Raw genomic sequence first — 72089 nt, 5'->3', positions numbered from 1 at the left:
CTTTTTAATGGCATGTTTCAATCTCGAGTGTGCCCTCTCAAATTTTGTGACTGGGATGCCGAGGATCACAAAACAAGGTGTGAATAACCATACCAATTCACTTGGTACCCTTAATATTATCACCCAATCAATGTGCCGGTTAACCACACACGCTCCATTGATCTATGAAAAACATTAAGTCACCCTTCGTGATCCTTACTAGTCCAAGTTAGTGTGTCGGTTAACCACACACGCTCCACTAACGACTTGGTAAGGTACAAAGTGTGAATTCCATGGGCTAGCACCAAATTCACATTTTTCCTAAAGTAACTAAGATTGGGAATTAAATAAAACATTTAGTTACTTTATAATAATCATTATACTTTTAATGAGAATTTAAAGTCATTGTCCTACCCGTTCGGCTAACGACCCTCCACCAGTCAAGCAAGCGGTGGGTGAGAGTGGACACCCATTAAGTTGCTATTTTATAGGCAACAACCTTATACCCACCTTATAGACCGGCTTCGTGAATGAGGCCTACTAACGGTAAAACGACTTGTTCTTATACATATATATAATAATTAACCATTAATCTTATAATAGTATAAGGGTAGAATTTTAACTTTTAAAACTTCTAGGGTATGGAATTAAAGTTTGTGTGAGACCTTACAAATTCCAAAACTTGAGGGCAAGTTTTGAACAATTCATAAACTTTTGGATATTCATAACTTATGAGTTTTAATTAAGTGTTTAATACTTTTAATGAAGAGTCTCTTGGAAATCCATAACTTGAGGACAAGTTATGAAGTCCATAAAAGCATTTATTAAAAAAAACTCTTCTAAAGTGTAACTTATGACTTCTTAAAAAAACATTTAAAAGAAAAAAAACTTTTGGAATTCCATAACTTGAGGACAAATTATGAATTCCATTAAAACACATTAAGATCAAGAATTAACTAACAAACAAATTGCAAATAATTCCTATGATCTAACAAAACTCATATGAACATGAACATCCACATCAACAATTTCAAGAATCATATGAACACATATAAACTTGAAATTTTGATTGTAACTTTGAAATTGGTCCACCATCATCATCACCACATCAAAAACAGGTTTTATGAGTCCAAAACAGTTTAATGTAATGATTCTAGACCAATTCCAGCACCAAAACTCAAAGATATGCTGTCTGGGGGTCCAACTCGTCGAGTGCATGAACCAACTCGCCGAGTTGGATGAGTTTTGCCTTGGACTCGTCGAGTCCCTTCATGGACTCGGCGAGTCAGCTGTGCATACAGCATAAATTCTTCGATTTTCAGCAATTTGCATCAAGTATTCAAGAAAACAAGCCTAGGCTTTGATACCACTGTTGGGTTTTGAGCAATCTAACACTTCCTAAGTGTGCATGCAACCCTAATAAACCTTGGATCTATGTTTTCTTCTAAAATACATGCAAATAATAACTTCCAAGGTTTCTTCCTAACTAGCATAGCATAAGGATTATGAATCATAAAAGTACTAGTAGAAATACATACCTTTTGATGATGGTTGATTGTTTGGAGTTTGAGAGCCAAGCACCAATAGTGTGAATGCCTCAAATGGAATCACAAATCACCACAAACTCTTGGAAAACTTTGAGAGAGTAGTATACTTTCTTGTGGAATCGGCCACCACTAAGTCTCACACTACTAGTGTCATTTCTTGCATCATATGCTTCTTTATATAGTGTGCATGGTTAGGGTGAAACCCTAATAACCCATGTCTTTTCCTTTCCAAGGATCCATGGGTTAAAAGCTCCATGGATCATCCATGGACTTTCATATTAGCTTAGCCCATTAACAAATGAGTATTAGCCAACACTATATAAAATATAATAGCCCATAATTTTAATCAGTCTTCTTTTTAATCTCTAAATTAATTTATAATTAATTTAAGACTAAAACTAATTAAATAACATGACTTCATATTAATATATTATAACTTATAATATATTAATAAATCGTAAGTATACAATTCTCATAAAATTATCCGTAAATCGTTTGGGTGAAGTGCAACCCAAATGGACCATGCCGGGTCGGGTCAAGTATGTACCAAATAAGTTATGGACTTAGACACCTTATCCAACAGTCACATATCAAGGTTTGGTGTTGCAAGGCTTTTGTAAGATGAGAGACTCACGACAAGCTCGAAGCTCGTAATGAGCGGTGTATTTTCATCGGCTATCCGCAGAAGTCCTTTGGATATCTCTTCTATAGACCGAGTGACAAAGTTGTCGTCGTCGTGAGGAGAGGGGTTTTCTGTGAGAGAGAACTCATAAGCCAATGGGACAGTGGGAGGAAAATCGATCTTGAAGAGCTTCAAGAGTCGAGCAATGAAGGAACCCGTAACGCTGGTCCTCAATCCGAGGAGGAAACTCCGGTTGAACCGATTGACGAGTCCTTACCTCTTAGACATTCCGATAGAGTTAGGGTTCAACCCCAGTTTTATGGTTTTCATATCACCACCGAAGGGGATACGTTCATTAGTGACAGTACACTAGTGAATTTGGATGAACCTAATAGCTATAAGGAAGCCATGGCGGACCCAGAGTCTGCAAAGTGGAAAGAGGCGATGGACAAAGAGATTCAATCTATGTATGACAACCAAGTTTGGAATCTGGTTGACAATGTACCAGGTCGTAAAACGGTCGGGTGCAAATAGATCTACAAGAAGAAGACCGACATGGATGGGAATGTGCACACCTATAAAGTGCGACTAGTTGAGAAGGATTTCACTCAAACTCCTGGAGTTGCTTATGATGAAACCTTTTCACCGGTTGCGAAGATAAAGTCTATTAGGGTGATGCTGGCCATTGCTACATTTCATGACTATGAAATATGGAAGATGAATGTTAAAACTGCTTTCCTTAATGGAATATTTGTTGAGGATGTTTACATGGCTTAGCAAGAGGGTTTTGTCAGTGCAAAGCATCCCAATAAAGTGTGCAAGCTTGAAAAGTCCATTTATGGACTGAAACAAGCGTCTCGCAGATGAAATATTTGTTTCGATGAGAAAGTTAAAGAGTTTGGTTTTCTACGAAGCGAGGATGAATCATGTGTATATTTCAAAGCCAGTGGGAGTATAGTAAGCTTCCTCATATAGTATGTCGACGACATACTACTCATAGGAAACGACATCCCGACACTGCAGGAGGTTAAGTCCTGGCTCAGGAAGTGCTTCGCTATGAAGGACCTCGGAGAGGCTGCCTATATTCTGGGAATAAGGATAGTGAGAAACAGAAGTAAGTGACTAATAGGACTTAGTCAAAATACTTACTTGGACAAGGTACTAAAGTGTTTTAGTATGGAGAATTCAAAGAAGGGAGAGTTACCGATCCAAAATAATGCCAAGTTGAGTAAGACTCAATGTCCGAGTAGCGAAGTCGGGATAGCAGAAATGAGTCGAGTACCATACGCTTCCGCAGTTGGCTCGATTATGTATGTTATGACTTGTACTCGCCCTGATGTGGCCTTCTCTTTGAGCATGGTCAGTAGATATCAAGGGAACCCTGAGAAAGCGCATTGGACCGCAGTCAAGAATATTCTTAAGTATCTTAAGAGGACCAAGGAATGGTTTCTAGTCCTCGGTGGGAGTGATGAATTAAAGGTGAAAGGGTACAATGATGCTAGTTTTCAGACCGACAGGGACAACTACCGTTCGTAGTCGGGCTGGGTCTTTACCCTAAATGGAGGCGCAGTGACTTGGAAAAGTTCCAAACAAGAGATCGTAGCTGATTCAATGTGCGAATTAGAGTACATTGCAGCGAGCGAAGCGTCAAAGGAGGCAAAATGGTTGAAGACCTTCATTGGAGACCTTGGAGTTGTGTCGGCCATAGAGGAGCCTATGGAAATTTTATGTGCTAACGAAGGAGCGGTTGCCTTGACCAAGGAACCAAGGGATCATGGAAGATCTCAACATATCGACATAAAATATCACTTTATTCGACATCGGGTGGAAGAAGGAGTCCTCGTAGTGAAGAAGGTATCATCGGAGGATAACCCAGCAAATCCGATTACGAAGGGACTGAGTAGGGTTAAACACTTGCAGCACGCTAGGAGTATTGGGCTGAAGGACGACATTAGTTTAGATTAGATAGTTTAGAAGCATGTAATAGATAAATTGTAATTAACATTCAATGATTAAATGAATGGGTATTATTTATGAGTAAAGCTACTATCTTATGTTAATTGTTTACCTATTGTTTCATTTTGCATGTTTTGACTTCCTGAATAATAAGATTATTCGAACGGTCCACAGTCGTTCATATGTTGGAAGTAGATATGAATGAAGATTGTCATGAATTGGTGTGTAGACTATCTAAAGTGTGTTAGACATAGCAAAAGTTTGCTGCAACGTTCATGAGTGCTTACGAACTTGATTTGAGCATTGGAATAAACCCACGCTTAATGGAATCACTTCATGGAATTTATCACGAGTGATCGCAAGACGATAATATCATATTGTCTTAAAACCTAGATATATGGTTTATTTTTTGCTAATTGGTTGTGCATTGATAATGCGTAAACGCAACAGTAAGTTGATGTTATTAAATGCACTGTTGTGTATGATTTGATTAGTGAATGGTAAATGCATATAAGTCAAAGTTTATGCCACACCCCCGAACGAAAGATGGCGGTAACATCCGAGGGTGGAGGACTTCTGCATAGTATCACAACAAGAGTATAATAGTGATCAAAGTAAATACAACCATCATAAATATAATTGAAAAAGTTATACCGTAGTATGAGTTTACATGTTTCAAAATCAATTACACTATGATGACAAAATGAAATGTTTGACAACTTAACGTCCCATCGTCAAAAGCTGTTGATTTCCTGTTTCACTGATTTCCTGAGAATACAAGTGATTTCGAAAAAGTGTCAACAATTAAGTTGGGGAGTTCATAAGCTTTTGGATATAGAATTTGAAAACCCTAGTTACTACCAGTATGTATAGTAGTTCTTGTTTAAAAACCCTGGCTACCACCAGCATGTTTAGTAGTTTTATTATTTGAAATAAAACTGAGTTTTGTATCCTGAGTTTGGAAGCCTTTGTTTGTAAATGTAATGTACACTTAAGAAAAATCCAATATTCTCTTTATAAAATGTTATTTAGTCTTAAATCCCAACACCGAGTGTATGTGTGTGTTTCGTATTTATAACGATGTATGCAGTTTTAAATAGATAAAACCCCTTTTTAAAGTAGAAATTCCTGTAAACTATAAGTATTGTTATCTCCCTATGTGAGTCGCTATAACCATACTATAACAGAGATGTCTGCTGAGACGTTCTTCAGGCGTCGGAAATGAAATGACATTTGTCACCCCCGATCGGCCGATCGGGCTGTCGTAAGCAGCATGGGTGTGGGTTGTCAATCCCAATATAGATCTATACACAATTATCACAGTCTCCCTACAAGAGACTATGGTTATAACTATTTCAGGATTTTTAACCCGTACTATAAAATGAAGACGAGTCTCAGAATTTATGATAACGAATTTACGTATAGTATGCATGTAAAACCTTTTCCATGGTGGAATTGAAATCCCCTTTTGTGTAGTATGTGTGAAACGTGAAATCCATAAACTATACCTATTTTAATTTATCATGTGGTAAATGAAAACCCATTTGCATTGAGAGTAAAACCTTTTCTGTGTAAGTAGTATGTTTAGCAAAGTGTAACTATTCTTCTTATGTTTCATCTTGTATGTTTGTAATGATAAAGGAATCTTACAATTCAGTGAGTAATTTCTGTTATTTAAATGTAACTCAACAGAAAACACATGTAAAATATGAAGTCATCAAAGATAAACACTTTGCTCAACATGTTACAAAGTGTTATGAAAGTTGTAAGTTGTTAACTAGTTTTTAACCTTTCTGCATTGTTTTAGAAAAATCATACGAAGTCGAAAACTGAATTTGTAAACTCTAGGAGTTTAGAAAATGTGTTTAGTTTATTCATAATTTTTATTATGATTTTTAGAAGTCTCTAACTTGTGTGAAAATGTTCATATTCACAGACATGTCCGAATTCGTTTATGAAATGATAGGTAGTTTTGTAAAAATCGCCATAAATTGTAGAAAAATCGTATGGAGGTGTGCAAGTAGTCATTAGAAAGGTATAAACCTGAACTATTTGCATAGTAAATAGTTTTTAAAGATACTAAGTTTAATATGGTCAAAACAGTCTGTGAATAGGACTCCACTTTTCTGTGAAAAGCTAGAGTATGATTTTGAGTTATGTTAATGTGATTTAACTTGTATTCCCCCCTCCCCCCCCCCCCTAAAACTTGAATAAAACATGAAAATGTAGGCATATGAACTCACCTTGAGTGATTTCCTTAGATGAATGCTGAAGAAAAGAGGTTTCCAAGTCAAGAACACTTGGTAAATGCTTGGAGAGTTGAATATCTAAGAACAAACATGGCGATATTTGTTATGGGAGATCCATAATTTGAGTAAAGGTGTGAAGAATGTTCAAATGTAGGATTAAAATACTTACCAAAAGTGAGTGAAAATCTCAATATCAGCCTTGGAGTCTCGAGTTTTTAGAGAGGGGAAGTGAGAGAGAGGGGTTTGCTTTTTGGTGAGAGAGTGAGTAAAGTGGAAGAAGAGGTAAGGGTTTTCCAGCCTTTGATCAAGATATCATGCTGGAGGGGAGTGTGATAGTACAAATAGTTGACTAGGTAGAGATGAATTGTGACTGGAGGTTGTCATAGGGTGGTATGGGAGGTAGCTTGTGTCATTACTTTATAGAAAAGTCAACACTCCAAATCAATATCCTACACAATATATATATATTAAAATATGAATATATAGGGTCTTATATGCCAAAATATGAGTTTGGGTGAAAATCCCATGTTAAAATCATGAAAAACGAGCTTAAAACGCGAAAGTGGTTGAAAACCGGAACCAAGAAGCGAAGCTACGAGGTTCGGTCCTTAAGAACCGGGAGGGAGGGTTCGGTCCAAAGGTTATCGCAAGCGAACTTGCTGATGGGAACCGAAAGCAGATGGTATGCGAAATGGATTGAAGGCAAAATGGGTAAGGGGAGCGAAGGCGAAAGCAGGCGAAGCTTCTTTCCGAGAGGCCTGATCCGAATCGAAGGGTGAGTTTGGTCCTGAAGGGCTGTTTCGGTTCTTGGCAGGTTCGGTTCCTAAGAGGTTTCGGTCCTTTAAGGTTGTTGTTCCATTAATCTTCCCGTTTCGAGTTGTTTTCGACTAAATTAATGGTCGGGATGTCCCGAGTGATTATAAAAAGTTGAAAGAAATTTTGAGAGAGATTTGGGAGTGAGAGAGAGATAGAGTGAGAGAGATTTAGAGAGACTTTGTTTGTGACCTTTGTGAGTGTTTAGCCTCGAAATGCAAGGTTCGTAAGCCCCATTAATCCTTGTGGCGAGTGTTTTACACCCACACAGGGTATGTAATAGTATTTTATCGAGTAGTTACATCATTTACCCTGATTAGGGTTTAGATTTTCCAAACACGTGAAAACTCTAAGTAATACTTTTTGTATTAAGATAATGTGTTGTACAATAGTAAACCTAATGTAAACCTTAATATACAAGGGTTAATTGAGTTGACCGGTTTGACTTGTTGAATTTATTTGACTTTGACTTGACCAGAAATTGACGGTTGTCACAATTTATCTATTCATTTTATTCTAAGAGGATAAAAGCGATATCAGGACCCCTCGATGATTTGGTTTGACTGATGTGCCAGCCCCGGTCAGGACTGAATTGATGTGTTAGATTAAGTTCTATGTCAAACGAATTTGAGATCAAGAAACAAACTGCTGGACAATAAGTATGACTATGTTCCATGTAATTGTCCGCATGATATCTATAACATAGGATTATACGACCCCTTATCTTAAGGACAGGTTATTGATAAGATCTAGAGTTTTCAGAACTGCGATTGCAAATCGGATCCAGAAGTTTCATTTGCATTTATAGTTATTAGACTTATCAAAGTGGGAGACTGTTGGATTAGTGTCTAAGTCCATAACTATATTTCGTATGTACTTGACCCGGTTGTGTAGGGTTCTTTTGGGTTGTCTTCACCAAAGCAACTTGACCGGAGGAATAATATAGAAAGAGGTGGTTATGGTTTATTAATATATTATGAGAATAATATATTACAAGAGAAATCATATTTGTTTAATTAACATTGGTCAAGAATTAATTTTGTGATCAAAAGAAGTTAATTGAACTAAGGGGACTGAACTATAATTATGTGATAGTTGCAAAGTTGGGCAAGGAAACCCTAATAGATAGGGTGGACGAATTCTAGGGATAAAGCCTTAAGAATTCGTCCCTGATAGGGATTCTAGAATTATCTTATGGGCTGCTTGGTGGCTAAGTAACCGGATAAGGAGAATGACTGAAACCCTAATTCCTACGCCTATATATAGACCCCTTGGGCATGGGAAATTTGGCCACTTGAACCCTATAAGTCCTAGAACATAATTTCACCTCTCCCTCTCTCTCTCTCTCGCTCTCTCTTGTTTCCTCCAATTGCTCTTGGTGTTTGTGATTCATTAGAGGTACAACATTTGAGGTGCTAAATTTCTCAAGGCTTCACGATCTTCAATTAACAACAAGGTAATTATCTAGATCTGTTTTATTATGTTAATTTCGAATATCATATGCTAGATCTAGGGTTTGAAAGTCTTGGATGAATTGCATGTACATTAGAGAAACCTAGATCCAAGCATTAGGGTTTTCCTGAGCACATAGGATGTTCTTTTGGCTCAAACCCATCATTTATAACCGTAGGTGCTTTCTTCGTGAGTGGTCCTTGGGAGTCAAGGAGCTTCCTAGTTGTCATGTTCACTCCATCATAGAAAATGGAGACTTCTTGCTGAATGTTTAGGTTATTGTGGGGGCAGTTCCTCAACAAGCCTCTGTATCTTTCCCACGCTTCATAGAGTGACTCGCCTACTTGTTGCTCGAAATTTGCAATGGCTTTCTTTAACTTTGCTACTTTTCAGGGAGGAAAAAATTGATCAATGAACTCTTCACGTAATTTAGCCCATGTGTTGATGGATCCTGGAGGGAGTGATTTTAGCCAATCTTTCGCGGCTTCCTTAAATGTGACCGGTAGCATACGAAGCAAAACAGTCTTGCAAGGCACATTATGAATGTTGAGGTAGTCGGCTATGTCATTGACCTCGTCGATATGCTTGTATGTGTGTTCATGATCTTTACCGTTGAATGGGATGTCCTTGAGTTGGGCGAGTATGTAAACTTTTAGCTCAAAGGTAGCAGTTGTTGGAATCATGGGTTGCACGATTCCTGGCCCGGTATCATCACTCATCCTTTTCTTGTACTCGCTCATGGTGATGTTCGCGATGTCAGCCATGGTGTTATTAGGTTCGCTTTCTTTCTTGCTTTCTTCTTCAGATTCTGTTTTGTACTCGATATCCTCCTTCTTAGGGTCTTCGTCCTTTAGTGTTGTGCTGGATTCTCCCACTTGGTTTCCCTTTTTCTTGCCGAAGACCGATTTGAGATTCTTATAAGGTGATTTCTTTGGTGTTGCAGATTCTCCTATGGTTTTATCCTACCTTGTTCTCCTTAAAAGTTGATTCCGAGTCTTCAAGTGGTGGGATCAAAGGTGTATTTGATCTACAGCTCATAAAATACTTGAAAGAAAACACAAAACACGCATAAAATGAACAAAACAAAACAGTAAACAAAACAGAAAAACGTGAGCAAATTGTCGAGTTCAATACTCGACTCGACGAGTTCAACGCTAACACAGAAAACTAAAAACAAAAATATTAAAATCAGAAAAGCTAGTAACTTAAACTAAATAAATAAATAACAAAAGTAGTGACTTTATGCAAGATAAATCTTACACAAAGGATCGATAACACTACCAATTAAAATAACTATTAGAACCATTCCTCAGCAATGGCGCCAAAAACTTGATGTGTGTATAATGCACTAGTTTTAATCCTACTAATTTAAACACAAAATAAACACACGAAAGGCAGTGTACCTATTGATTAGCAATATAGTTCAAGCAAGTAAGGTATCGAATACATGGAACGGTAAAAATTAAGATTAACTACTAGAATTACCTAAATAAAAACAAGTAATAAAAGATGGTTTTCTCTAGTTTTGCAAGACTAGAAACTTAAATAAGAAGATAACACTCAAACAAAACAATTAGCAACTAAAGAAAATAAAAGGTAACTAGATTCAATAATAGAAGAGACTTCTGTTCAGATTCGACTAATTTATTCCTATGGTTGATTTCATGGCAAGTGCAATGGATTAATATATCATTGGCTGCCGATTTCTAATGTGATTAGGTTCATGTTCACTATTACTAATCCTTAGCAAACAGATTAATTGAAACAATGGCCAATTAATTAAACTAACATGTTTCCTAGTGTTGAATTCGGATCAAGTAAGACTTGTAATATTAGCAAACTAAATTTGTCAATTCAATCAAATCATGTATGGGTGTTCTGTTGGAATAGTGTTTAAGGCTGTAACTATATCCGGTTGTGCATGGTCTTTTTGGGTTGCCTTCACCATAGCAACTTGATAGGATGATTTAATAAGAGAGAGTAAATATTATTAATATATTATGGGAATAATATATTGAATAATATATTGTTATTTGATTAATATAAGTCATAGAATTAATTAGAATTAATTTGGTGACTTAAAGAGATTAATTAAATAAAGGGGTATAAACTGTCAATTGTTTGATAGTTAAACTTTAGACTGTAAATCCTTATTGATATAGGATTGGACGACTTCTAGGGCTATGATAAGCCAAAATCGTCCAAAGGGTTATCAAGGAAAGGATATGGATTAACTTAAAGTCTAAGTTATCCAATTAGGGTTTAGGTTGTAACCCTTAAGGAGTCTACAAGTATAAATAGACCCCATGGCATAGGGAATTCGACACTTGACCTAAAGTAAGGAACCTCTGGTCGAATTCCTCCCCTCTCCTCTCTCCCAAATCATCCTCCTTGCTATTGGTGTTTGTAAGCCATTAGAGGAGTGACATTTGTGACTCTAGAAGCTCCAAGACCTCAAGATCAACAAGGAACTCAAAGGTATGATTCTAGATCTGTTTCAATGTTGTTATTTAGCCTAATTAAGAATTAGAAGTCTTGGATTCAAAGCATGTTTATTAGAAAGCCTAGATCCAAGCATTAGGGTTTTGCATTCGCACATAGGAAAGTTCTTATGGCTAAAACCCATCATGTTCATCATACAGGCTTACACATTAATGTACTTATTTTCTAGTTGACCCTAGATTCATATTCACTAATATTAAGCATACAATATTGTGTACACAAAATTATATGATTCAAGTAATTAAGAAGATGTTCATGCAACTCAACAACTTGATTATTAAAAGAAAATAAATATTATCAACACTTAAGGGTTTTTAACAAGCTTAACAAGACAATTCACCAAATCAAATTAATCCAAGCCATAAAATTACACCATATTTTCAAAAATTCATCTACTCTAAACAGAAGTTAAAATCTTTTAGCTCATATCTACAACATTTAACAACCTTAAATCGAAATCTAATGATTCAAACATGGTTTTTGCAAAAGATTAAGAAAAATAATAGTGTCTATTGCCTTTGATCTCTTCTAAATTGACTTCCAAGTTGAATTCTCGAAATGCAGAGCTTTAAGAACCCTTCTGATCACCAATGAGTCACCAAAAGTGTCCAACATCCTTTTGGGTTTCGAGAATAACCAATATATATATATATATATATATATATATATATATATATATAAGAATTTTCAAAAATTACGCACCAACTCAACGAGTTCTTTACTTAAAATGTGTGTACAGTAAGGCATTGTTGGTTCGCAAATATTCCATCCTACTCGTCGAGTTTATGGCCAACTTGCCGAGTTTCTCCTCTTTTAAGCTTTATTTCTTCAAACATTAATTATGTTGATAGTAAATCTGAGATAACGAATGCGGAATATCAAGAACAGTCAAGAATCCATCACCATCATATGCAAGTAATCTGATAAAGATTTTTCGTGTAAATTGATTATGAGATGAACGTACAGAGAAAATCCTAATCTGGTAAAAAGCTTACACCAAAAGCTAACTTAATGATTATTTATAGGGAACAATAAATATATATACCATAAATATAAAATCTATGCCTTAATATAAAATCAATGCCTTAGAAGAGCTCAATTAAGAACTTCTACTGTAAAGGCAGCATAGGGAATCATAAAATGATTAATCCTAAAAAGGATTCCCTAAATAACCAAATATGTCAAATCAGTTTTAATATCTCAAATACTCAAAAATCTCCCCTGGATGTTGAAACTGATGAAGATCACGATTTCCGATCTTCTTGGCATTTCTCCCCCTAAATTGTGATGCTCATCAGCATATGGGGTCTTCAAAGCGAGAGAAATAAAGATAATATTCCAAAGACGTACTCCCCCATGAATAATCAACACTCCCGATCGAATCTTCAACAAATACCATGGACAGAATCCGGAAAGTTAAGAAGAATCACCAACAATCTTCAAAACCCGTCAAATTTGATGAAATAAATCCCTTTTAGAATAATTCCAAACTACAAAAATTAAAACTGAAAAAATAACAAAAATTAAATTTGTATTTTTCGAATTTTAAATTTAGACAAAAGAAAAGAAAAAGAAGAAATAGTTTAGAAGTGATTAAAAATGAATAAGACCAAAGAAAAGGATTAGAAATGAAAGTATCCTGGTAAGAAAGGGTAAAAGGTGGTAAAATCCCAAGAAATTGAAAGAATTAAGAATCTTGGGTAAAATCTGTGAAATTATGAAAGTCAAGGGAAAAATTTGAAAATATAACCATGTTTCTCATTGTAACGCTGAAATAAACGAGTTCTTCCAAGGTAGGTAGAAACTGTGAAGTTTTTAAATATTTGGGGACTTGGTATGTCAAAACGCTAAAGATGCGGGGACCAAGAATGTAACATTGTTATCTTCTTCCCCATTTAATTCCTGATAAAATGAACACAGCGACTAGAACGAATGCGTGACCTCCAAAATCAATAGCCACGAATCATACTTTCGTTCCGAGCACACGGTTCGTTTTCAGACATTCGTGCCTATGGGACTCAGAATCCGAGTTTAGTGCCACCATTCATTCCAAGTTTGTTGATTCTACACGACTACACCCAAAGCGAATCTCCACCAAAACGAATCCAATCACAGGTTCTTGAGTGCGAATCCGAGCCCAGTCCCGCCTTTCGTTCCAAGCACAAACATACGAACCCAAGTTCGTTCCGAGTCAGTCGATTATACCCCCAAAGCGAACGTTCGCAGGAAGGACTTTCAAGGCAATTTTGACTTTTCGTTTAGACCAACTGTTCGACCATTGCCCATTCCAGTTACGGATCTGATTTTGTTCGCATCACACAATCGATTTTGACATAAGCCCCGATTCCAATACCTTTCGCATCGATCACAATTCATATCGTGAATCAACAGTAACTCCGAATCCAAGATGATTCGTTTTACTGATATTACGAACTTTCGCAGGTAAGAGAGGTTCACAACAATTTTGACTTTTCTGAATGTGCCTTTGACTTTCAATTGTGAATAAGCACACAACCTCCCCGATTACACTCCCGATTGTAGTCATGATTCTGATTTCATTCGTTCGCAGGAACTCATCATTCGTCCATTGTTCATAGTCAATTTTGACTTTTCAAACTATGACCAATTGCTCATCCGTTCGTTAACAGTTCGTCATAAGTCTTTGAAAAATGCATTCAACAAACACTCAAAGCGAACGTTCGCTTCACAGATAAGAAACCTGCGAATCTGACTTTCTCTTATTGACTTTCGCTTATAATATGTTCGTCAATGCCGGTTCAAGGAACGAACAATGGAATGAATTCTGATCAGATGACCAGATGCGCGAAAACATCCCTCTTACTTTAATATAATGACAGATTTTCACCCATAAATGCGAAACTAAACAATTTTTGTCAATAATTCCGAATCTAACCCCTATATTTCCATAAAAGCGAATCTAACCTTCCCGAATGCTTTGAACTGACAACTTGTGCCCTTTTTGCTGAAATGTGTGGAGTGGCAGCTTACTTTATGCAGAAAATGTCACTTTTTCACCCACTTTTTTAACTTTTATCATTTCCAACAATCAAAAGCCAATAGAAATTGATTCATTCAACCAAAATTCATATCTTTGACTAAATATTCATATAAATTCACCAGATTTTGTCCTCCTTTTTGTTTAAAACAAAATTTTTTATAAGATTTTTGGTACCCATTTAAGGTTCAACATTAAAGTTGGTTTCTTCCATACCCACTTATTTGAAGAGAATCTATAATCTTCTGAAAATAATACCCGCCTTTTTGATGGAAAACAAAAAATTTCATAAATTTCATTAAACCAACCAAATTCTCTTCTCTTTTCCTTCCAACTCCTAACATTTTTATCTGAAGAAAAATGTGAATTAAATTTTCTTTGAACATGTTTGACTTCAACTTTATCCACTTTTTCAACAACATTAGAAACTTGTACCTTGGGCATCCAAACCTTCTTTATTTTACTCTTGTTCTTTCTCTTCTTCTTCCTTTTCTTATTTTTAGGCTTCAGAAACAAATTTTGGATCTGAACAACCTTTTCTTCTTTCTGAATCTGAACATTTGAAGACTTTTGAACACAATCCTTAGGAGTTTGATAAATGTAAACATCTTGAATTATTGGCTTTTTGTAAGGAACCAATCATTCAAAAACATCATCAGAACACAAAGATTCAGATTGTAAAACTTCTGAAAAACATGAACCACTTGACTCCCCTCAACAAGAACATCTGGAGTCATCTTTTCTTCAGAACCATGAAGAACATTATGAACTTCACTAAGAACATGATGGACTTCTTATTTTTCTTTTTTAGCCCTTTTCATCTCCAACATCTGTTTATTTTTCCGATCTAAATGTTCATATATAATACGAAATTGGTCTACAATTCTCTCATTCTTTTGTAATTCACGTTCATTAACACAGGAGTATTCATTTATTTTCCCGACCAAGTGTTTGTTGGGATCTTACACACCTAAGCATGAGCCTCCTCATTGATCTTCTTTAACTTATCCATTGCTCTGTTAAAGTGATTGACTGTTGATTCTCCACTACACTCGGAACGATGGTCACTTAAATCTTTTCCTTTCCACTATTTCTTCATATTTTCCTGGATATGCCTCAAACAGAACTTGCGTTCTGCACTGGGGAATACCTTCTCAATTGTTTGTATTATTTCCTAAACAAAATCAATGTATGCAACATCAGTTACCCAAATATTTCTAGAAAGAGTAATAAGAAAAAAAAGTTAGGTGATACATACCTTTTGTCTATCGGAAATGCATGTAAAGTTTGAATTTGCTCCCAGATCCAAATCTTCTTCTAATAGTTCCAAGAACCATGTCCAACTACTTGTTGATTCTGTCTTTACCACTGCATATGCTATAGGGTATATGCCATTTTTTGAGTCCAACCCTACAACAGTTAACACTTGCCCAGGGTAAGGGCCCTTCAAGAATATACCATCCACGCCTAGAAAATATCTTAACCCAGCTTTGAATCCCAACTTCAATGCACCCAGACAGACATATATTCTTCTAAAAGTTCTTTTGGTAATAGATAGGGAGGTTTATGGATACACATCAATCCGAACTATTGTACCAGGATTAGTGTTTAGTAGCTCCAAGACATAATCCCTCAAAAATCCATACTGTACTTGGTAGTCCCCACTAATGATACGTTCAGCCATTATCTTTGCGCTTGCAACCTTTTGCAATCATATTCCTAACTCTAGTTTCTTGCATAACTCTTCGTGTAAATCTTTCACTCGAATTCTAGGGTTACTCTGAATTTTTTGAACAATTAAGTTTGCTACGTATCTGGAAGTGCAAGCTTTAACCGCCCTTGTTTGCAAACATTTATGCTCATCTTGTATTGTTTTCACTAACCAATCCTGATTTTCATTAGCCCTCGAGATTTGGACTGCCCATAGACATGTACCTTTATTGGAAATTACATATTTACCCTTGCACTTTGCCCTACTTCTAGTTGAGGGCCCACCACCATCAACTACTTTATATGGATTACTTACAACACCTTTACATTTAACCCTAATCCTGATTTTGTCATTTTTTTTCTAGGTATAAAGACCTCCTTGATTCTACAACATGTGAGTTCATGAAGTTTTTGTTGGATTAATGTCTAAGTCCATAACTATAATTGGTAAGACTTGACCCAACCCAGCATGGTCCATTTGGGTTGCATGGCATCATGCACTTGGATAGACTATAATGAGAGAAATAAGACACTTATGGTTATTAATATATTATAAGTTCTAGTATATTAATAATAAGAATAATAAGATTATTTAATTAGTATTGATCAAGAATTAATCTAGGATTAATTAAGTGATCAAAAGAAGACTAATTAAATATATTGGTTGATTGTGTAAATCATCCATACTTGTATAGTGGGCTAATGCTCCATGGATAATCAAGTTGGGCTAAAACCCATAGGATGGTCCATGGATTCTCCATGGTGTATTTGAACTCATGGATCCAAGGAAATGGAAAGTCATGACAATTAGGGTTTACCCTAATTGTAACACTATATAAAGATCTTATTCTTGACAAAATCGGCCGCTAGTATCATCTAGAGAGGGCTAGCCGATTTTCATGAAGTGTAGAATTCTCTCAAGTTATTCCAAGTGTATTTGGTGTTGTGTGAACCATTTGAGGTTTCACACTTGGGGCACTAGGCACTCAAGCTTCATGAAGACTTTCTACATCAAGAAGTATGTATTCTATCTTGTTATATTCATTGTTTTGTATGCTAGATTAGGATAATACCTTGGATGTTCATATTTGCATGTATAATAGAGAAAAAATAGATCCAAGGTATTTAGGGTTGCATGTACACTTAGGAGTGTTAGAATGCTCAAAACCCAACAGTGGTATCAGAGCCTAGGCTTGTTTTCAATTATATTTGATGCAAATTGCTGAAAAATGCTGAAAAACTCGATTTTATGGCTTTCTGGGCACTAGACTCGCCGAGTCCACTGATGAACTCGCCAAGTCCATGAGTAAAATCATCCTACTCACCGAGTAGGTTCATGCACTCGACGAGTAGGAGCCCCAGACAGCATATTTTCGAGGTTTTTGGCTAGAATTGGACTAGGAACATTACCCTAAGATGTTTTTGAACCTATAAACTTGTTCTTGATGTGGTAATGTTCATGCTAATCCAATTTCAAAGATAATTGTCAATAGATTCATGTTTTGTATTAGTTTAAGGTTTAGACTAATTATATGAAAAAGTTTGATTTGAATTATCTTGTTCTTATGAGTTGCTTAGATTAATAGAAAAGTTGAGTGAAATAGTTGTTTTCAATCCAAATTAATCTAAGAGTTGATTCTAAAATGTGTTTTTGTAACTTGTCCTCAAGTTATATGAAAAGTCACATTTAAGTTTCATAAAAACTCATAATAGTTGGCAAAGGTTACAAAATGAAGAGTCTAGTTCTAATTAAATGGGTTTATGACTTCATAACTTGTCCTCAAGTTATGGAGGACTAAGAGTCTCTTCATAAAATAATAAATAAATAAATAAAAAGTGTAACCTTAATTAATTCCATAAGTTATAAAATAAAGAAAAGTTAATTCTTTTATTAGTTTAAAGTCTTCCATAACTTGTCCTCAAGTTATGGAACTTGAAGAGTTTTTGGATTAAAACTAATTTAAACACATAAGTTATGGAATTAATTAGTTTTGAATAGTTTCAAAACTTGCCCTCAAGTTTTGGAATTTGAAAAGTTTTCACTTATGAATATTTTAATTCCAAGTTAGCCCTTAGAATTTTAAAGAGTTAAAATTCAACCCTTATACTTTATAATATTATAAGTTAATAATATATATATATATATATATATATATATATATATATATATATATATATGTATGTATGTATAAGAGTAAAGTCAGTCTTACCGCTAGTACACCTCATTCACGAAGCCGGTATATAAGGTGGGTATAAGGTTGTTGCCTATAAAATGGCAACTTAATGGGTGTCCACTCTCACCCACCGCTTACTTGACTGGTGGAGGGTCGTTAGCCGAACGGGTTTGACAGGACTAAAATTCTCCCTTCATTAAAAGTATTAATGATAAATACTAAGTAACTAAACTCTTAATAATACCCAATCTTAGTTACTTAGGAAAATGTGAATAAGGTGCTAATCCATGAAATTACACTTTGCACTTTGTTTAAGTCGGTTAGTGGAGCGTGTGTGGTTAACCGGCACACTAACTCGTATTTAACAAGGTAGGCAAAGGGTAACTTAATGTTTATCATAGTATCGATGGAGCGTGTGTGGTTAACCGGCACATCGATTGAGGGGTAAACACTTAAGGGTACCAAGTAATTTGCATGGTTACTTCACACCTTGTTTTGTGATCCTCGGCATCCCAGTCACAAAACCTGAAGGACACACTCAAGATTGAAACATGCCATTGAACAGTTCAATGAATCTCAAAAGATCTAGGAGTTTCAAAAACCAATTAAAACCTAATAATACATTTCGTTTATCTTGGTGGAAATTGGTGAATCATCATTCACCTACCTTCAAATATTTTATAGCTTGGATTACGGCATACCTCTTCTAAGTTATAAAATAGTTTGTTGGGTTCTAGCCTTAATATTTCATATTGGGTGTCATATTAAGGACTTAAGATCAATTATCTTGAATATCTCCCAAAAGATGTCTGGTTTAGACATTTATGATCTTCCCAAATCTCTTGAAACAAGCTTTCCTAAATAAAGATGATGTCCCATGGATATCATACTTCTTCACCTCTTCAAATTATTCTCCCTAACCCACAAGTTCTTGAAAAGTTTAAGGTCACTCAAGCCCTATTGGCAAGGCAAGGTCTAGGTGTGGTCACATCTTGGAGATGTAGTCACATATTGACAAGCCGGGAGAGTTAGGTGTCAAAGTCTTGAGAAAGTTGGTGGCTCAATCACTTTCTAAGTCACATAGTGAGTTTATTTGGAACTCCTATGAAACAAACTATGACAAGACCCTTAATGATCTTATCTATTTGCTAAGATCATCTTCCTAAAACTTTATGGACATTGACAATGGTGACATCGGATATCCAGTAAAGCTCTCTCTTCCCAATGGAAAGGGATCGGCCATAGTCAACTCGGTTGACCAAATGGTAAAGAGAAAAGCTAAGTCTGTGATAGTCCCGTGTACCATTACCAAAGGGTCCATATGTTTACATTGCCAAAGGAAGGAGCATTAGTTGCGAAGCTGCCTAATTTTACCTATGGATGTTTGACTCTACTTCAGGTAAAATCCACTATCTAACTCTGCTAAGTTTCTATTATGAGATTCTTGATATATGATGTGACTGGGTCACATGTTCATGTTTTAAGAATCAAAGAAAAGTAAAGAAACTTAAAGAAAGAATATGTTGAATCTGATCGCGTAGATGGATTTCTATCGCATAGTTTGAAGATCGGGTTCTTGAGCTACTTCTTAGGAGTTATGATATATTGCTTAGGAATAGATAACAACAAAGTTTTCATGCTCTTTTGCATCGTAAGGATAGTTTTTCCGCAAAGTTTTAAAATAAAAAGGAAATTTTTGATTTTATTTATTTTAAAATATCCTTACGATGGCATTTGAGGAAAAATTGTTGCGTATATGATTCCATTAATAGAAAGAGTGGAAATATGAAATTGATTCTTTCATTTGTGGTAATGTCTAAATTTACCAAATGAGGAAAGATTCTCATCACCCAAGTTTCAATTGGACCGGAACTTGGAATCATGCAAGTTGTATAGCATGATGAATGAGAACTTTCAAGTATTGGAAAATTAAGACTAATTACTTGTTCACATGGATGTGTGAGTCAAGTGAAGGACTAAAGGATCGAGTACACATTCTTGTGCACTGGTCAAGTCCACCAAAAAAGATCGATAAGATTATTCGTCATAATTTACTAAAGCTCAGTAAATATGGTTATACTTACAAGCTTAAGTGTAATTCTGAGACATTGGAAAAAGGTTCCAATGTAAGGCAGAGCGAATAAGAAGAATCAACTTAGGCAGAAAGATAAAAGTTTCTTAAATCTGAAAAGATGGGAGAGTACTTTAGTATCAGTTTTGTGATCATCTTAATGATTAAGAAACCATAGCACAATTAGTTCTCTAAGGAAATCTTAGTGCATTCTTATGACTAAGAAGAGGAACTTGAATTGTTGGAATGGTTAAATCCAGAAGATGAGTCATACTTCGTTCCAATACAAGTCTTACAGTCATACTCCAAGATTGTAATTTGAGTGACATGTCTTAAAGAAGGTTTAAAACACATGTCAAATGTAAGAGTAAAAGTTTCCTACTCTTGTACATTTGAAATTGGTAAGTTGTGATGTTTTGGATAAAACAAAGACCAACTAAGACCAATTGTGTGAAGTGTTTGTCTTGATTAGAATCCTCACTATCTCTTGGATGTTTTACAAGGGAGTCTTATATGTCAAGAGGATAGTGGGAGTCTTAAAGGTCTTGAAAGTCTCAAGAACTAATCAAGAATAAAACCTGAAGTTCTTCACTAGCACACGACTTGAGGTTTATAACCTATCGTGTTGACATATTCTGTGCCCATTCCAGTTAAAGTTGGCTTTGCATATGAGTTCTTAGAGTTCTCAATGTGTTGCACAACAACTTGGAAGCAATGGCAGGCCCTTGAGCTACCAGGTGGCAAGAAATTAAGATTGAGTTCAATCCATATGAGTTTGGATTTGTCATTATCCCTGTCTTGTGACTATGGTTTTGACAATTCAGATGGATAAGAACACATACACCAGCAAATCTAAGTGTCATAAGGTTTCTCTCCGATTCATGAAATGATGGTGAGGAAACACTTTCACTAAGTAGATTTTAGCTAGATAGCAATTGTGATATTTGCATTCTCAAAGTCGTTAGTGGAGCGTGTGTGGTTTACCGGCACACTAACCTGGACTTGTGAGAAGTGGCAAAAAGGTCTAACCATTATGATTACGACATCCCTCTTCGTAATTGTTTAGACACACAAGTGTGCTATCTAAGGGAAGGTGTATTATTTTGATAAAGTCTTATCAAAACAATCTAGTATCAGAAATCTGAACTTTGGTAAGAAAGTCAGCTGATTTCTAAGTACATGTCAAAGCTAGTGGGAGCATAAGTGTTATGCTAATAATCATCATGTTAGTGGGAGCTTGATAATTATGATAAGTATTGCAAGTTAGCAATGTTAATTATAGAAAACAAAAGGTTTCAATTGGGAAAAGTTGTTTTTCTATAACTAAGGGAGAGGAAATTATACTTCATCTCAAATCTATAAGCTTAGATCGTGAGGTTTTAATCATTTAGTCAAGGATATATATATGAATTTCATGTTGGAATGACTCAACATAAGGAAATTATGTATATGGGTCCATTATTTGCGTTCTAAAATTCGATTATGATTACGGCATCCCTTTTCATAATCTGAATTATGAGAACTTGGCAAATAGAAATGGAAATGTTATAGCAAAAGACTGGTTTAGTCTTTATGTGAGACATCATGAATCGTGTCCCATATGCTTCGGATATAGGATCGATTACATGTGCTATATTCATCCGTTCTAAAATTTTCCAAATGCTTGGGGCATTAAGAAGGGAAAAGGTCTAGAATTGGATATGACTAAAAGGATTAAACAATTGTCGAGGACAATCTAAGGTTTACCAAAGATTGGTTGCTCAAGGACAATTGGAAGTATAGTAATAATTCTGGAAGGACCATACTGACATAATCTGTAAGGAGGCAACTCTTGTTCAGAAGTGATAGTCAAAATGGAATCTGGAAATGTTTCAAAGTTAGAATTTTCAATCTGTTTAAGATTAAGAAACTTGATGCAACAAGGATGTTTCCAAGGAGCTGATCTCCTTTGGAATACTCTGTAATGATTGTTGTCAAGTCTTTCTGACTTTGTGCATAATCATTACAAGAGGATCAATGCATATAAGTTTAGAATCCAACAGATTTTAGTAAATGACATGAATTTGGAATTCTTGTATTTGCAGTAAGGATTTGGGAGTGTGAAAAGAGAATCATTGAAGTTATGTTCAATGGATCTAGTTCACAAAGTAAAGATCATAGACAAACATAGTATGCATACTTGGTGTATGGCATGACTAGTGTTTAGAAAACATAGTGTACATGCTTGGAGCATGGGACAACTATTGTTTTAAATTCAAGAATAAAGTTGATAGCTGAAACAGTATACAATGAATAATGTGTAATCATATGGTGATAAATAAAAGGTGTTTTATTTATGTTCATAGGTTTTGATACCATATTGTATTCAATTATTATTGTGTTTCACTTTGCATGTTTTGACTTCCCGAATAAACTAGGTTATTCTTCCTGAATGACTAAGTTATTCAAACCATCCACAGTCGGTCATATGTTGGAAGTAGATATGAATTAAGACTGTCATGGGTTGGCTTGTAGAGGTCTAAGGTGTTGGACAAAGGGCTACAACACTCATGAGTGCTCATAAGTTCTGAGTATTGGATTCAACCTGCGCTCACTGGAATCACTTCATGGATTTTATCACGAGTGATCATGAGACGATAATATCTTATATTCTTCAAACCTAGAGATATGAGTTGTTACTATGAGTTGATAGTACATTGATTGCACGAAAACGCATTGGTAACTCGATGTTATAAAACATGCCTTTGTGTATGATCCAACAAGTAGTAGAACAAGCCATATGAGTCGAAGTTTATCCATTACTTTTACCTTCGGGATAAAAGCGATATCTGTGGGACCCTCGATGATTTGATGATGACAAATGGAAGTGCTCGGCCGGGCCAGGACTGATTTGATTTGTTGAATTAGTCAGTCGTCATAAATCGGAAATCGGGAAACAACAAATGGACAGAGAGAATGATTATAATCCATGTCTCAGTTCATATGATATCTAGAATGGAGGAATATATGATCCCTTATCTAATGGACAAGTCATTGACAAAGGTCAGAGTTCATCGACAAGGTCAGAGTTCAACAGAAGCTTTTGAGAGCTACGATTGCCAGTCGGTTCCTGAAGTCATATGCAATATTAGTTTTAGACTTATCCAAGTGGGAGACTGTTGGATTAATGTCTAAGTCCATAACTATAATTGGTAAGACTTGACCCGACCCAGCATGGTCCATTTGGGTTGCATGGCATCATGCACTTGGATAGACTATAATGAGAGAAATAAGACACTTATGGTTATTAATATATTATAAGTTCTAGTATATTAATAATAAGAATAATAAGATTATTTAATTAGTATTGATCAAGAATTAATCTAGGATTAATTAAGTGATCAAAAGAAGACTAATTAAATATATTGGTTGATTGTGTAAATCATCCATACTTGTATAGTGGGCTAATGCTCCATGGATAATCAAGTTGGGCTAAAACCCATAGGATGGTCCATGGATGCTCCATGGTGTATTTGAACTCATGGATCCAAGGAAATGGAAAGCCATGACAATTAGGGTTTACCCTAATTGTAACACTATATAAAGATCTTATTCCTAACAAAATTGGCCACTAGTATCATCTAGAGAGGGCTAGCCGATTTTCATGAAGTGTAGAATTCTCTCAAGTTATTCCAAGTGTATTTGGTGTTGTGTGAACCATTTGAGGTTTCACACCTGGGGCACTAGGCACTCAAGCTTCATGAAGACTTTCTACATCAAGAGGTATGTATTCTATCTTGTTATATTCATTGTTTTGTATGCTAGATTAGGATAATACCTTGGATGTTCATATTTGCATGTATAATAGAGAAAACATAGATCCAAGGTATTTAGGGTTGCATGTACACTTAGGAGTGTTAGAATGCTCAAAACCCAACATTTTTTAACATCACGCTTGGTTTTGTAAACCTGGCAATCTGAAATGATTTTACATGAACCTCTCCATGTGACCATCTACTTGACTTAATCAACTTTTTTAGCAGTCTCTTCCTATCATCTTCATGAAATCTCGCAAATTGATAATCATCAGTCGCAATAACTTCCCACTCATTGTCAACCATGTCATTCCCTTCATCTGTTGAATGATTGTTAAAGATTCCATGTTCATCTACATCAACAACATTATGGAATTCACTCATGTCTACATTTACATCAAATTGTATGTTAGACTCATCTACATTGTATTCACTATAATCCGAATCATCTCCACTACCCTCAGAACCATGTCCACTCTCAGAATAGAAAGCCTCTCCACTATCATCACTCACCATTCCCTCTAGATAATCCACTTCTGGTTTTTGTTCACATGAAGTTTGAACATTAAACTCAGCATCATAATCAGCATAAAGTGAATAATCCTCTACAAATAGTTCAAAACCATCAACTGCTGCAGTATGAACTCCATCATCAACTTGGAAACTTGGTTCCTCTACATGGTAAGTTCCCACTGGTTCTTCAGTTTCAACTGCACTAGTGATAACTTCTTCTTGAGTTTGAATTTTATGATTGACCACTTTCTCTTGAATGACATGACTTTGTTTGCTAGCTTGTGACCTTATATATGGCAGAATACTCTTTGAGTGCTCATGTCCTTCATCAATATCTAATACTTGTGAGTGCTCATAATCAGGGTTCACAAACTTGTTTAAATCAAACTTTCTACTACATGATCCTGCTTCTCTCCTACAAGGTTTCTTTCTAATCATTTCAGGTGACACACTATCATGCTCCAACTCTTCAATAACAACTTTAGAAGGAGACTTGTAATAACTAGCTACCCTTGTATGACCATTTTCAATATACACCCTTATAAGTCTGTGTTTAGGGACATACAATACCATTTTAAGTACATATTGGTCATTACCTAAAGGCATTAAGCTATAGTCTAAAGGGTATCCACGGATACAGAAATGGTAGTAAAGGGTTTGCTCAGTTTTGTACCCTAGTTCTCGGACCATGTCATCAAGCTCATGAACTGAATAATAAATCAGTGTCAACATCATCTACATATGGTACAACACCATCATCGTATTTCCTTCTAGTTGCTTTGGTGAAGAAACTACTATAGTGTATCTTCAACGTTAAATAGTTGTCATATCCTTCTGCAAACATAAAAAAGAAAGGGCAAAGTCAATGATTTCTCTACATGAACACAATCGACCAAGAAAAAACAAGTTTTGTTGTAGTAGAGTACCGTATCTTTTTCCCAAGTTCTGTAGGGCTGCAAAATTTTCTCGAAAACACCATATTGATAGCACCATTTCAATTCCTTCTGCTTAAACCCTAAATCCTAATTTTTGTTCTTGCTTCTACGATGGGAATCAAACCGATGATTACAAATGTAACGGGTTACGTTCTTGGGAAAGGGAAGGGTAATGGAGTTGATGTGAAAACAATAGGTAATCATTTCATATTAAACAGAGAAGGTTACAACTGAAATGATGAAATCTCCCCTGCAATATAATATTGAAAAATGAGTTAACGGAATGAGCTGGAAAGACCAAATGTTAAAAGTTTTGAAATCACAGGGACGATCCGTGAGGTTTTTGTAAATTAGGAGCGAAACTTCAGAATTTTGTGAAACCACAGGGACCATTTTTTAAGTTTTATCTTATTTTGAAGTTTTTTGGTCCATTAAAATTAGATTAAATTACAGAAATGGTCCCTGTGGTTTGGTCGAATTTTCAGTTTTGGTCATTAAGTTTAAAATTTGATAGGTTATATCCTTGTGGTTTGTGAAAATTGCACTATTGGTCCTTGGTCCATATAAAAAGACCAAACTACCCTTTCTTTCTTTTTTCTTTTAACAATTTATATATATATATATATATATATATATATATATATATATATATATATATATATATATATATATATATATATATATATATATATGACAAAATTAAAAAAATGGTCACTGTGGTTTACTAAAATTCACAAACTTAGTCCCTAAATTTTTTTTTGATGCAAATGGTCCTTCTGGTTTGCAAAACTTGCAGAGTTGGCCCTTTTTACTAACACCGTTAGGGACTGAATTTGTAAGAGTATTTTTGTCTTTTCAAATATAAAGGGAGTTGGCCCTTTTTACTAACACCGTTAGGGACTGAATTTGTAAGAGTATTTTTGTCTTTTCAAATATAAAGGGACTAGATTCGTGAAATATGATAAACCAAACGGACCATTTTTGAAGTTTGTTTGAAAAAACATAATTAATTGTGTTAATGACAAGGATCGAACTTGGGACACCTGGTAATGAGGTCAACGACTTTGCCACCAAGCTAGGAGGAGGATGATGTTTATCCTTCGGATTTAATCAATATAACAATAACCAAACGAATCATTTTATCATTATTTTCACTATTATTATTATTATTATTATTATTATTATTATTATTATTATTATTATTATTATTATTACATAACTATATTTTATAAATGTATAAGAACTTATTTATATATTTAAAAACATGATTTCTTTTTATTTTAAAAAATATATTTCTATCTTTAAAAACGTATTTATATATTTAATATTATATAAAGACGCTTCATGATTTATAAATAAGTTCGTAAAGACATAAAAACATATGAATATATATTTAATCATTTAAAAAAAAATACATGTATGCATTTATACATATTTTTATGTATTTAAACATTTGAAACAAATTTATGCATATTAAAAACATTTTTATATGAATTAATATAATTTATAAAAATATTAGTATGTTTATATGTTTTTAAAATGTATTTATATGTGTTCACATATTTTAAAAACATATTTACATGTTTTGAAAATGTATAAATACATATAAATACGTATCAATATGTATATAGATTTTTAAAATTAATAATTATATATACACACATTTGTATGGCCTTAGTAACTTATTTATATATTTTGAAGCGTTTTAATATAACTTTAAATATATAAATATGAATTTATAAACAAAAATAATGTTTTTAAATAAAAATAATAATAATATATAAAAATAACGTTTTTATGGAGATATAAATATGTTTATTAAATATTTATACATAAAACTATATTCATACATTCATAAAACTGAATTTATATTATAATAAAAATAATAATAATAATTAAAATTAAAATTGAATTAAAAACAAAATTGTTAATAAAAAAATAAGAACGACACTTTATATCTTTATATTTACTGTTGCATACATATAAGCACAAAAATTATTTTTGATGTTTTATTTAAATATATTTTTAATGTTTTTTACACGTTTTGTTCATCCGATATAATTATTTTTAATGTTTATTTATTTATGTTAGTTTATTTAAAAAATAAACGAACATGAACAAAAATTATCGTTTGTTTAGTTAAACAAACGAACATAAATAATGTTCTCGTTCGTTCATTTATGTTCGCGAACGTTCGTTTACATTCATTTATGTTTGTTTGTTTAAATTATTCATATTCATTTATGTTCAATTGTTTTTATTATATTACCATATTATATGTTCGTTTATGTTCATTTATGTTCAATTGTATTTCTTTATCTTTCTTCGCTTATATTCGTTTAGTATAATATGGTAATATAAAAAAATTGAACATAAATGAATATGAACATAAACGAAATGTAATATGGACATAAACGAACAAAGATAAAACAAACACAATTGAACATATAGGAACATAAACAAACATATAATAAGATATTATAATAAAAAAACTGAACATAAATGAATATAAATAAAACGAACATAAATGAACGTAAACAAACATTATAAACTAGAGGAATTCACGCGCGTTGCGCGACGTAGGTTAAAAATATATTGTTAGAATATAGTTTTTAGACACCTTTTAGTTACTTCGATTCATCAATTTAGGTTCTTTTATTATTATTATATTTAATGTTTTCCTTTTAACTATGTTAAAAAATATATATTGAATTTTTTTAAACATTATTTGATATTTTACTTTAGGTTTTAAATTTTACACTAAATTTTTTAGCTTATTTGATATATTAACGTATGTTATTTATTTAACTATATATTGAAGTTAACAAATTAAGTATATATCATATTGATAAGTCACAAATTCTTCCATTTATGATAATGTTTATAACTAAAAGCATATTTAAGTTAATAAATTAAGTATAATGTATGGAAATATGAAAAGTTAGGAATTTCAAATGAATGTGGTGAAAGAAAAAAAAATCTTCCTTTATAATTTAGAATTATATGAAGCTGATTCTTGTCTTGGTAGAAAGGGGTTGTGTCTGTTTGTGAGAAGACTCGGGTTCGAACCCTACCTCCTTAATTTCTTATCTTTTTAAGGCAAATAACAAAAATGGTCCCTTTGGTTTGCTAAATGTAACGAATTTAGTCCATCCTATACTTGAAATGACTAAAATGCCCCCACATTGGATGCACTAACGACAATATTTTAACGGAGTTAGTAAAAAGGGCCAACTTTGCAAGTTTTGCAAACCATAAGGATCATTTGCATCAAAAAAAATTTATAGTGACTAAGTTTGTGACTTTTAGTAAACTACAGGGACCATTTTTGTAATTTTGTCTATATATATATATATATATATATATATATATATATATATATATATATATATATATATATATATATATATATATATAATTGTTTTTATATTTATTTTAATACAATTAATATAGATTATATATAATTTTTTTAATCAATTATATAAATTATATAAAATCATATTATTATTATTATTATTATTATTATTATTATTATTATTATTATTATTATTATTATTATTATTATTATTTTATTAATCTTTATTTTTATGGTTTGAAAATCTTTTAATATTTTGATGTTTTATTTAAATATATTTTTAATGTTTTTTAGACGTTTTGTTTATCAAATATAATTATTTTTAATGTTTATTTATTTATGTTAGTTTATTTAAAAAATAAACGAACATGAACAAAAATTATCGTTTGTTTAGTTAAACGAACGAACATGAATAATTTTCTCGTTCGTTCATTTATGTTCGTGAATGTTCGTTTATGATGTTTGTTTACATTCATTTATGTTCAATTGTTTTTATTATATTACCATATTATATGTTCGTTTATATTCATATATGTTCAATTGTAGTTGTTTATCTTTCTTCGTTTATATTCAGTTAGTATAATATGGTAATATAAAAAAATTGAACATAAATGAATATGAACATAAACGAAAATGTAATATGTACATAAACGAACATAAACGAACAAAGATAAAACAAACACAATTGAACATATATGAACATAAACAAACATAAAATATGGTAATATAATCAAAAAACGAAACATAAATGAATATAAATAAAATGAACATAAATGAACGTAAACAAACATCATAAACTAGACGAATTCACGCGCGTTGCGCGGTGTAGGTTAAAAATATATTGTTAGAATATAGTTTTCAGACACCTTTTAGTTACTTCGATTCATCAATTTAGGTTCTTTTATTATTATTATATTTAATGTTTTCCTTTAACTATGTTAAAAAATATATATTGAATTTTTTTTAAATATTATTTGATATTTTACTTTAGGTTTTAAATTTTACACCAAATTTTTAGCTTATTTGATATATTAACGTATGTTATTTATTTAACTATATATTGAAGTTAACAAATTAAGTATATATCATATTGATAAGTCACAAATTCTTTTATTTATGATAATGTTTACAGCTAAAAGCATATTTAAGTTAATAAATTAAGTATAATGTATGGAAATATAAAAAGTTGGGAGTTTCAAATGAATGTGGTGAAAGAAAAAAAATGCTTCCTTTATAATATTGTACGATATGATATGAAGTTATTTCTTGTCTTGGTGAAAAGGGGTTGTGTCTGTTTGTGAGACGACCCGGGTTCGAACCCCACCTCCTTACTTTCTTATCTTTTTAAGGCAAATAACAAAAATGGTCCCTTTGGTTTGCTTAATGTAACGAATTCAGTCCGTCCTATACTTGAAATGACTAAAATACCCCCACATTGGATGCACTAACGACAGTATTTTAACGGAGTTAGTAAAAAGGGTCAACTTTGCAAGTTTTGCAAACCATAAGGATCATTTGCATCAAAACAAATTTGTAGTGACTAAGTTTTTGACTTTTAGTAAACCACAGGGACCATTTTTGTAATTTTGTTTATATATATATATATATATATATATATATATATATATATATATATATATATATATATATATATATATATATAAAACTGTTTTTATCTTTATTTTAATAGAATTAATATAAATTATATATAATTTTTTTTTAAATCAGTTATATAAATTATATAAAATCATATTATTATTATTATTATTTTATTTTTCTTTATTTTTATGGTTTAAATTTTTTTTTAATATTTTTGATGTTTTATTTAAATATATTTTTAATGTTTTTAGACATTTTGTTCATCCAATATAATTATTTTTAATATTTATTTATTTATGTTAGTTTATTTAAAAAATAAATGAACATGAACAAAAATTATCGTTTGTTTAGTTAAACGAACGAACATGAATAATTTTCTCGTTCGTGAACGTTCGTTTATGATGTTTGTTTACATTCATTTATGTTCGTTCGTTTAATTTATTCATATTCATTTATGTTCACTTGTTTTTATGATATTATCATATTATATGTTCGTTTATGTTCATATATGTTTAATTGTATTTGTTTTACTTTCTTCGTTTATATTCATTTATTATAATATGGTAATATAAAAAAATTGAACATACATGAATATGAACATAAACAAAAATGTAATATGTACATAAACGAACAAAGTTAAAACAAACAGAATTAAACATATATGAACATAAACAAACATATAATATGGTAATATAAAAAAAACTGAACATAAATGAATATAAATAAAACAAACATAAATGAACGTAAACAAACATCATAAACTAGACGAATTCACGCGCGTTGCGCGGCGTAGGTTAAAAATATATTGTTAGAATATAGTTTTCAGACACCTTTTAGTTACTTTGATTCATCAATTTATGTTCTTTTATTGTTATTATTATATTTAATGTTTTCCTTTTAACTATGTTAAAAAATATATATTGAATTTTTTTTAAACATTATTTGATATTTTACTTTAGGTTTTAAATTTTACACTAATTTTTTGATTATTTGATATATTAACGTAGGTTATTTATTTAACTATATATTGAAGTTAACAAATTAAGTATATATCATATTGATAAGTCATAAATTCTTCCATTTATGATAGTGTTTAAAAATAAAAGCATATTTAAGTTAATAAATTAATTATAATATATGGAAATATGAAAAGTTGGGAATTTCAAATGAATGTGGTGAAAGGAAAAAATGTTTCCTTTATAATATAGTATGAAGTTGATTCTTGTCTTGGTGGAAAGGGGTTGTGTCTGTTTGTGAGAAGACCCGGGTTCGAACCCTACCTCCTAAATTTCTTATCTTTTTAAGGCAAATAACAAAAATGGTCCCTTTGGTTTGCTAAATGTAATGAATTCAGTCCCTCCTATACTTGAAATGACTAAAATACCCCCACATTGGATGCACTAACGACAGTATTTTAATGGAGTTAGTAAAAAGGGTCAACTTTGCAAGTTTTGCAAACCATAAGGATCATTTGCATCAAAAAAATTTTGTAGTGACTAAGTTTGTGACTTTTAGTAAACCACATAGACCATCTTTGTAATTTTGTCTATATATATATATATATATATATATATATATATATATATATATATATATATATATATATATATAATTGTTTTTATCTTTATTTTAATATAATTAATATAGATTATATATATATATATATATATATATATATATTTTTTTTTTTAAAATCAATTATATAGATTATATAAAATCATATTATTATTATTATTATTATTATTATTTTATTTATCTTTATTTTTATGGTTTAAAAATCTTTTAATATTTTGGATGTTTTATTTAAATAAATTTTTAATGTTTTTTAGATGTTTTGTTCATCCAATATAATTATTTTTAATGTTTATTTATTTATGTTAGTTTATTTAAAAAATAAACGAACATGAACAAAAATTATCGTTTGTTTAGTTAAACGAACGAACATGAATAATTTTCTCGTTCGTGAACGTTCGTTTATGATGTTCGTTTACGTTCATTTATGTTCGTTCGTTTAATTTATTCATATTCATTTATGTTCAATTGTTTTTATTATATTACCATATTATATGTTCGTTTATGTTCAAATATGTTCAATTGTATTTGTTTATCTTTCTTCGTTTATATTCATTTAGTATAATATGGTAATATAAAAAAATTGAACATAAATGAATATGAGCATAAATGAAAATGTAATATGTACATAAACGAACAAAGATAAAACAAACACAATTGAACATATATGAACATAAACAAACATATATTATGGTAATATAATAAAAAAACGAAATATAAATGAATATAAATAAAACGAACATAGATGAACGTAAACAAACATTATAAACGAGACGAATTCACGTGCGTTGCGCGACGTATGTTAAAAATATATTGTTAGAATATAGTTTTCAGACACCTTTTAGTTACTTCGATTCATCAATTTAGGTTATTTTATTATTATTATTATATTTAATGTTTTCCTTTTAACTATGTTAAAAAATATATATTGAATTTATTTTAAACATTATTTGATATTTTACTTTAGGTTTTAAATTTTACACTAAATTTTTTAGCTTATTTGATATATTAACGTAGGTTATTTATTTAACTATATATTGAAGTTAACAAATTAAGTATATCATATTGATAAGTCACAAATTCTTCCATTTATGATAATGTTTATAACTAAAAACATATTTAAGTTAAAAAATAAGTATAATGTATGGAAATATGAAAAGTTGGGAGTTTCAAATGAATGTGGTGAAAGAAAAAAAATGTTTCCTTTATAATATAGTATGATATGATGATTATAGTTTTAATTTTTAAGTCATTGTGATATATACAATTATTTGATAATTTTATAAACCGTTTAAAATTATGTAAATTATACATTAAACGTATGATAATCTATATATAACTGGTAATAAAATGTATGAACAAAAATATGAACTACAATTTTTAGTAACATAAAAATACAAATACATCTATTATAACATTTGTATTATAAAAGATATATATACAATGAATAATAAAAAATTTGAAAAATAAACACCACAACTTTTAATAACATAAAAACACTAAAACATTTATTATAACATTTATATTAACTTTTCCTATTTAAATCATAAATCTCTTCAAATACATTAATGTTTTTAATGAACAAAACTTTACAACCTAATAAAAGAAAGGAAAATAAAACGTTATTAGTGATTACTAATTAATAATCATAAGTTAAAAACTATTGAGTTGTAACTAATAAATATACATAAATTAGAAAACTCTTGATTTGTAGTGTGAGTTTCAACTTGGAAATGTGTATTTATTATTATTATTATTATTATTATTATTATATTCGTCTGAATAATTGTTTTTGATGTATAATTTTAATCTCTTCAATTATTAAACATAAAGATATTTAATTAAAATTTTATAACATAAATAAGTGCATATATATTTTAAACAAATCACATATAATATATATTTTAGTAAATGTCATATATAATTCTTGTCGTAGTAATATAGATAAATTACTTTCATATAAAGAACATATCATGATAAGTCATCATAATTACATATCAAATGTTAAAAATTATGTTATCCTTTAAATATTGTCTTGTAAATATGTTGTGTAGGATAACTCAACAAAAAAATAATAAAAGATAAACATAATCAAAATAGAAAAACTACAATCAAATAAATAAGAACATTGGGTGGTTGAATATATAAATAAAAATGTTACATCAATATACATTTAAATCAAAAGAAAAAACTAACATTCGTCTACTTTGCTCAAACAAAAAAAAACCTATATCCATTTTCTGAATCTTTTTTCTTTATTGAACACCATTCAACCATAGAAACTTGATGACAATTCTTCACTTACCTGCAATCAAAATGTTTTTCTTGAAAAAGAAGAATGAGAAAGATATTCCAAGCAAAACATTGATGTTTGGAGAGTCACATTCAAGATTGAGTAATACATACAAATCACATATAAATGTCAAATGAGAAATTGAATATAAAGAAAGAATAGAAAAACTTCATTTGTTTTGGGTTAAAGAGAAAATCATATTACAATTACCATCGATGCGACATAACCCATTTCTTCAAATCATCATATTTGGATCGTGAATGCTTCAACTATATGAAAACTTTTGAATCATAATATCTTCAACCAAATGATGACTTTTTGTAAGAAAAATGTACTAATATAACTACATATATAATAAATGTGAAAGAGTGTGGGAGTTTGAAATGCATGAGGTGTTGAACTTATAGAGTGTGTGATTTTCTTGGAATAAGATTATGTGTGATTAATTACTTTAAAGGTGAAAGGGTGTGGGGGTTTCAAATGCATGAGGTGTTGGCAAATTATTATGGGGGTTTCAAATGCATGAGATTCAAGAAAAAATGCTAGCTTTATAAGTATGTATGATGAACGTTCACGAACATAACTGAACGAACGAGACCATTGTTCATGTTCGTTCATTTATTAAATAAACAAACATAAATGAACTTCCCGCCGAACAGTTTACGAATGTCACTGAACGTCCAGTTAGTTTACAACCCTACATATAAGTGAATGATGTAAGCAAAAAACACATTAAAAACAACATTAAATAATTATATTGGACGAACAAAACATAAAAAAACAACATTAAAAATTATATTTAAATAAAATGTCAAAAATATTAAAAGATCTTTAAACCACAAAAACAAAGATAAATAAATAAAACAAAAAATAAATAATAATAATAATAATAATAATAATAATAATAATGATGATGATGATGATGATGATGATGATAATAACAATAATATGATTTTATATAATTTAGATAACTGATTTAAAAAATAAAAATTATTTTATAAATAATCTATAGTAATTCTATTAAAAGAAAGATAAAAAACAATTATATATATATATATATATATATATATATATATATATATATATATATATATATATATATATATATATATATAATTGTTAAAAGAAAAAGAAAAAAGAAAGAAAGGGTAATTTGTCTTTTTATATGGATCAAGGACCAAGAATGCAATTTTCACAAACCACAAAGATGTAATCTATCAAAATTTAAACTTAAGGACCAAAACTAAGAATTCGATCAAACCACAGGGGCCATTTCTGTAATTTACTCTTTAAATTAAGTCATCTTTATGGTTAATTATAGGTACATGTTTTGTTTTGTTTTGTTTTGTTTTGTTTTTGTTTTTTTTGTACTAATCAATATATTCACATCTAACAACAATTAGTTTGTATCAATCATTATTTCTTACCAAAGGGCCAATGGCTTAGCGGTATGGAGTCATCATCTCATATGAGAGGTCAGGGGTTCAAGTCTCAGTGGAGACATAGGTGGTTATTTAGGAGTACATTAGTTAGTTTGCCGTTTCAAAAAAAAAGATTATTTCTTATAGAAAATAGTTAGAGTTTTCACCGTAGTGATGGTTATTGTGTTCAATCTCTTGAAACTTTTAATCTCAGCCATTTAAACTCATTATTTACGGTTGTTGTGCAGTTCTAGCAATTGGTTTCCGTTCTCCCCCACGTCCACGACGGTTGTCTTCCAAGAGTTTTATGGCAGTTCACGATCCCCCTATTCTGTCACGTTCTCGTCTTTCGCCGGCGGTTTTTATCATGTTGGAGCAATCGGGTTTTAGTTTTCATCACGATACGTAGCCTTCTTCCGCACATTTTACAACGGGTGATTAACTGTAATTTTCCCCATTCTTCTCCCCACGTTCTCTTCCATGGCTCATTCGTATCCCTTTATCTCTCCAAACTTTGCATATAAGTAGAGAGGTTATTGAGTTGTAATGTTGTTTATTGCTCAAACGAATGAGACTCCGGCAAGGGTGATGAGGCTCTCTGATAGCAACTCCTCTTGCCATTTGATCCTTCGATCAAGTATGAGTCGAAGATTTTGACGTCGATTCACCACCAACTACTCTCTCTCTCTCTCTCTCTCTTTGAGGGCATTTATGTAATTTTGTTGTTGTTGATGATGTTGATTTGTACTTCATATGGAGGAGGTGATGATGATGAAATGTAGCCTAAGCAAAATTGGACTTTAGAGACCTAATTTGTATCTTCGCTGGGTAATCCAGAAGGCATTTTTTTTGTCTTTGGAGTTTTCTCTCTCTAAATTGACATGCGTTGCAACTACGATTGCAACCATGATGGATTTAGGCAAAACAAACTCCATTACAACAAATCTGAGCCTCCGTTTTTTTTTTTTTTTTTTTTTTTTTTTTTTTTTTTTTAATTTTCATAAGCATGCCAACTATTTGTATTAGTGCCTCTATGTTTCTTGTGGTCAGATTTTTCCTTCAATCCTTTGGAATAATTCTAGAAGCACCATGAGATTTTTGTATAAATGGACATCTATATCTTGCATCAAGCTAAATATTTATATTGGGCAGTTTAGGTTACATGTAATGGGGGAACTTTTGTATATGTTATAAAGGAGAGAAGCTCTCCCATTCAATGTCTAATATCTTCTTGATTACAGGTTCGTTTGGATTTTAATATCAAACGTATACTTCTATAAAAGAAGAAATTGATGTGGTGAGGTCGTTTGTTTTTTAGAAAAAACCGATGTTGCAGATATGGTGCTCTGATTAAGAGAAATGTTTGATTGTGCTTTCAGTTTTCTAAAATTTTTCATGTTATTGTTTTTGATTTTAGGTTCTTTTATTGTTGGTTATTGATGCAGGTGATATGAATAACATAGCAAGAGTATGAAATCCAATTGTGGACCATTGGCTGACAATTTGAAGTTCTTCAACGTGTTTGTTTATGGCATATTCATAAGGTAATTACTGAATATCATACCCATAAGTCATAACCCATACTATATCTATCAAATTTGAACTTCCTCATGAAAGAATGTGTGGTTTGCCCCATAATTCTTATATAGGGAGTTCTTAGATAATATTTGTGTGTGTTGTTGTATATCTAGAGTGTATATGAAAACTTACAATCTAAAATATATGCTCTGAGATCTTCTTGTGTTTTCCATCATATAAGAATGATAGTTAGAAAAAACATATCTTTATAGTTAATATTCCTTTCATAAAAATCAAGTTTTAAAGAAACATTAAATCTAGTTTTTTTGATTTTTTTCCAGTTATTACAGCTCGAAAAAAGATTACATGACCAAATTGTTAATATTGGTGCTTTGTAAATAGAAGCATCGAAACTTAGTTCTTGAAAACAAACTGCACACAAAGAAGGTATATATAACCTTCTTGATAAGGTTATATGTATCATTCTTTACCTTTATAATTAGTTTCTAATTTTATTATTTCTGCTTTACAATGGATGAACAACTATTTTTTTACTTCGTAATCAGATCATCTAAGCTGGATGAACAACTTCTATATTTTATGTTCTCACTCAGTGTAATCTAAAGAAATATCATTTTGCTTTCAATTTCTTAGTAAAAGGGTAGAGAATTCAAAGTACAATGATTTTATAGGATCAAAATGGTAATATACATTCATTTTTTTTTTCATATAAATGTTTTTGTAAATTTGGAATTGAAGACTTGAGAGCCAAGATTGTAGACTTTAACATTTCAAATTAAGCATTACATATGACTTTTATCTTAAAACAAAAGAATAAAAAGAACTTGATACTTGAGGTGAGCATTGGAACTGGGCGAAGTGTTCAATTTTAGTTAAACTATAACTATTTAGAGTTTACATACATTCACTACTAGAAACATGAGTTTTAGCGACGGAAAAATCTGTTGCTATTCCGTCGCTAAATGTTATTTGCGATGGATCGGCAACGGATTCACTCCATAGGTAATAAAAAGGTGGCTAATTTCTCCGCGAGGGTTTTAGCGATGGATCGGTTTTTCCTTGCGACAAAGGTAGCGACAGAATATCCGTCGCTAAATGTCACTAAATGTCACTCAATGCATTCCGTCGCTGTTCTGTCGCAAATTTCAATGAAAAGTTTTTTTTTTCCGTAGCTAATCCCTTGCAAAATTCATATACTATTTTTTTCCCGTCGCTGATCTATCGCAAACTTTAGACATGATTTTTTTCCATCACTAATCCCTTGCAAAATTTACACATTAAATTTTTTTTCCTCTCCGTCGCTGATCCGTCGCACACTTTAGACATGATTTTTTTTTTCCGTAGCTAATCCCTCGCAAAATTCATGCATTAAAATACTTTTTATTTTCTCACCACGAACTTGTAATATCATTTTTTTTATTATGATTCTAAAAGAAAAAAAATACTACAATCATCAAATTATTATACTAAAGAACATCAAATAATGATACAACCAAGCATTACAATACCAAAACTATCAAACTTTACCAAAGTGTCATTCAAAAAACATCCAAAAACGAAACTATCCACATAACATCAAACTCCCAACAGTTTAACTTCAAAATAATATTTTAGCACCAAGAAATCCAAAGTATGCAAAAGAGGTACAAACTGAAAAAAGTTTAACCTTCAAAATAACATTTTAGTTGCTCTCTTCATTTCATGTCCATCCAATCATCTTCGGTTCTCATTCCTATAAAACATTATTCAAAACAATCAAAAACATCAAATACAAAAGGTTAACAAGTCATTCAAAAATATCAAATACTAATGGTTAACATCATATTACCTCTAATTTTCAATTTCCCATCATATTTTGCAAGGCTGCATACATCTTCTCTATTGCTTCATATTTTGCATCAATTTGTTGTTGTTTGGCATCTATTGCTATAGCTTTGGCATCCATTTCCTCACGCATTTTTTGATGTTTAGCTTCCATTTCTGCAACTTTAGCATCCATTTCGCCACGCATCTCGTTTAGCTTCCAGTTCATAGACAACCTAAAGTACAATACCATGATAGGAAATTTTGTAAGTACAATGCCATGATAGGAAAATTTGTAAGTACAATGCCATGATAGGAAACTTTGTAAGTACAATGCCATGATAGGAAACTTTATAAGTATAATACCATGATAGAAAATTTTGTAAGTACAATGTCATGATAGGAAACTTTGTAAGCACAATGCCATGATAGGAAACTTTGTAAGTACAATGCCATGATAGGAAACTTTATAAGTATAATACCATGATAGAAAACTTTGTAAGTACAATGCCATGATAGGAAACTTTGTAAGCACAATGCCATGATAGGAAACTTTGTAAGCACAATGCCATGATAGGAAACTTTGTAAGTACAATGCTATGATAGGAAATTTTTATAAAGTACAAAATTAAACGAACCTCTTGGGATGTTATTGTACTAGATGTTCCTTCCAAAAAGCTCGCTGGATCAGACAGTTCGCTCAGTCGATAAGTAAATACACAAAACAAGAAGGGTAAAATGGTGATTTACTCACATTAAGTCCATATGAATTAGATAAACAGAAGGGTATAGTGGTCATTTAGCACAAATGTTCTAAAAACATTATTAAGTTAAGTTGATGTTTGTAATGGTGTACCTGTCTCAGGGGAATGACATTGATATCAGCTGCAGAAATAGATGTGGAGGAGGAAGTTGAAGTTGAAGCTGTTGTAGCATAAAAAATTTAACCATGAGTCCATGATTCATGGTTAGATCACAAGTGAAGTGATATCAGTTAACCATGGTTAGATTTTATTAGTGATGTCATATCTATGCATGAAGGAGACATGGGGAAAAGCTACTTAACTTAATTGGAAACTTAAAGCTCCTGTAAATTTCATGCAAAGGAAACACAAAAGTATATTGGTTGATTGTATTTTGTAGATTTTAAATTTTGTAAAATGATGGCTTTTGGTGTAGAGTGATGTGTGCATTGGATTATTTTGGGAAGCAAAAAAAGTATTAGTAAGTGAAAGAAAGAATCATAAACTGGAAGAAACTGGATGCATTGATAACTTTGACAAATGTTGGACGAATATGCCCCTATTGGACTCACCTGCATCCAGCCCAAATGGCTCATTTGACCTCTTTCAGGGGTTTACTTATGTCAAGCCTACAGTCTCTTTTCTTCATAGACAAAGCCCAACATGCTAATGGTACTCTACTTATTTGTTCTAAAAAACTTGTATTTCTGATTTCAATTTTAGTGTGTTTAATTACAATTTTATTTGTGATATGCTTAGTCTCTATGGTTATTCATGGATAATTTAAATTTTCAATGCATGATTGTATGAAATTTCGATCAAGACATAATTTTGAGTTTTTGACTAGTTCCCACTGTATTTTGTAAAATGTTATTCATATGGTTATTCAGGTCTTTATTTGTTTATTGTTGCATCCTTCTTTTCTTCTTACATCTAATTCTCAAACTATCATCTAATTCTCAATTAACCTGTTAAATTCAACTAGCATAAAAAAGATATAAAAATTCAGTGTTTATTCTTATATGAAGGCACCAAAATATATAAAAAAACATAACAGAGAAGAAGGTACCTTGATAATCTCTACGCCACTTTCACCAAGAAAAAGAGGCTGTAAATGTCCAAAACTCATAAAGATCAGCAAAAGCTTTTTAAAAGTTGCAACTTTAAAAAATTCTAAGCCACAAGAGCACACAGAAAAAAAAGGAACTGAAAGTTAAAATGATTCTAAAAGTAATTACAAAAATGGTCGATATGGTTTCTTATTTTTACTGTGTTTAGTTCCAGAATCAAAAGTTTTTCCACTTTAGTCCTTATTTCAAGGTTTCACATGATCACATCAATTATGGTCACTGATTCCTAAAACTAAGAGAATATACAAAATAAAACTAAGAGAGATATACATGATTTTAGTTTAGTAAAATGGGCAACCCCATTCCTAACAGACATAATGAAGCTAAAGAAGATAATGGACAAAATTACCCCTTAGAAGGTGCTTTCACATGGATCATAAAGATAGGCCTTCAAGTCAACGAGTTTTGCAGATTTTGGAATAAATTCATAATTGATGCAACACTAATTTAACAATTCATTTTAGGATCAAAATTTTGCAAATGTACTAATTACAATGATGCAGCATCAAAAAGGGGAATTCAATAGTGAATCTGACCTTTCATTATCCTAAGGGAAATTTAGGAATTTCATATACGGGTTAAAATAGCTTTTCCAAATTTACATTTTTGTAATAAATAAGACTCATCTATGATAAAGTCACATCTTTTTATACATAAAAGTACAAATAATTTCTAGATTTGGATTTTAGGTGGTAAAAGGTCATCAACTTGTGTTGTATATTCAAGTTTTCTTCTAAAACCACTCTTTGGTCAAAATATCAATGGAATTTGAAATAATGTGTAAGAGTAGAAAATTTATAATAAAATCAGAACTCTAGAGATGGGTCTTTTATTGAAGTGTAAAGTCCCAAACAAACAATCAACTATGCATTTATTATAAATTTTTCGTCTAGGGCCTGAAAAACTTGTGGACAATATTATTAGTTTTATGACACCCCAATATTTAAGGACTTGTAAAAGCTACCCAATATTATTAGTAATAGTAATGTTAAAACTTAAAAGAATCAACAAGATGTAATTCAAAATGGACAAAAGAGTGGTGTTGGAGTTGTTAGCATGATCATTAATTCAACTATCTTGATGTTTGGAAATTTCTACAAAATGGTCCCATGCTTTCTGATTTTTTACCATATTTAGTTCAAAATCAAAAAAAAAAATCAATTTTGGTCCTTAATTCAAAGCTTCACACCAGTTTTGGTCCAGAGAACCTCAAAATCGATATAAAACCTTGAAACTAGAACAAAATTTTAAAAAAATTTCATAGTAAATCTTAGAAAGCACAAATATGACACTTACAGACGTCTCAACTGAGTGAGATTCCCTAACTCAGGTGTGAGTATTCCTTCCAAAGATAGCCTTTTGAGATCACTTCAAGAAAAGAACCGATAATTAGTATTGTCTAGAGAAACCCATAAAGAAAATTATAATAAATTACAAGTAATTAGTACTTTGGTGAATATCATCAATCAACTAAACATGAAAAAGGATATAAAAACAAAAATCATACATAAAGAACTCTTTATGTGTGATGGTTGAAAAATAAGTAATTAGGTATAGCTATTTTGCTTCACCAAAAAGTTAAACGAAAAATCAAAAGAAAGTCTCTAAAAGAGGTTTTGTGTTGCCTTTTGCATGATTCTCATGAATTATTGCAGGTATCCAATTCCACCATTTGATTTTTCTGTCCAAGGAGTAACCTCTATATCAACAGATGCGCATAAATATGGGTTGGCACCCAAATGAACAAGTATAGCTTTATACAGAAGCAAAGCCGATTGCCCAGAGCCAGAGGTTCTTTATATATTTTCTTTTAATTTATATTTCATGTTAAAATAATCATTTTTTTCTCAAAATGATCATATTTTATCTGTAGGAAATGGTTACTGTCAGTGTTGATGGCTCTGTTCTTGATCGAATTGGTAAAATCATGTCTTACCTTCGTCTTGGATCATCTGGAAAAATTCTTAAAAAGAAGAAGAAAGACAAGGATGTGAAAGGTATAAATTAACATTTCAACCTAAATTATAAATTAGTCACATCCATATATATTAAAGTTAATCTTGATATCACAGGAAAGTTCTCAGCTTTTTCTGGTAATTATGATGCTGAGAAATTTTTAAAACCTGAAAGAGAATTTCTGCCACCACCACCAGGTCCACCACGACCACCACCACCTCCCAGAAGCAATCATTCCGATGAAATAGAGAAAGTGGAGGTGGAGCCCACTGTTGCTCGTGTTGAGGAGGATGATATCTTTGTAGGAGAAGGAATTGACTATTCTGTCCCTAGTAAAGATATGAGCCAAAGCCCATTGTCAGAAGACATGGAAGAATCTCCTAAAAGAAAAGAGAGACCTTCCTATTTCGATGACCCAACTTATGGCCCTGTTCCACCCTCGGACCCATCTCAAGACTGGCAACAAACAGTGAGAAAAATAGCAACATACTTTTATTTACTATTTTACCCTCACCTTGCTTAACAATTTACCAAATTTTCAGAATGTGTATGATGCTATGCAAGTGCAAGGCTATCAGGGAGAGTGGCAGCAGGAGTATCAATATGTGGAGCAGATGGGGTACCCCGAACAATATGTCCAACAAAATGGTCCAACGTATGATATGCAAGGAGGTTTGACCATAGAAGGGGACCCACATTTAATGACACAAGAACAGAAAGATAGAGGTTTAGGGTCGGTGTTTAAGCGGGATGATACGAGGCTTCAATAATTAAGGGAAAAAGATGTTCATGAGAAAGATCCGAATTTTATATCCGAGAGCTATTCGGAATGTTATCCGGGTTATCAAGAATATAATCGTGAGGTTGTTGATAGTGATGATGAAGCTGATTTATCCAAAATGGATATGGGTGGTCGAGTAAGTGTTTTTTTTTCATTTACAATTGTATGTTAATGGGAGATGAAATATATTAATTATGTAATATGTATAAAATAGGCAAAGGGTCGGCTTCATAGGTGGGACTTTGAGACAGAAGAGGAATGGGCGACATATAATGAGCAGAAGGAAGCCATGCCAAAAGCTGCATTTCAATTTGGTGTGAAGATGCAAGATGGACGAAAGACAAGAAAACAGAACAAAGACCAAAAGATTACTAATGAGCTTCATAAGATTAATAAGATACTTGACAAAAAGAAAATGAACAAAGGAGGAGATGCAAATGATGATGACAGTGGTGGTGATGAATCTCCTCATCCTGGAAAGAAGCTCAGGGTGTAATTGATTTGGTAGAGGTAGTTATAATGAAGGATAAGTCACCTGTTTCTTCTCAAATTCACGTTGTCACCTCCTAAATATGAAAGAGAATTGGGGAAAACCTAAAAATGTAAGGGTTCATGAATCCTTAAATTTTCATGAACTGGAAGACAAACTATGATGAATCAAGCCCTAACTCAAGTTCTAATTCTAAGTGTCTATTCTTATATAGATGCAATCGATGGTAGACCTAAAACTAACTTGCAGATAATGAAGAAGGTATTTCATATGGCTACGAAACACAATAACCATAAAGTTTCAATGTAAATTAAACCCTAACAAAGTATATTGTGAAATTGAACTAAAACTAACCTAAGAGGGATGAGATTTACCTGAATCGGAGGTTAACGAAGAATAGTTTCAAATTTAAAGATATGGAGTTTGCTGAAATCAGGTGAGTAGCGTCGTCATCTGTTCGAACAGAGATGGTGAGATAAAGCAGAAGCTAATTTCACTTAGTCAAGAGTGATAAAGCTGGAGGGAAGTAAAGTTACACTGCCTTCGTGAAGATGGAACTGGGTGTGCCAATTTCAGCGAGAGAAAAAATGAAAACGTGCGCACCCCAAATAAAGTTTCCGTCGTCGTTCTCTCGCTAAACGTGTACCATATGACACAATTTTTTATCCCTCGCTGAACCCTAGCTAAGTGTCTTCATTTTTCGAGTGATTAGTGAGGAATAGTGGTCCATCGTTAAATACTTGCAAGATCCGTAGCTGATCCCTCGGTAAATCCTCACTATTCCATATATTAAATAAATAAAATAATTATCAAAACCATGGTAGATCTATCGTATTTCCCTAGCTATAAGTCTAAATTTTGCTAGAGAATTAATCCGTAGCAAGATACGTAGCTGAAACTCAAGTTTCTAGTAGTGATTTTTAGCCATGCAATACTAACACACGCATGATGTGCAAAATTCTGCGGATGTTTTGGATTTTTTATTTGCTAAAAGTAGAACTTGTGCTATGTATAAGGTTTTTAAGCCATTTGTATACTAGGAGTTTAATAGTTAATATCTAAAACAAATAGTATTACCTTTTGGCAAAGCGCTTCAAGTTGAGACTACTTATTGGAATTTGGAAGCTGACATGTTTTACCACAAATATTACTTGTGGGTCAAGTTATTCATGCATGTCGTAACATGAGAAAGCCAACTTATGGTTTTTGTTTCTTTATGAATTAGGTAAATAATGTTTTTTTTTGGAATATTTGTAAATCAGGTCATGTGAATAGGATGTTAGAATGCTTTCTAGAAAAAAAACACAAAAACAACTTGCACTTGACGCCAAAATAAAAAAATAAGATGGTGAATTTGAGATGACTAATCGACTTGCTTCTGGATCATGCATGTGAACTATGTGAGATGTTACTATATATGAACTTGAAGTTTCTTGCTTTTCGTTTTTGTTTGCATTTAACAATTTTGTTAAATTTAATCATTGCAGATTTGAAAGCAAATTTTCAAAAACATATTATTTGTCTTTATACATACATAAGAGGTTTTTGGGCTAATTCCTTGATGACTAGCAACTCTAATTGTCACATAGAACTGTGTGGTTACTCGTGACACTTAGGTCACTAAAATCACAACTATTAATGAAGAACGGATGGAATGAATAAATTGACGGAATGACTTTTTTGCCCTTAGACGATTGGGGGTTATTAATAATAGGCATGATCTGCATACCTCCATGGGATACACAAAAGTGGTGACTTATCCGATAGTTCTCGTATATTGTTGGAATGATAAAATTTTGTCAATGACCATTATACCCCTGGTCATTTTTGGGTATTTAAAGGATGTTAGTGAAAACCCATTGACATGGGTGACTTTTACAGACAAATAAAGCAAAACTTGGTTGGTATATATGATGAATTCCTTAGAGTACATTGCAATTATGTGGTTGTTGAAGATTTTATACCTTCTGCATTGGTGGCCTCTCAAGATGATTTTCTTTCATTCATGTTTTCATGTCTTTGAATGTTTTAGGTCATTTTGTTTTTTTACCTTATAATTCGAACTCTATGTAACTTTGTCCAGCTTTCCGCTAACTCTTTTTTTCTTTTAATATATTTGCTTGCCATTCTAAAAAAATTGTATAAAAGTGGTTATTGGTACATTTAATATATTCAATACATTTATGTAGTCGACCTTTATACGAGTGGAATTACCTAACTGACTCAATTATACAACTTTGGCAAATTGATTACTTCTGTAGTTGTGCTCTAATATATTGATCCCATTTACTTTTTGCAGTTTAGCCAATTGAATATTTTGTTTAAATTCTAAATTATATATTTTTTTGTATAAATCTGCAAACTATAAATATGCAAACATTAAATATATGGATATGTATGAATGTTTCTTAATTGATAGATAATTTTAAAAAAATACATCACAACGTTTTAATATTGTTTATATGGTCTGGATGTTATGATAAACAATCATAGTTTTGATTTATCATCTTAAAAAAAGTTAAATCATAATGTCAAGATGTGTTTACTTCATTTTCATATCTATAAAATTGATGGCAAAGTCCAAGACTAAATATAATATCATTCCACTATTTGTTTTAAAGAATAACTTAATCTTTATACATGACACAAAATCATATTAGGTGAAGCAACTCCTAAAAGGAATTGACAAGCACCTTGAAGACCTGATACTTATATTTTGTTTGATATGTATTTCGTATAATGGAAATGTTTACTTTCTATAGCTTAGCTTAGATTAAAAAAAATTAATTATGTTATACGATACTCAAAATTTATATAGGAATGGAAGTGAATTGACACAATCAAATCTATTCGGTGTTGGCTTACTCGACTCAATTCGTTTTAATGCATTTAGCCCATATTACAGTTGATTATAAAAATTAGCAATGGAAGTGCATTGCTATTTGTTGTAGATAACTCTCTAATGCGATTGTACTTGAATTTATAGTTGGTTAACTACCAAAAATAACTACAATGAATGTAAATTGGTATAATGAACAAAAAATAAGTTTATATGTGTGTATAATTGGAACAAATGAACAATATAAGTGCAAAAATAAATGAATTTCTTAGTACGATGTTATACAAAAAATTATTATTATAATGACTTATTACGGTGCGAGCTTCTCCTATTACAAGGCGAGATATTCCAAGTTGTCTTTAACTTAGTTTTAATATGTTTTAAGACATTCTTTTAGACCTTGTATTTTATTCAGTATTATGTGTCTTTCTATGAATTCATCTTAAAGCTGTTACACATTTAATATTATATTGGACTGAATTTGGTTATCCATTTTTTTGTTCATTTTAAATTTTCTTTTTCTTATCGTCTTTAACTATTGTAAATTGAAAGTACATTGGTTTAATAAGAAAAAAAGTATTATCAAATTGTATACTTTGGAGGGAATATTTGGATGTCAACTTGCTTTTAAGTTTGTTGATAAAAAAAATAAACCTTAGCAATGTTCTTTTATTGATACCACACGTTACTTATTTAGTTTTTTTATGCTTCGATATTAGGCAATACATAATTGGTCGCAATGCAAAAAAAAAATTATAAAATTGGTCCCTATAGAGAAAAACATTAGGTAATTGGTCCTTGTGGCAGAAAAAAAAATTACATAATTCATGTTAAAGCTGTTATTGGTTCTGTGTGACCATCAGTTAAATTAGTGATAATTTTTTTTTTCTTGTAAACAATCAATTAACATGAAAAGAATTTAAAACTTTCTTATAACACATTTATAAAATTAGAAATACTTGACAAAAAATGGAAGATGGTAACTAAGGGTTAACTCTTCATTCATGTCATGTGTTTGAATAGCATTCTAACCTTTTTTAAGCTTATAGTAATGTGTGCTAAATGTGATTATGTTTATGCAGTCGTACATTGGTATTTACTTTTAAAATATAGAAATATAATTGGATAGATTTGTGATGTACATAACTAATATAGAAAGGAATGAAAGTAATATGCTATAAAAATAAGATAAATCAATATTATTATTTATATATTTGTCAACCTGTCAACCGGACGGGTATGACACTAGTTTATATTATTTTTAATGAGTTTTATTGATATAATAAAGTCATATCACAATTTAATACATAAAATTTATAGGTTAATATAATAAAGTTACAATTTAGTTTAAAAATATTATAAACTGACAATCATATTTTCAACTTGAAACTTATATTTATACCTTCAGATCTAAAGGCTAGTGTTTTATTCAAAGTTTAATTTACACAATATTTACAATACAATTTTTATATATCATATAAAAATTACAAAAAATCATATTTGTATATATATATATATATATATATATATATATATATATATATATATATATATCTTCCTATTCTAATAAATGAATAATTTTAATCTCCATTAACATGTGTCAGTCTAATATAACTCTTCATTAATATTATGCCACATGCCAAAAAGATATATATATATATATTAGGCAACACTTCAAAATTCAAATTTACTTTTTCTAATTATATGTTAAATTTAAAGTTATAATAACTTTAAAAATTTGGTATATCTCATAATTAATGATTTATTTACAGTAATTGATAAATAATTTTTGAATTTTTATTATGAAAATTTAATTTATTTGTAACCGTGGTTTCCACGGGTTATAAACTAATATATATATATATATATATATATATATATATATATATATATATATATATATATATATATATATATACACACACACACACACACACACACACACACACACTGCTATATAATAAAAGAGTTCTTTTAGTGCCACATGGCATCCCCTCGGCCCATCCCCAACTTTTTTCCCGCCTAAAATTTCCAAAGTTGACAAAATTGTAAAAATGGTCCCTGTGGTTTGCCAATTTCTTTGGTAAGGTCCAAAAAAAGTTTATTAGAAAAAACACTGCATCCCATTGTCGAAAATCGTCGAGACCACCGCTAATCACCTTCATCGAAGGTCCGATGGAAACACTACCAACATGTTTCATCCAACGCCGCTATCCAGTAGCCACTTGCGATAACATCTTCATAATTTGCAGAATCCTTTATATTTGCCACTAAGTCGGTCGTGTTCCACTAGAACTATTAGTCTATCACTATTTGAACCACCAAGAAGTCCAACCCAAATACCCCTGTCTAGTCCTCCATTTGTTGGCTTTTACCAGCTTATGCCACAAAATCATACTACCTGTTCAGTTCCTCCACTGGTTGCCTTCCACAACCCATGCATAACCTTATATTGTCACAACTAGCATTTTTAGCTAGGAAATTCTATTCTCATATAAACATCATCCATTGTAAAAGCCTATACTCTAAGTGAATAATATACTCTATCCTCGTTCAAATACATCTTATATGTTCAACTAAGGGTTGGAAACCTTAGAAATCCCGGTTCAAGTTCCTTATGGACTAGGACTCTCTTATTGGACCCATTTCATGAATCTATAACATTTTGGACCATTTGGGCCTAGAATGATTCATTCTAGCCCTAATGGGCCTTATTGGGCCATAACTAATCCAATTAACCCTAATGGGCTATAAATCCATTCCTTTATGTCAAAGTGGGCCAAAAATGCACTTAAGGGCTCAATGGGCCGAAACATATTAATTGGGCTTCACAAAATCGAGCAAAGCCAAGAGTGGGCCAAACTAATTCAATTTCATTCATCTTAAGCCCAATTCTCGGCCCAATGAAGAAAGGAGAGAATTAATGAGCAATAGACACATCACATTAGCATGGTGGACTTCCATGCAAATTAACCATTAAGTAATATCCAAACCTCATACATCTAGGTAACCATCACATCCTCTCTCCTCCTCTCTTCTTAATTTCGGCCAACACACCTTCTCACCACCTTATTTCCTTCAAAATCTCTTAAGAAACTCTCCCTAGAACACCTCCTTCCTCCTCCAAAAATTTCGAAGATCTAGAGTGCTTTCAAGAGGATTCTTCACCAAAATCATTATCTTTGGTAAGTTTATACTTAGATCCATGGTCTAGTCTCTTGATTACTTCAAAAATCTTCTCTTAACTCATGCATTTTCGTGGATCTTGACTCTTAGATCCATCTTGAATTTGAAAACTCCTCTCAAAAAGCTTGCTAGGGCCAAGAATCACATCATCTTCTTCCATTTCTTCTTCAAACCAAGAACAACAAAGCAAGGTGAGTTCATACCCCTTGTTTTCTGTTTTTATATGATTTTTGGGGGAGAATACAAGTTGCTTTGTGTAGATCTATGTGTATATGCATGTCTATGTGTGTTTTCCATGAATTATTTGGTGATTATGTGTTGATTTCTTCACTAATCTAAAAATATGTTAAGAAACTTGAAGTTTATCACTAGGATCTTCACATGAATCTTGAGAAAACTATGTTTTATCACAAGTATTACATGTAAACATGTAGATCTGGGATTTGTATACTTGATATAGCAAAAATAAGTGTTGTGTTCAAAGATCTATAAACTAAACTCACAAAACAGCCCTTGACAGAAAACTTTTGGTCCAATCTCGGACTGTTTTGACCATCCAAATGGAAGTATTTTTCAAAACTGTTTTACATGGATAAATTTCAGATTTATACCTTTAAAATGACTACTCTCACGTTTTCATACGATTTTTCTAAAATTTTTGGCGAATTTTACAAAACTGCCTATCATATTTGAAATAGTTTCGGACCAACCTGTGAAGATGAGTAATTTCACACTAGTTTGAAGCCATAAAAAATTATGAGAAAAATTGTAAACAAATTAGACAAAATTTCCAAACTTCCAAAATTTACGGATCCAGATTTTGACTTACGATGAATTTTCTACAAATTTTCTAAAAACTAGTTCAGAAAAGCCAAAAAACCAGAAAAATATGTATTTTCACAAAACCAAGCCAAAAATGATATTTTTGACAAAAATGGGTTTAAAATGCTATTTTTATCACAAGTAGTCATCAACACAAGTTTTTAACAAAATTGGAGATTAAAGTGTTATTCTTACAAAAATTGGGCCTTAATTGTAAATTTTTGGCTTATTGGGCCAAGAATGTCATTTTTACAAAAAGTGGGCTTTAGGTATCAATTATGTAAATACTCAAGGTAAAATAAAAAAAACAATAACAAACGGGTTAAAAACGACATTCATATCCTTATTGGGGCTGGAAATAATATACATGTTTAGTGGGCCTTAGTGTCATTTTACCTGTATATTGGGTTCGAGATAGGTATTCATATCCTTATTGGGCCTGGAAATAATATACTTGTTTAGTTGGCCTGAGTGTCCTTTTACATGTATATTGGGCTCGAGATAGGTATTCATATCCTTATTGGGCCTGGAAATAATATACTTGTTTAGTGGGCCTTAGTGTCCTTTTACATGTATATTGGGCTTAGGATAGACATTCACATTCCTTTTGAGCCTGGAAATAATAGACTCGTATAGTGGGCCTTAGTGGTCCACTTACATGTTTATTGGGCCTAGGAATGAGTTTTATATGCGTTATTCTTTTTATGCTATTTTAGTGGATACTATTTGCATGCTATTTGGGCCTATAAATACCTTACATGTGAAATGGGCCTTAGTTGTCCTTTCACATATATTTTGGGCCCATGTTATATAATCTCATTCCATTTAGGTCTTGAAATGATTTACATGTTTAGTGATGCCTTAGTGGTTCACTTACATGGATCATTGGACCTAGAATGAGTTTATACATTTTTCTTCACGTAAATTCGATTAAGGATCTAGCGAGTTTTTATCGGTTGGCACCTATTAAGTGTACGATCGTAGCCTGTAGTTATAACCAGAGTCTCTTGAAGGAAGAGCGGGGATTTGTGTATAGATCTATACGGGGATGACACCCCACACCTGAGCTGTTCGCTACAGTTAGACTAGGCCAGTCTAGGGTGACAAAAACCTTATTCTATTTTCCGTCGGCGTCCAACGACGCCAAGACAGGCGAAATTGTCATTATTTAGTATGGTTATGACGGCTCGCTTAGAGGAATTAACGTTATGAAGTTTACGGAAGACCATTCACCATTCACCATTCACCATTCTCTTGGATTACTCGGAAACATTCTTTTACTAGTACTTAACCTCGGGGGTTGGTATGGCAACTTTCTCTTGTACAGACAACATCGGGTTGTCTGGGAACATTATCTTTACATGCTCTTACATTATCTCTACATTCTCTTTACCCTTTTTAGTCAAATAAACAGTAACATACATGCATTAATACAAGATCTAATACACACACTAAACCGTTTTCAGAAAATATCGGATTTTCTGGTGATTTTCAAAGTGATACAAATCATTTTCACAAACATGCTTATGAACTCACCAACATTTTTATGTTGAGCGTTTTCAAAATAACTTGTATTCTCAGGATGTCGTTGAGGCAGGATGAACGAAACAAACTAATGGATACTGTGTTATATTTTGTTTCATCATACTCTTACTATTTTTGCATGTAATATTCAAATACAATACTCGATGTAAACAATGAATGTTGTAATATTACATGTGTGATGATGATGATGTTATGTTTCAATTATATTCACTGTAATGATATTTCAAGATGAAGTCACGCGCAAGCCCCCGGACGTTTCCGCCGTCTGGTTCGGGGGTGTGACAGATTGGTATCAGAGCATTGTTTATAGTGAACTAGCATATCTAATCATATAGGATATGAAACTATAAATACAATGGGACTAAACAACTCTGAACATAATAATTAAAATACATACCTTTGTGTGTATTTTAGAATAAAAACACAACAATAACAGTAAAAGTCTTTGGGGGATTTGGACATCGCTATTAAACTCGGGCAGTTATGTAGTCGTATTGGGGGTGAATGTAACCTGATCAACTACATTCATTCAAAATACGACCAACATGTGTTCGGGAGTAATTGTGATGGACAATGAATCAAAAACTTACCATTTAATTATCCAAAGAGCTTATAGAACCAAACCTAAACAAAATTAAATTACTATAGGAGTAATTGGTATGCTATTTGTTTCTAGTATTCATAGCCCTTCGTGCAATACACTATAGACGAGTATCATTAGCCAAGAAACCCTTATCTCCCTAGTCAGGGAATAGCAGGGTGACTCGACTCAGAGGAAGAACCAGAGGAGGAACACGAAGTAGAACTTGCTGATGGACCCGCCGAGTGAATAGTAGACCTCGAGGAGGAAGAGCCCGAGGGAAATGATGATGATGAATGATGTGCACAAAAGTACCCACTAATTTTAATATTTATAACCTAACAAACTTAGACTATCTATGCACTTATAGGCAGTGTACCTAGTCAGATTACAGTATAGCTTAGGTAAGTCGGGTGTCGATCACAGGGAACGGTGGATTAATTTAATATATTTGATTATAGGTGACAGGTCACACGAAAATAATAAAATGGTTTAATAAATCTCAAACTAACAATTAACAACTCTCGATAAACTAACAGGAAAGCACATCTCTTCAGGTACTTTGGTTTAGATAAATTACACCTTAAAACATAGACAATTGCATACACAAATTCATTTATTCAATGTTCACCGATTCCTAAAATGATTAGATTCGCGTTCACTATAACTAATCCTTTAGCAAACAAGTCAATTCAAACAGTGATCAGTTGATTAAACTAACATGCTTCCTAGTGTTCAGTTCGTATCAAGCAAGACTTGTAAATATAGTTAATCAATGTAGACATTTAATCAACCTCTTGTTGATGGTCATCAAACAAGGCTCACACATTAACTTACTTATTCTCAAATTAATTCTAGTTTCACATTCGTTATTCCTAGTCTTATAATCTCGATGGTCATCAAAAATCATAAGAGACAAGCAAATCAAGCGGATGTTCAAGCAACTCAATTCACTTAACAATTAACAGAAAATAATCATCATTAACACATAAGGATCTTTTAACAAGCTTGGCAAGATAAATTAAACACAAATAAACTATTTAATATAGCAATTAGTCTAATAATCAAAGCTTCATTCAATCATAAACACAAAGTAAAAGGTTTTTACACCTAAATCAGAAACTAAATACAGAAAAGTACCACCATAGAATGCTAAACATGGTCACGTCAGCAAACCATATGATAATCAACATGTATCCGCTCTCCAATCCTTCCGATCTCCGCTTCCGTTAGCTTAACGGCCTTCCGGCCGCCTTCTAGACCCTCAAAACGGCTTAACAGAAGTTAATTGTCGACTAAATTAGGTTAGAAGTCGAATCCTCCCTCCTGGTTAGCTAAAAATCGATATTTATAATCTTTGTGGCCGACCTAAGTACGCTGGGCGTACTTAGGATTACGCAGCGCGTACTCAAGATAATCACGCGATCAAGTATATCTGGCACAAGCAGGTACGCGGGGCGTAACCTTAAGGTACGCGGGGCGTACTCGCTACCTCAGCATTCTTTTCTTTCTTTTAGCTTCTAAGCCCGGTTTCCACTTCAGTCTTTTCTTTTGTGCTTCATTGACAACAATTAGCTGCAAAACATAATTTAAAGTATTATGAGTACTTTTTAGTTCTAAAATAGAATAAATAAGGCCAAAATATTAAGATAAAGTGCATAAAAATATATATAAAAATACACATATCAAAATACCCCACACTTAGCCTTTGCTTGCCCCCAAGCAAATTTACTTTTATTTTACCAATATCATACTAAACAATCCATTTAAAACTCAGCCATTATGCCAAGACCTCAACGCGTACATTTGTGTCTAACATTTTCCTAAAATACCCCCCCATATTTTAAATACTCACAATCATCATAAACACTCGCCCACTTTTTCCGAACAATGCTCATTTTATGCAACCCTCCGAATCCATCCGCAGAAAACCTCCTAACCTCAAGGTATTTTTAGTTGAGCAACCTAAGCATACATATTCTAGAAAATTGCAACTTTCCGATACCACTATGGAGCTTTATTTGAATTCTTCATTTCTTTGGCAATTTGATCTTTGATTTCTTTGAATTCAACACCTTATTTGAATTGATTTCTGGTATCTTCAACTTTTTGAATTTCTTCAGAATTTTGATCTTTTGATCTTTACTTTATTTGCTCCAAAATTCTTCAAACTTTTCGTAATTCTCTCTTTTTTTTTTTTTTTTTTTTTTTCACATGTAACTCACTTTTTTTTCACTCAAAACCCTACATGCTTAAGCAGAGGCGCTCAACCTCAACCTTTATTGGTTAATGATAATAATTTTCCTGGATACATTTCAGGTTTAGGCTGCTAAACATATTGCATCCCTCAAACCAAGCGGGGTTATGTTTTTGTTCCATGATTTCACTAAAATAAGGGAGGCCACAAATGCACTATAACGTATATTGGCTCAACTAAACATTTGAGTTCTCATCGGATCATTTCATACAATATTAGCAAAATTTAAATTATCACTAGATTTTTCTAAATTAAACTATTATTTCAAGTTTTAAAATTTTTAAATTTTGTAAATTCTAGCAATTTCATTTTTTTCTCTTAATTTTAATTTACTTTTACCGACCCCCTACCCCACACTTATTTCATACAATGCCCTCATTGTATGCTAAAACAAATTAAGAACATAAAAAGGGAGAAAAAGGAACAGACTCCCCTGGGTAGTTGTGGCGAGATCAAATGGGGCTGCTACAAGTTGCTTCAAATATCGCCGAAAGACTGAAAACTGGAACTGCTGCCTCTGAATTTGCCGAAAAATAAAATCAAGACCGCCATCTTCAAAAATGTGGTGCAAATAATGCAAAGCATAGTAACCATGACGTGGGAAAGTGTCGACCACGTCGTCTCGTCAAGAATGACATCCTCTACTCGCGATGAAAAATCCCCCATAACATAGGAAAGTGTCAACCATGTCATGGCAGCCGGGACGATACTTCTTCCTCGCATCGAAATAAAACTCTATGGTATGGGAACTGCTCATCCATATCATAAGAGTCAAAACATCGTAACAATGCCAATCTTCAAAACGATCGCTCACGAAATAAATATGCACCCCACACTTATGACAAATCGTGGGTCTCGACTATAATCTTCAACTCTCATACCGCTCTCTCTAGCAACAGTCGGACCTAGCTGCTGAACTTACTGCCAGCTTCCTAAGGGCGAAAATTCTGCAGAAATCTAAACAAGCAAAGAGCATCAACATGGAAAACAAACTAAATCAAACTAAATCAAAGTTTAATTACATACCAAATACTAAAAACTAAACTAAACTAAAAATAACACAAAACAAATAAAACAAAATAAAAAGGATCACTCGTCATCTCCATCATCATGTGGCTGTGTCCCAGAAGTACCGGCCCCATCAAATCGTGACTGGAATGGTGGTGGAAAGGGAACCGAATACTGAAACCCCTGATGGGCAAAGAATGCGTTCAACGCATTCCCTTGCCACTGCTGTTGCGCGTCCACATGTGCAACATACTCGCTAAGGTTCTGGACCCTCATGTCAAGCCGGTCAATGCCCTGAGCTAAGTAGCGCATATCGATCTCCGGCTCAGGTCCCTGCTGCGCTCCCCGAGGAGCAGGTCGACGCCGCTGGACCCGTCTCGGCTGTAGCTCGGCAGCACCCTCCGTTTCTGCCTCATCATCTGCTCGAACTCTCAAAACTCCATCTCCACCCCGCTCCAATCCCCGGCAACGGCGCCAAAAAACTTGATGTGCACAAAAGTACCCACTAATTTTAATATTTATAACCTAACAAACTTAGACTATCTATGCACTTATAGGCAGTGTACCTAGTCAGATTACAGTATAGCTTAGGTAAGTCGGGTGTCGATCACAGGGAACGGTGGATTAATTTAATATATTTGATTATAGGTTATAGATCACACAAAAATAGTAAAGAAAATGGTTTAATAAATCTTAAACTAACAATTAATTAACAGCTCTCGATAAACTAACAGGAAAGCAAATCTCTTCAGGTACTTTGGTTTAAACAAATTACACTTTAGAAACATAGACAATTGCATACACAAATTTATTTATTCATGTTCACCGATTCCTAAAATGATTAGATTCGCGTTCACTATAACTAATCCTTTAGCAAACAAGTCAATTCAAACAGTGATCAGTTGATTAAACTAACATGCTTCCTAGTATTCCGTTCGTATCAAGCAAGACTTGTAAATATAGTTAATTAATGTAGACATTTAATCAACCTCTTGTTGATGGTCATCAAACAAGGCTCACACATTAACTTACTTATTCTCAAATTAATTCTAGTTTCACATTCGTTATTTCTAGTCTTATAATCTCGATGGTCATCAAAAATCATAAGAGACAAGCAAATCAAGCAGATGTTCAAGCACTCAATTTACTTAACAATTAACAGAAAATAATCATCATTAACACATGAGGATCTTTAAACAAGATTGGCAAGATAAATTAAACACAAATAAACTATTTAATATAGCAATTAGTCTAATAATCAAAGCTTCATTCAATCATAAACACAAAGTAAAAGGTTTTTACACCCAAATCAGAAACTAAATACAGAAAAGTACCACAATGGAATGCTAAACATGGTCACGTCAGCAAACCATATGATAATCAACATGTATCCGCTCTCCAACCCTTCCGATCTCCGCTCCCGTTAGCTTAACGGCCTTCCGGCCGCCTTCTCCTCTTCTGCCTCATCATCTGCTCGAACCCTCAAAACTCCATCTCCACCCCGTTCTAATACGCGCATCGACTCCAATAGCTGAAGACTCATCGGCCTCATGTCGTGAAACACCATCGATCTCGTGGTCTCACGTGTCATCAACTGGTATGATCGAGCTAACCGTGTGATAAAATGCCCTCCGCATATCGGGCTATCTCCCCTGAGTCCCCTGGCCCTCCGTCCCAAGTATGCAACTAAAGCAACTGGAAGGTTCAGGTGCCTCCCGGGAGTAACTAGTGCCCATAGGAAATACAGGTCCGTCGAAGGCACTCTCTCACTATTCTTGTGATGCGTGAGAGACATAGAAATCAACCGGTGCAACATTCGGTATGTAGTGGACCGAATCATCCCCCCTCGAGCGGTAGATGGTGTATAAACTCCTCCCGTAATCTCGGCCCAAAATGTGTTCTCATTATAGTCCGTTGGCCGTTCCGTGAGACAGTCAGCAAGGAATGCCAGGAAGTGGACACTCCTCGTCTCGTCGGCTGTGTAAATACCCACCCGAGTAGCAAGCTCTATCACGCTGCATTCCCGGCTCACTCCTCCCAGTCTGAAAGCAAAGGCTGACCTGTCATCGAGTGGCTTCCTAGGATCATAGGAAACTGTAGCGTAAAACTCCAGCAAAAACTCCCGATACACAGGCTCCTGGATCCTGAACAAACGCGCCTATCCCTGACACACAAACAATTCCACACCACTCGCGTCCGAGTGTGTGTATTGCAAAAATTCCTGGATCAATGCAACAAGTCCAGTCCTGGTAGCCAATTCCCAATCAAATGAGGGTGCAATGTCAATCTCCTTTGTGAGAAGCAAGCTCAAGTTGGTGACATAACGCGCCCGGGTAGCATCGTTCAGCGTTTGCGGAAATTGTAAAAAGCGATGATCGGTCACATCCTCGGGAGGGTTGGTTCTTTGTGTCCTTCGAGCCATAATCTGCACATATAAAAAAAACACAATACCAAACCAAATATCACAGCATTAATAGATTTTTAAACCAAACAAAATGGAGGTGGATATGGCATTACGCTGGGCGTACGTCCAGCGTACGCTGGGCGTACGTCCAGATGCACGAATCTGTGTCGGTTCCTTTACTTGTGCAAAAATCATAACCCACATCAAAATAACCACAGCAGGGGCAACATACAAGTTCAAATCGAGTGGTCCAAAGGCAGTAGAAAAAAAAACAGGACCACCCTTAAAATCTGTCCAATAATAGGAATCAATCCCCATTATCTGGTGTCTAGTGACAATACTTGACAGGGAACCATGTGTAGCAGTCAAGAATTGAAGCCTAGTCAAGAACTCGAAGTCACAGGGGTACGCAAGGCGTACGACCCCAAGCTCAAATCGATGGTGTGGGGCGGAATTAAGACGAAATTAGGTCCAAGGGTTTAGTGTATTAACCGAAATCGGTCCATTCAAGCCCTAATCAACACATACATTTGCGAAATCGGTCCTAATTCAAGAACCCCATAAACCCTAGATTTCGAGCAAAAGCTAAATGCAGCTTATTCCACCGATTGAAACACAAATACATGATATTGAGTAACCGAAAAGCTTACTTGTGTGTTGAATTTGACAAGAAACGAAAAAAAAATCGAGGATCTTGGAGGCTTCTTCCGTGACAGCGTATGCGAGAAAGGAGTTGGGTTTGAAAATAACAGCGAAGTCAAAGGGTCAAGAGATATTTACCTGGTCGCTTATGTACGCGGGGCGTAACACAAGGGTACGCGGGGCGTACCTCAATCCCCCTGAAATGCTCATGCGCGATCAGATGTTGAATTACGCTGGGCGTAATATAACTTACGCGGGGCGTAAGTTTAATTGAAAATTTCCTTTTTCTTTAATTTAACTTCCTTTTCTTTTTAATTAATTAATCTAGGGGACTTAAAATTTATTTATTTTTTTCTTTTTTAATTTCTTAAGCTAATGATGACTTCACGATGAGTGATAAAAAAAACGGAGATGTCATAATCACTTATCTTTGTCGAGATCAAACGACAACGGTTGATCAAAAACCTTTGCATGCAAGAATTGGTTACGAAAATACCCGCTTTCGGGACCCGTTAGAATATTTCCTTTGTTTTCCTTGCACCTTTAACTAAAAGCGGAACAAGACGTGACCTAACTAGTCAAGAACAGCAAGAGCTCGGTCTTCCACTTAACCACCACAATACGCCTTGCTATACTACGCCTCATGGATTGAGTAGGACAAATCAACAAAGTAGTAGGCTAAGCAGGTCAAGAATTCCCTAGTCGCTTTCATTCCCGAAACCCATGCCAAAAGTAAAGTCAAGCAATGTGTACAATCCCAAATTCCTGCAAAATAAAAACAAGAACCTTCCCGACAAGTGAAATGATATCATCGAAAATCAAACTAAAAATTAAAACTAACTAAAAACTAACTAAAAACAAATAACAAATAATCAAATAAAATAAATTAATGACAAGCCGTTCCCCGGCAACGGCGCCAAAAACTTGATGTGCACAAAAGTACCCACTAATTTTAATATTTATAACCTAACAAACTTAGACTATCTATGCACTTATAGGCAGTGTACCTAGTCAGATTACAATATAGCTTAGGTAAGTCGGGTGTCGATCACAGGGAACGGTGGATTAATTTAATATATTTGATTATAGGTGACAGGTCACACGAAAATAATAAAATGGTTTAATAAATCTCAAACTAACAATTAACAACTCTCGATAAACTAACAGGAAAGCACATCTCTTCAGGTACTTTGGTTTAGATAAATTACACCTTAAAACATAGACAATTGCATACACAAATTCATTTATTCAATGTTCACCGATTCCTAAAATGATTAGATTCGCGTTCACTATAACTAATCCTTTAGCAAACAAGTCAATTCAAACAGTGATCAGTTGATTAAACTAACATGCTTCCTAGTGTTCAGTTCGTATCAAGCAAGACTTGTAAATATAGTTAATCAATGTAGACATTTAATCAACCTCTTGTTGATGGTCATCAAACAAGGCTCACACATTAACTTACTTATTCTCAAATTAATTCTAGTTTCACATTCGTTATTCCTAGTCTTATAATCTCGATGGTCATCAAAAATCATAAGAGACAAGCAAATCAAGCGGATGTTCAAGAAACTCAATTCACTTAACAATTAACAGAAAATAATCATCATTAACACATGAGGATCTTTAAACAAGCTTGGCAAGATAAATTAAACACAAATAAACTATTTAATATAGCAATTAGTCTAATAATCAAAGCTTCATTCAATCATAAACACAAAGTAAAAGGTTTTTACACCCAAATCAGAAACTAAATACAGAAAAGTACCACAATGGAATGCTAAACATGGTCACGTCAGCAAACCATATGATAATCAACATGTATCCGCTCTCCAATCCTTCCGATCTCCGCTTCCGTTAGCTTAACGGCCTTCCGGCCGCCTTCTAGACCCTCAAAACGGCTTAACAGAAGTTAATTGTCGACTAAATTAGGTTAGAAGTCGAATCCTCCCTCCTGGTTAGCTAAAAATCGATATTTATAATCTTTGTGGCCGACCTAAGTACGCTGGGCGTACTTAGGATTACGCAGCGCGTACTCAAGATAATCACGCGATCAAGTATATCTGGCACAAGCAGGTACGCGGGGCGTAACCTTAAGGTACGCGGGGCGTACTCGCTACCTCAGCATTCTTTTCTTTCTTTTAGCTTCTAAGCCCGGTTTCCACTTCAGTCTTTTCTTTTGTGCTTCATTGACAACAATTAGCTGCAAAACATAATTTAAAGTATTATGAGTACTTTTTAGTTCTAAAATAGAATAAATAAGGCCAAAATATTAAGATAAAGTGCATAAAAATATATATAAAAATACACATATCAATGAATCGGATGGAGAATCCGATGTCATCAATCCTCCATGCAAAACCAGAGTACCGACATATCGTGTGGGCCCCGGTGGCCCCATGCCCCCTTAGGCACACAATATTTGGAGATAGAGTCATCAGCAGGGGATACGACCACACTACAGTAGAAACTGAGGTCTCTTTGATCTTAGTCATAGAGGACCAGCTGACCGGGCCCTCCCAGTCGTGGTCCGGCGCACCTGAGGTATGGATAGCCAAGCTCAGGGACACCCCAAATCAAACAGAACAAATGTGGTTTCTATTGAGAGAGATGGGAGGCAAACAAAGGAAGTGAACGAAGACTCCCAAGCGAGACAGTTAGTTTGAGAAGTACGACTACGAGATACCGAACAACAAGTAGCTCGTCTCCGAGGTGCATCAACTTCATCAACACCACCACCAGACACCTTCCGCCACAATTAGGATCAGCCTTTTCTTTTTCCCCCTACTATCCGATATGACTCTCTTTCGTGTACTTAGATGGTACTTACCACTGGGACAATTATGTGCTATCTTTATTTCATATTACTACATAGACTCAATTATACGCACAAGCGAACCCTCAAAACCGCTGGATACTTAAGGGTATCGAAACCGAAACAACCTATATACTCTAAGGATAGACGTGGCGATCGCGTCAAATCTGTGATTACCTACTACCGCAAATACATCATAGGGATGTAGATGGAAGCAGTGAGAATTATACAACAAGATGCAAAATTTATAGAGTATAACCAGGAATGACAATCATTACTTACGATCTGGCTTATCAACGTGCAGTAGGAAAATGCCATCCCGCAAGAATAACAAGCGCACCCGCGAGACACGGCTCCTGTAGATGGACTCTGCTACATTCCAAGCTGCTGTAACGGCGACAGTAACCACTGCGATGGCGCAAATCAATGCAAACAACCCCAATGGAGGCGGGAACAACATTAACAACTCCAGCCAAAGGAACGAACATGGAAACCAGCAAGTGACAACCTATCAAGGAACTCCAAACCCCGAGCTTAAGAGCAGGAAGCTGAGGTCTGGAAGTAAGAGGAAGGGACAACCCACTCAAGGGTTCTCAAGGTTAGGACCACTCCAAATCAAGTGTACAAGGTCACAGGAGTAACCGAACATCAGACTGCTGAACTCACAGCTATTGTAAACGAAGACAATGCTGATGGCTGCGATGAATACTTCTGGTCAGCTCCAATCGATAATGTAAATGAAACGGTAGGCTTATCAGAAAGAACCTCATGGATGAGTAAAGGTAGATACATACCAGAACCCTTGAACAAGCCAGATAATTTCGATGAGCCAAGCACCAGTGGTACGAAAGACATTCCTCAAGAAAATGGAAGTTCGGCAAAAGAAGACATTCCTTCTAGTTCCTCAGTTCAAAGTGAAACTCCCACAGTTCAAAGTGAACCAGCCAAAGAGAAACCGAAAATGAAAGCCAATATCCATCATCAACCGAAGCAGATGAGGAATCAAAAACGTGAAAGGAACCAGAGATACAGGAAGAATCTCTCTGAAAGGAAACAATTCTGGCAATCCCAGAATGCATATTTCTCACATCAAGACAAGAATCTAAAGTTTGAGAATAATCCTGTTAAAAAGCACGAGAGCCACAACAACCGAAAGCCAAGGTTCGGTTCAGAGAACGAATCCAACCGAAAGCCAAGGTTCGGTTCAGAGAACGAATCCAACCGAAAACCAAGGTTCGGTTCAGAAGATGACACCAACCGAAAGCAAAGGTTCGGTTCTGAAGTCAAAAGAGATCAAAACTCTAAGGTCAGTCCCACCAATGATCAAAAGCAAAAGGGTCACCTAGAGTCTCCAGTCAAGAAGTTATCTCAATCTAAGCCCTCTCATTCTCACTCATCTAATTCTTCTAATTCTTCCAATTCATCTCCATCTCACTCAAAAGTTCATTCTGTTCATTCTAAAAAATCTCATTCGTCAGCTGAACAAAAAGGCAAACAGAAGGATTCAGCATCCAAACCAGACTCTAAACCGAATGCACCTAATCCTAATAAAATCAAAGTTTTTACCATTAAAAGGAAAGATGAAACAACACTAATAAAACGAACATATCTTGTTGACATCTCTCTTACTATTCCTGTACCTGTGAAAGGCTCACTAGGACCCAAGAAACTTTGGGTTCCTAAATATGCTTAATTTTTGCAGGTTATAAGTGACGAGCAGTTTGACGAAGAATGGTACATCGATAGTGGCTGCTCGCGTCACATGACAGGGAGGAAAGAAGAGCTCAGGGAATACAGGTCTCTTTCAAATGGTGGCAACTTCAAGTTTGGGAATAACTCTTTCGGCACCATAAAGGGATACAGAATGATTACCAATGGTGATTTCACTATAAGGAAAGTGGCATATGTAGAAGGGCTACAACACAACCTCATCAGTGTATCTCAGCTTGTTGGAGGTACAGGTCTCAAAGTCTCATTCGACGATGAAGGTTCTGAAATTATTGAGAAGAAGACAAAGAAAGTAATTCTCAAGTCGGAGTGTAAGGGTGAAATGTTTCCTCTAAACCTTAAACCCATCAAAGGAAACCCAGCTATATGCCTGTTATCAAAAGCACAATCTGACGAAAGCTGGTTGTGGCACCGAAGACTCTCTCATCTCAACTTTAAAGATATCAACAAACTTGTCACTGGAGGTCATGTTCGAGGTCTTCCATTGCTCAAGTTCGACAGAGATCATTTGTGTGCTGCATGCGAAATGGGGAAGCAGAGTCGTCAAAGTCATCCATCTATAATCAACACGAAAATTGTTGAACCACTCGAATTACTTCATATTGATTTGTATGGTCCATCATCTATCGAAAGCATCGGTGGTAGCAAGTATATTCTTGTTATTGTTGATGACTTTTCGTGATTTACATGGGTGTTCTTTCTAAAGCTCAAATCTGAAGCGACTCATAAGCTGAAAGTGTTCATCAAGCAAATTGAAGTACAGCTCAAAAAGGTCGTTCGCAACATCAGGAGCGACAATGGTCTGGAATTCAAAAACAGAGAATTTGAAGAATTTCTGGCAGAAAAGGGAATAAGTCACAACTTCTCAGCTCCCTACACACCTCAACAGAACGGAATTGTCGAATGACGAAACCGATCTTTGTGTGATGCTGCCCGAACAATGCTAAGTTTCGCTTCCTTACCTCTTTATTTTTGGGCTGATGCTATTTCTGCTGCTTGTTTTACATAGAATGGGTCTTATCTCAACAAGCAATTCACACTCACACCTTATGAGATTCTCAACAACAGAAAGCCCAATGTGAAATTTTTCCACGTGTTCGGCTCACGATGTTTCATCTTTAACTCTAAAGAACACCGCAACAAGTTTGATGTCAAAGCCGACGAGGGAATCTTCTGGGCTACTCTCTCACTTCTAAAGCATACAGAGTTCTAAAGAAGCGTTCGAGAAAAATCGAAGAGACTTACTACGTGACTTTCGACGATAGCTATGTCAAAAAGCTACAGGCCAAAGAAGACACAACTGAGGAAATCTTTCCTCAAACTGGCCAAGTCACAGTCTCGATCGCTAATCTATTCGAGAAGTTTATGGAGCTATTTGACGAACCAGAGAAAGCTACTCTCTCAGAAGCAGGAGCAGCAGACAACAAGGTAGACCATATGAAGCAAATTGTCGAGGAAGCTGCCAGGAGAATGAACGAAGGAGGATCGAATTCTGACAAACCTCCATCAAACGATGCTTCAGTCGAGGGGGAGGATCAACCGTCATCAACTCAGCCAACCTCACATGTTGAGGGGGAGCCAAGCTCTCCAACTGCAACTGAAAGTTCTTCTCCAACCGAAAGAACTTCTTCAACCGAAAGTGGTTCACCATCCGAAGGTGCATCAACGCCTGAATGCCCAGCACCACAAGAATCCTCTGAACCTCAAGTTTCTCAAAGCATTCCAGAAAGCCCATCTATCGAGGGGGAGCAAGATGATATGTCACTCGACTACGAAAGCCAATCCGAGCCAGAAGAAATGATCAATGCTGAACTGGACCCAACCTTTGATCCAAACTACCCTCCTCTTACCAAATGTACCAGAGATCATCCTATCTCTCAAGTTGTTGGCAATGTTTCTGAAAAGGTTCTAACCCGATCACAACTCAAGGCAAAACAGACATCCTTATTTTCCAAAGTTGAATTTTGCATGTTTAACTCATTCGTATCAAAAGTTGAACCGAAGACAGTTAACACTGCTCTCGATCACTCCGATTGGGTTCAAGCGATGCAAGACGAACTGAACGAATTTGAAAGGAACAAAGTTTGGCGCCTAATTCCAACTCCTCCAGATGCCTCGGTTGTTGGTCTCAAATGGGTCTTTAGAAATAAAATGGACAAGGAAGGGAACGTTATAAGGAACAAAGCTCGTCTGGTAGTAAAAGGATATTGCCAGGAGGAAGGGATTGATTATGAAGAGACTTTCGCTCCTGTAGCTAGGCTGGAATCTGTACGAATATTTCTAGCTTATGCTGCCTACAAAAACTTTGAAGTTTTCCAAATGGACGTCAAGTGTGCATTTCTTAATGGAGAACTCGAAGAAACAGTGTATGTGGAGCAACCTCCTGGGTTCGTAAATGAAAAATTTCCAAATCATTGCTATATTCTGGATAAAGCTGTGTATGGACTCAAACAAGCTCCGAGAGCCTGGTATGAAATGCTAACTAAATTCTTAAAGATGTCCAAATTCAAACAAGGTTCGGTTGACCCAACCTTGTTTCGCAAAAAGGAAGGTAACCACCTTATGATCGTTCAAATTTACGTCGATGATATCATCTTTGGCTCAACGAATCCCAGCCTAACAGCTGAATTCAGAAAGCTGATGGAGACTAAATTTGAAATGAGCTCAATGGGTCCTATTAACTTTTTCCTTGTTTTCAATATTAGACAGGGACCCGAAGGCATCTTTATCAATCAGGAAGCTTACACGAAGACTCTTCTAGCAAAGTTTGGAATGATGGGAGACTCCAAAGTCAAAATCCCAATGGCATTCGACACCAAACTAACTCCATCCCTAGACAAACCGGCTATTGATATCACGCTCTATCGTCAAATGATAGGCTCACTAATGTATCTTACTGCTAGCAGGCCTGACATCATGTTTTCTGTGTGTTATTGTGCTCGATTTCAGGCAAACCCATGCGAACCTCACATGCTTGCAGTAAAGAACATTCTACGCTATCTGAAGCGAACCACCTCCTTAGGTCTATGGTATCCTTCCAACTCAGGCTTCTTCGTTCAAGCCTACTCAGATGCAGACCTTGGAGGATGTGGACTCGACAGAAAAAGCACCACTGGCGGCTGTCAATTCCTTGACGGGAAGTTGGTTAGCTGGCAATCAAAGAAACAAACGTGCGTGTCGCTGTCCACTGCCGAAGCTGAATACATAGACGCTGCATCCTGCACCTCTCAAGTGATTTGGATCCATAGTCAACTTCGAGACTATGGACTCAATATGAAGAAGATCCCACTATATTGTGACTCTGAAAGTGCAATTAGGATCTGTCATAACCCAGTGCAACACTCCAAAACCAAACACATAGCACTGAGGTATCACTTCATCAAAGATCATGTGGAAGATGGAAACGTTGAAGTACACTTTGTAAGAACCACTGATCAACTGGCTGACGTCTTTACCAAAGCTCTTCCTGAAGCATCATTCAACAGAATTTTACAAGGGCTAGGTATGATGGAATCAGAGTTAGTACCTCAAACTACCTCTCAACCTTAAACGTCAGAAGCGAAATTGACCGAACGTTCAGGTTCGGTTAAATCATCTGACTCGCTCATCACCACATAGGTAGATTTTTTGGTTGTATATTTCTTGTACAAAGTTGTTTATCTTATTGTCAAAAGTATTGCAAGCCTAAATTCCTTGGTTTCTTAAAATTTTCCAAAACTGAAACCTACCGAAGGTTCGGGTTCGGTTTTTCAAAATTTTCTTTAACCGAAACCAACCGAACGCTCGGGTTCGGTTTTTCAAAATTTTCTTTAACCGAAACCAACCGAACGCTCGGGTTCGGTTTTTCAAAATTTTCCCAAACCGAAACCAACCGAACGCTCGGGTTCGGTTTTTCACATTTTTCTCAACCGAGACCAACCGAACGTTCGGGTTCGGTTACCAAATTTTTCCAAAGTTTTTTTTCTCTTTCTAAGTCTTATTCTTTTCTTTCTTGCTTAATTTTTTTTATTTTATATATCAAAAACTCCAAAAATATTTTCTTCTTTTATTTAAGTGTTCGTTCGTTTATGGGGATATAATTGTCGGATTACTTAAGTGTCCCTAGAAGCATGCTGTTGTATGTGTCTCAAGCCTCATAAGATTCTGAATAAAAGCCTTAATGACTTGGTATAAACAAACCTTGTCTTCCCAATTAGGCTGTCACATTTATTCTAATCAAGAGCTACCTCACTCTCTTCTCACATGAGATAAGAGTTTTCTGCTTGGTCCTTATTTTCGCAGCAGAGGTACTTTAATTTCTTACACCATCTCCATCACATTTCTCCATTACATTCGTTTCATCAATGTACCCCTTAAGACTCTCAGAAATTACCACTGAGGTTTATGGTTACACAACATCTGTGTTTATGATCTTAGTTTCGTGCCACTACGAGCTGAGTGAAACCCAAAATTCAACACCTAATCTGAATTGACGGTGAACAATTAATTTGCTCAAGTTTTCACCAAAAGAATTGACGGATGTACCTAGCTGAAATCTCAAATTTTATTTTGTGTGATTCCTATGAAATTGTTAAACACCATAACATTTCTTCCCTTGGGATCCAATTTTCATTTTTTTTGTTGAGATTTTATATTTTCCAAGCTATTTAAAATTTATTTCTACCTACTTGTTCAACAGACTACACCAGTCTCACAAGTACTTTGATCACTTTCTTTCTTATATCAAGATTAGAATTGTTGCATCAAAGCGAAAGCCACCCTTACATAGCCTAATTAAAAGAAACCTTTCAACATTTATTAATAAGTGTTTGATCGTCATTCAACGGGAATCCACATAAACACTTTAAGGTCTCTCTTGATCTTGAAGGAAGAGATTCGTGCCCGAGATCATTTGGTTCGTGTCATTATTGACATCACATTTATTCCTAAAAGAGTTTCTTTATTTCTTTTCTTTTTTACACTCTTAGCACGAAAATCATTGATCTTCCAAAATTCCGTTACTAATAATTACAGGCTGTATTTTTGCTTTGGTGGTTAATTATCAAGATGTGCTAAAAAAAACCATTTACAAGATAAGACAAAGGGTTGCTGACTCAGGCGGGAGATCAAAGGATTAAAATTTCAAACAACGGTTAAAAAGGGGACGCGTATGAATTTGAAATGCCCATTCTTTTACTGACATCATGGACGCGTGTGCGAATTTCAAGCGGCTCCTCTCTGGCACTCAAGGCGCGTGTGGAATTGAAACGGTTTGCTCTGAAACGACGCTCGTTGGGCGGCGTGTTCCTAGGAATCTAACACTCTCTCTCCTACGTGATCATCGCATGCCTTAACTGTCACGCATATGTCATTCCGGAAACCTTTTCGTATTTCCATAGAAGATCTAAACAGATATTTCTCTCTCCTTTCACCCACTATAAAAGGCAGTCTCCACTCCCATTTATCTCTTTACTGCATCCGAATTTCCAAGAGAGCAAAAACTCCCAAAAGCTTTGCTGTTCATCTTCTTCTTCCTACCTTCAACAATGGCAGACTCATCTTCAGTCCATGCGACCTCACACATTCTTCCTATTCGCCCTCAACAATGCTTGGTGATCGACCTAAACCCTCTGGCGTACGACTCTTATATGTCGCCGATCATCGAGTGCCTGAAGTACTCACAAATCGCTCCAGCTCTTTCTAGGGTTGAGTCTGTGCCCGTGGAGATTCTATCGCAGGTGTATGCGACTTCACATTACGACAAAACAGTCGAGAGGGTGTTCTTCAAGGTTGCTGATCACAAAACCTCCATTTCTAGACAGCGATTTTGCACATTGCTAGGGTTGGCTGCTGATCCTACAAGAATCAATCCGGAGACGATTCCGATTGGGCATCTTTACAACATGTTTTATAATATGGGGTACACGGAGATGCTCACCTCTGTCGCGAAGTTCAAGAAATCCTGCTTGCCGCCACAGTGGAACGGCATGTTCACAGTCCTCTTCAAGGGCTTATCTGAACGGAGCTCAGGATCCGATGGTTCTAGTCGACTGTTCTTGTCGATTATGTATGGCATCTACAACGGGCTCAATCTTGACTATGGGTATGTTCTCTGGCAACAGCTCATCCAGAGCCTTTCTTCTTCATCACGACATTCTGAGGTGTCGTATGCCCGGTTCTGGATTCTCATTACCAAATGGGCGATGGACAAATTTGATGTCCCCACTGCTGCTGGTGCATCGATGTCTTCGATCGGTACTTTTCATACCACGAAAATCATCGTCTCTGATGCATCCAATTTTTCTTTCATTGGCTCTATTCCGGAGACAATGTACGGCGATGTTCCGTCTGACAGCAGACTCATCTGGACAATTAAGGAGTTTAGGGCAACTGGACCTAGGGAACTCACACAGGAAATGCTCAAGTCCATCCATGATGCTGAAAAACCGGTTTACAGGGGTAAAAAGGCGGATAAAGGGAAGCAAGTGACCAAAGCTGCTAAAGGTCCTTCTCCTAGGAAGAGGAAACCAACCAAACCTGCACAATCCCCACAGCCGAAGAGAAGGAAGACTCAACCGAAGCCCAAGCTTGTCATCCATTCCTCTTCAAGTGACTCAGAAGGCGAGCGTTCGGGTTCGGACGGCTCTCAAAGAGGCGAAACCCCTCCAAGTGGCAACACCCCACCCCGATCACCTACCCCAGACATGGAAATTCATGTCTCACCCATTCCTTCTCCTACTCAAACAATCCCTACTTCCATTCCCACCATAACCCCCACTACCACCATTCCTCAAACCTCTTTCCCTATACCACCACCCATTTTCACAGATACAACTACAACAACTGCAAAGGTTACAACCAACGTATCTGATACGGGGGTTCATACCGATGCAACCGAAACACCACCTGTAACCGAACCACCACCTCAAACCGAAACCCATCATACAACCGAACCAACCCACACTCAACCACCACCCGAAACTACCCCCACCAACACTCAACCTGAACCTACCCAAACCACCACACCCCCAGCATCCCCACCCCCACCATCTCCAGATCATGCCTCTGATGGAGATAATCCTTTCCTTGGAGGGGAAAATATGACCTTTGATTCAGTCTACTTTAGTCCGTTTCAGGTTCAAAGCGACGATGAGGACGATGCTCCGGTAACGAAGAAGCATCTTAAGGAGCTAAACGAGAAGGTTGACTTACTTCTTGCTTCATCTTCCAACACTCAGTCCTCTCTCTCTGAGGCCGCTCTTCAGAAGATTGTTGATGCCTTCTCCAGGGCTCAGCATGATTCTGTCGCTTCAGCCACTGCAGCAATTGACGCCTCCACAAAAGCATGTGAGGCAGCGACCGCAAAAGTCGATAAACTATTCACTGACGCCTCTTCCCTGTTGAAGTCCTTACAGGAGAGCGCTGATTCTACCAAGACAACTTTGGAACCAATCGTTCAGCAATTGGCCAACTTCGTCTCAACGGAGTTACAGTCGTTCGCTACCCTTCGCCAATCTATCAGCGACGACAAATCGGCCCTTCGTGCCTCCATTGACGAGCGTCTCGCTAAACTTCAAGCGGATCTTGCTGTCGAGAATTTGTTAATGGACGTTCTAGCAAGTAAAACCACCGCCCTAAAGGTCAAGAGCTCTCAACTTTCAAACTCTCAGCAACAGGTTGAAGCTCTTCGATCCGAACGGGAGGTTATAAAATCTTGTGTTTCGGATGTACACGCTGCCCTATCCAACATCCTGGAAGCACACGATCCGATTCTCAATCATTCGGTGAGGCGAACCCTTGCTGAAAAATTTGCTCCTGCCCTGGACCTTCTCAGCAAAATTGAAGGCTTACCTAGTTTCGTGTCCGATCCGAAACAAGGGGGAGAAGTGAAGTCCGGATCGAAACGACCTCCTTCCTCCAAAGCTACTCACACAACCGAACCACCTCCGACTGGTCAAACTTTGGGTTCGGGTGTTAAGGATAAAGGAAAGAACATAGCTGAGGAAGAAGATGAAGATGAAGATAAAGAAACCATTGCGGACATGTTGAAGCGCAAAAACAGTCGCAATGTTGATGATGACTACATTCGTGTGGCGCGAGAGGCTGAAGAAGCCGAACGCAAGAAGAAAGAAGCCTATGATCTCCTTGAGAGCAGGAAGACTCTCTTCCCTGCCTGGACTCGGGAGAGAATGATAAAGGAGGCCATAGATACTCCTAGCATCCTATGGCTCGAGCCGGTGATCTCCTTCGACTGCTATAATTCTGTCGA

General features: G+C 34.3%; 1 long non-coding RNA gene and 1 pseudogene across 1 annotated transcript; one reads left to right on the top strand and one right to left on the bottom strand.

Annotated features, from left to right (window-relative positions):
• Positions 1-38415: 38415 nt before the first annotated feature.
• On the bottom strand, positions 38416-42215 carry LOC111902153 (uncharacterized). The gene is made up of 6 exons (XR_002853693.3): positions 42085-42215; positions 40728-40766; positions 39772-39839; positions 39554-39597; positions 38941-39151; positions 38416-38844 (listed from the first exon to the last, which is right to left on the bottom strand). It is a non-coding gene; the product is annotated as an uncharacterized LOC111902153 (long non-coding RNA).
• A 214-nt stretch (positions 42216-42429) lies between these two features.
• On the top strand, positions 42430-44952 carry LOC111902154 (suppressor of mec-8 and unc-52 protein homolog 2-like; annotated as a pseudogene).
• Positions 44953-72089: the final 27137 nt, after the last annotated feature.

This window comes from Lactuca sativa, chromosome 5, assembly GCF_002870075.4.
Source record: "Lactuca sativa cultivar Salinas chromosome 5, Lsat_Salinas_v11, whole genome shotgun sequence".
In the NCBI taxonomy this organism is placed as follows: Eukaryota; Viridiplantae; Streptophyta; class Magnoliopsida; order Asterales; family Asteraceae; genus Lactuca; species Lactuca sativa.
This window is presented reverse-complemented; position numbering and strand designations above follow the sequence as displayed.